At 44.1% G+C, this 72,089-nt stretch overlaps 2 protein-coding genes and 1 pseudogene across 2 annotated transcripts; 2 read left to right on the top strand and 1 right to left on the bottom strand.

The window, feature by feature from the left end:
- Window positions 1–28,748: 28,748 nt before the first annotated feature.
- Window positions 28,749–32,167, top strand: LOC127302974 (uncharacterized). The gene has a single exon (XM_051333710.2). The coding sequence runs from the start codon at window positions 28,806–28,808 to the stop codon at window positions 31,944–31,946; it is 3,141 nt and encodes a 1,046-aa protein (XP_051189670.1). The 5' UTR covers window positions 28,749–28,805; the 3' UTR covers window positions 31,947–32,167.
- A 647-nt stretch (window positions 32,168–32,814) lies between these two features.
- LOC139839076 (uncharacterized) lies at window positions 32,815–35,894 on the top strand (annotated as a pseudogene).
- A 1,462-nt stretch (window positions 35,895–37,356) lies between these two features.
- LOC127302976 (uncharacterized) lies at window positions 37,357–38,817 on the bottom strand. The gene is made up of 3 exons (XM_071829124.1): window positions 37,593–38,817; window positions 37,417–37,501; window positions 37,357–37,375 (listed from the first exon to the last, which is right to left on the bottom strand). The coding sequence occupies exons 1-3, from the start codon at window positions 38,815–38,817 to the stop codon at window positions 37,357–37,359; spliced, it is 1,329 nt and encodes a 442-aa protein (XP_071685225.1).
- Between the last annotated feature and the right edge of the window lie 33,272 nt (window positions 38,818–72,089).

Here is a 72,089-nt window from a genome sequence, read left to right as displayed (position 1 = left end):
GCGGAGCGTGTCTCTCTCCCAAACAAGGATTGCTAGGATCCGATCTTATTCAAACAAACAAAATGAAAATAAACACACAGACGCTCCAAGTAAAGCACATATGATGTGACCGAATAAAAATATAGTTTCAAGAGAAGGAACCTGATAATTTGTCGATGAAGAAGGGGATGCCTTGGGCATCCCCAAGCTTAGACGCTTGAGTCTTCTTGAAATATGTAGGGATGAACCACAGGGGCATCCCCAAGCTTTGACTTTTCACTCTTCTTGATCATATATCATCCTCCTCTCTTGACCCTTGAAAACTTCCTTCACACCAAACTTCTCATAAACTTCATTAGAGGGGTTAGTACTCAAAAAATTTGAATCCACCTTGGTCCTGTAGTGGCACATTGCAAGAACTCAATAAAACATTAGCTACAGCCCTCTATGTCTAGAAAGCCTTGCTTAAAGTCCACAAGAGACAATGCAAAAAACAGAGACAGAATCTGCCAAAACAGAACAGCCAGTAAAGACGAATTTTAAATAAATACTTCCGTTGCTCAAAGCAGAAAACTCAAAACTAATGAAAGTTGCGTACATATCTGAGGAACACACACGTAAATTGGCATATTTTTCTGAGTTACCTACAGAGAAAACAGCCCAGATTCGTGACAGATAGAAATCTGTTTCTGCGCAGAAATCCAAATCTAGTATCAACCTTCGATTAGAGGCTTCACTTGGTACAACAAAACACAAAACTAAGATAAGGAGAGGTTGCTACAGTAGTAAACAACTTCCAAGACACAAATATAAAACAAAGTACTGTAGCAAAATAATACATGGGTTATCTCCCAAGAAGTTCTTTCTTTATAGCCATTAAGATGGGCTCAGCAGTTTTGGTGATGCACTCGCAAGAAATAGTATTTTAAGCAAAAGAGAGCTTCAAGAGGCAAATTCAAAACACATTTAAGCCTAACATGCTTCCTATGCAGAGGAATCTTGTACACAAATGAATTCATGAAGAACAAAGTGACAAGCATAAGAGGATAAAACACGAGTAACTTCAAGATTCTCAACATAAAGAGGGGAAACTTAATATTATTAAGATGCATATAACCATATTTCCCTCTCTCATAATAACTTTCAGTAGCATCATTGATGAAATCCAAAATATACCCATCACTTAAAACATTCTTATCATGGTTCATATGTATAGAAGTATCATTAATTTTGGCATAAGGAGAGTTCTTTTCATTAATAGTAATTGGAGCAGGATTATTATCAAGAATTTGAACATGGTAAACAAGTTGCATATTAAGGGAATTGTTTTTGGTAACCCAATCATGACTATGACAAGTTTCATAAGGGTAGTTAGAACCTATATCATAGCATTCTTTATAATAATCTTTAGAGATCGGAGGCACAGTGTCATCATAAGAAATAGAATAGTTATCTTTCACAATCGGTTTATCTGTGTCCACACCCTTATTGTTATTAGAAGGAGATGTATCAAGAACATAATGACCAGTAGCTAAAGGATTTGCAAACACCTCTTCCCCAAGCTTAGAGCTTTCTATATCATTATGGGAGGAAGCATGGATAGTACTGACACTATGGCAATTATTATCATCATCATTTTCAGAATTAGTTTCCCAGAGATTTGCAATATCAAAAGTAGTGTGCTCATTCAAATCATGATTGCTAATGTATGTAAAGGGCATAGGAAGATCATCGTATTCAGATTCATTATCACAATAATCATTAGGAGCAACATACTTACGGTTACCTATCGTTATCTCATATACGCGGGGATATGCTGTTACCTCTTTCTTTTTATTCCCCTTCTTCTTCTTCTTATTCGTTCCCTTCTTCTTCTTCTCTTCCTTCTCCTCGTTCCCTTCTTTAGGAGGAAGAGGCTTGAAGGGTGGCTTGTCCGCATAACCTGATTTACTTTTAGAAACAATAGAAGAAACTTGGGAGAATCCCTCCTTTTCATTAATTAGTTGAAAACACACAGCGGTCCTATCATATTTTGGCAAGGTGTCATCTTCTAAAATATTTTGTATGTAAGTATTTGTATGGCTATTATCAATGCAATAAGAAAAACACCCATGCCGGACATCATCAATATCAAGATCACTCATATGTAACAAAGAGATTTTTCTCGACAGTTCTTCACACCCCAAAAATAAAGTAAGTTCATCATGCTGATTAGGAGTAATTTCATCATCACAATACAAATTTGCAGCACTCATTGGGTTCAAATTATCATTGGAGGAGCATTGAAAATTAAAATGACCCACTTCATGGCAAACTTCACAAATAAAAGGATAGAGGGCACAAACTTTTTTACCAAGATCATCTAGAGCCCTAAGCCACTTTCTAGTTTTTTCATTAGCATGATGGATACAATATTCATCTTTGATTTGATTAATTCCACAAGGTCTATGTATTCCACAAAAATTAACATTCTTATAGGAAATAGCATTCTTAGGAGTTTGAGCTTGCTTATTGCAATAATTAACAACAATTTCATTCTTCATGCAAGCCTCTTTAAAAGGTTCATGATACTTATCAAAATTCTTCTTAGGCAATTCAAAATGAGAAGCAAAGGATTTATAAAGATTTGCAGCAACTTGAGAGTCAAGACCATAAGTAGCACTCATATTTTGAAATTTATCGGTATCCATAAAAGCTTCAATGCATTCATAATCATAATTTATACCTGACTCTTTACCTTTGTCGTTCTCCCATCCTTCAGCGTTGTCCTCAATCCGATCAAGAAGATCCCACCTAGCTTCAACCTCCTTGCTTGTGAAAGATCCCTCCGAACACGCGTCCAGATAGTCCTTGTGTTGTCCTGAAAGCCTCGCATAAAAATTGTTAACAATAACATTACGGGGGAGCTCATGAATGGGACATTTGAGCATTAGTGATTTCAATCTCCCACACGCTTGAGAAATACTCTCTCCATCACGAGGATAAAAGTTATAAATATAATTCCTATCAATATGCACTTCATGAGGAGGATAAAATTTAGAATAAAAGAGAGATGCAATTTCCTCCCAACCAAGAGAATGACTATTCTCCAACAATTTATACCAATGCGCCGCTTTACCGTACAAATAAACAGAGAATAGCTTCTTCCTTACTTCATCCATAGAGATACCTGCACACTTGAATAACCCGCATAATTCATGCAAAAACAGTAAATGATCTCTAGGGTGGACAGTTCCATCCCCTTTATAGTGGTTATCCATAACACGTTCAATAATTTTCATAGGTATTTTATACGGAATACTTTCAGCAGGTGGATTTAAAATATCACAAGCATCATTAGAGTTATTGCATATGGGAGATAAAGTATTATCAGAGCAAATTTTCTCCCCTAAAGATGGGAAGCTAAAAAGATCACAAAAACTAGCTTCCCCAAGCTTAGACTTCTCCATAGCATTAGCAGTAATTGCATTCATACTAATAACATCGCTACTAGCATGCAAATAAGGTTCCATAGGTTTTTTAATTTTCGCATCAAACAATTCTAAATCAGGAAAAAGATTAAAAAGCTCACCAATTTTTTTGTTGTTTTCCATTGTGCCTAACTAGTGTAAACAAGAAACAAAAAGATGCAATTGCAGGATCTAAAGGAAATAGCTTCGAGTACTTACAACGGCGAAAATAGCTTAGTAGCCGAGATCCGGAGTGTGAGTACCTTTTACCTTTCCTCCCCGGCAACGGCGCCAGAAAATAGCTTGATGTCTACGCCCCCTCCTTTTCCTGTAGACAGTGTTGGGCCTCCAAGAGCAGAGGTTTGTAGAACAGCAGCAAGTTTCCCTTAAGTGGATCACCCAAGGTTTATCGAACTCAGGGAGGAAGAGGTCAAAGATATCCCTCTCATGCAACCCTGCAACCACAAAGCAAGAAGTCTCTTGTGTCCCCAACACACCTAATACAATAGGTGCACTAGTTCGGCGAAGAGATAGTGAGATACAAGTAATATGGATGAGTGTGAGTGGTAATAGCAATCTGAATGAAATATGGCAGCGAGCAAACATTCAACAAAACAGTAGACAAACGGAGATTCGATGCTTGGAAGCAAGGCCCAGGGATCCTGCTTTCACTAGTGGACACTCTCAACAATGATCACATAATAGGACTACTCTACACCCTCTTGTTGGATGATGAACATCATTGTGTAGGATTACACGAACCCTCAATGCCGGAGTTAACAAGCTCCACAATATTCAATGTTCATATTTAAATAACCTTAGAGTGCAAGATAGATCAACACAACCAAACCAAGTACTAACATAGCATGCACACCGTAACCTTCACACTATGAAAGGAGGAATAGATCGCATCAATACCATCATAGTAATAGTTAACTTCATAATCTACAAGAGATCACAATCATAGCATAAACCAAGTACTTCATGATGCACACACTGCCAACATTACATCATGGAGGAGGAGTAAACTACTTTAATAACATCACTAGAGTAGCACATAGATAATATTCAACTTGATCACAAAGAGAGAGAGATAAACCACATAGCTACAGCGGAGCCCTCAGCCCCGGGGGTGAATTACTCCCTCCTCATCATGGAGGCAGCGATGGCGGTGAAGATGGCGGTGAAGACGGCGGTGGAGATGGCTCCGGGGGCAATTCCCCGTCCCGGCAGGGTGCCGGAACAGAGACTTCTGTCCCCCGAATTGGAGTTTCGCGATGTGGCGGCGCCCCTGGAGTCTTTCTGGAGTTTCGTCAAGTGGTACTGCGTTTTTAGGTCGAAAGGGGTTTTATAGGCGAAGAGGCGGCGCAGAGGGCCGACAGGTGGCCTCACCCTAGGCCGGCGCGGCTGCACCTCGGCCCGCGCGGCCCTATGGTGTGGGGCCCCCTCGGCTCTCCTCCGACTCTCCTTCGGTGTTCGAGCCTTCCGGGAAAAATAGGAGGTTTGGCGTTGATTTCGTCCAATTCCGAGAATATTGCCCGAACAGCCTTTCGGAACCAAAAACAGCAGAACAAGAATCGCCTTTCGGCATCTCGTCAATAGGTTAGTTCCGGAAAACGCATAATAATGACATAAAGTGTGAACAAAACATGTCGGTATTGTTATAAAACAAGCATGGAACATCAGAAATTATAGATACGTTGGAGACGTATCACGCCTCCTGTGAAACCTAAGAACGGCCCTAAGCCTGATGCTGAGTGCTATTACTGCAAGGAGAAGGGACACTGGAAGCGTAATTGCTCCAAGTATCTGGCTGATCAGAAGAGCGGCCTTGTCAAGAAGAAGAAAGAAGATATATCTGATATACATGTTATAGATGTTTATCTCACTGGTTCTCGTACTAGTACCTGGGTATTTGATACTGGTTCGGTTGCTCATATTTGTAACTCGAAACAGGAACTAAAGAATAAACGAAGACTACTGAAGGATGAAGTGACGATGCGCGTTGGAAACGGATCCAAAGTCGATGTGATCGCTGTCTGCACACTTCCTCTACATCTACCTTCGGGATTAGTTTTAAGCCTAAATAATTGTTATTTTGTACCCGCGTTGAGCATGAACATTATATCTGGATCTTGTTTAATGCAAGACGGTTATTCATTCAAGTCTGAGAATAATGGTTGTTCTATTTTTATGAATAATATCTTTTATGGTCGAGCACCTGAAAAGAATGGCTTATTTCTGTTAGATCTCGATAGTAGTGATACACATATACATAACATTGATGCTAAGCGAATTAAATTGAATGATAATTCTACTTATATGTGGCACTGTCGTCTTGGTCATATTGGAGTGAAACGCATGAAGAAACTCCATACCGATGGATTACTTGAATCACTTGACTTTGAGTCACTTGATAGATGCGAAGCATGTCTGATAGGAAAAATGACTAAGACTCCATTTTCTGGTATGATGGAGCGAGCTACTGACTTATTGGAAATCATATATACCGATGTGTGCGGACCAATGAGTGTAGCATCGCGCGGTGGTTATCGTTATGTTCTAACCTTCACAGATGATCTGAGTAGATATGGGTATATCTATTTCATGAAACATAAATCCGAAACTTTCGAGAAGTTTAAGGAATTCCAAAGTGAAGTAGAAAATCAACGTAACAAGAAGATTAAATTTCTACGATCTGATCGCGGAGGTGAATATCTGAGTTATGAGTTTAGCATGCATTTAAAGAAATGTGGAATACTTTCACAATTGACACCGCCGGGAACACCACAACGAAACGGTGTGTCCGAACGTCGTAATCGAACTCTCTTAGATGTGGTTCGTGATGTCTCTTACTGATTTGCCATTATCATTTTGGAGTTATGCATTAGAGACAACCGCATTCACTTTAAATAGAGCACCATCAAAATCCGTTGAAACGACACCGTATGAATTATGGTTTAATAAGAAACCTAAGCTGTTGTTCCTTAAAGTTTGGGGTTGCGAAGCCTATGTAAAGAAGTTACAACCGGACAAGCTAGAACCCAAAGCGGAGAAATGCGTCTTCATAGGATACCCTAAAGAAACTATAGGGTACACTTTCTATCACAGATCCGAAGGCAAAATCTTTGTTGCTAAGAACGGAACCTTTCTTGAGAAAGAATTTCCCACTAAAGAAGTGACTGGAAGAAAAGTAGAACTCGATGAGATTGATGAATCTTTACTCATTGATCAGAGTAGCGCAGTACCGGAAATTGTTCCTGTGCCGCCTGCACCAACAACAGAGGAAGCTAATGATAATGATCATGAAACTACGAACGAGGAAACTACTGAACCTCGCAGATCGACAAGGGGACGTGCCACTCCTGATTGGTATGATCCTTGTCTAAATGTCATGATTGTGGACAACAATGATGAAGACCCTGCGATGTATGAAGAAGCGATGATGAGCCCAGATTCCAACAAATGGCAAGAAGCCATGAAATCCGAAATGGGATCCATGTATGATAACCAAGTGTGGACTTTGGTAGACTTACCAGATAGCCGCAAGGCTGTCGAGAATAAATGGATCTTCAAGAGAAAAACAGATGCTGATGGTAATATTACTGTCTATAAAGCTCGACTTGTCGCAAAGGGTTTCCGAAAAATTCAAGGAGTTGACTACGATGAGACTTTCTCACCTGTAGCGAAGCTAAAATCTGTGAGGATTTTGTTAGCAATAGCTGCATTTTTCGATTATGAGATTTGGCAGATGGATGTCAAAACGGCGTTCCTTAATGGAGACATTGAGGAAGAGTTGTACATGGTACAACCCAAAGGTTTTGTCGATCCTAAAAATGCTGACAAAGTATGCAAACTTCAGCGTTCAATTTATGGACTGAAGCAAGCATCGAGAAGTTGGAACCGACGCTTTGATAAGGTGATCAAAGACTTCGGGTTTATACAGTGTCATGGAGAGGCCTGTATTTACAAGAAAGTGAGTGGGAGCTCTGTAGCGTTCCTGATATTATATGTGGATGACATATTATTGATTGGGAATGATATAGAACTCTTAAGCAGTGTAAAAGGTTATTTGAATAATAGTTTTTTAATGAAAGACCTTTGTGAAGCATCGTATATATTAGGCATCAAGATTTATAGAGATAGATCAAGACGCCTAATAGGGCTATCACAGAGTACATACCTGGACAAGATTCTAAAGAAGTTTAGAATGGACGAAAGTAATAAAGGATTCTTACCTATGTTACCAGGCAAGGTCTTGAGTAAGACTCAAGGACCGGCTACGGCAGAAGAAAGAGAAAGGATGAGTCAGATCCCCTATGCCTCGGCAGTAGGCTCTATTATGTATGCCATGCTATGTACTAGACCGGATATAGCACATGCTGTTAGTTTGACTAGCAGATATCAAAGTGATCCAGGGATGGAACACTGGACAACGGTCAAGAATATCCTGAAATACTTGAAAAGAACTAAGGATATGTTTCTTTGTTATGGAGGTGACCAAGAGCTCGTTGTAACAAGTTACACCGATGCAAGTTGGAACACTGATCCTGATGACTCTAAGTCACAGTCTGGGTACGTGTTTATATTGAATGGTGCTGCAGTAAGCTGGGCAAGCTCGAAGCAGTGCACGGTGGCGAAGTCTTCAACAGAATCAGAGTACATAGCGGCTTCAGAGGCTTCATCAGAAGCGGTATGGATGAAGAGGTTCATTGTAGAGCTCGGTGTGGTTCCTAGTGCATTGGACCCACTAGTCATCTACTGTGACAACATGGGTGCCATCGCCAATGCACAAGAACCAAGGTCACACAAGAGGCTGAAGCATATCAAGCTGCGTTACCACTCGATTCGCGAGTACATCAAAGATGGAGAAGTAAAGATTTGCAAAGTACACACTGATCTGAATGTAGCAGATCCATTGACTAAAGCTCTCCCTAGGGCAAAGCATGACCAACACCAGAATGCCATGGGTGTTAGGTACATTGCAATGTAATCTAGATTATTGACTCTAGTGCAAGTGGGAGACTGTTGGAGATATGCCCAAGAGGCAATAATAAAAGTGGTTATTATATATCTTTATGTTTATGATAAATGTTTATATACCATGCTATAATTGTATTAACCGAAACATTGATACATGTGTGATATGTAAACAACAAAGAGTCCCTAGTATGCCTCTTAACTAGCTTGTTGATTAATGGATGATTAGTTTCATAATCATGAACATTGGATGTTATTAATAACAAGGTTATATCATTGTATGAATGATGTAATGGACACACCCAATTAAGCGTAGCATAAGATCACGTCATTAAGTTATTTGCTATAAGCTTTCGATACATAGTTACCTAGTCCTTATGACCATGAGATCATGTAAATCACTTATATCGGAAAGGTACTTTGATTACATCAAACGCCACTACGTAAATGGGTGGTTATAAAGGTGGGATTAAGTATCCGGAAAGTATGAGTTGAGGCATATGGATCAACAGTGGGATTTGTCCATCTCGATGACGGATAGATATACTCTGGGCCCTCTCGGTGGAATGCCGTCTAATGTCTTGCAAGCATTTGAATAAGTTCATAAGAGACCACATACCACGGTACGAGTAAAGAGTACTTGTCAGGAGACGAGGTTGAACAAGGTATAGAGTGATACCGATGATCAAACCTCGGACAAGTAAAATATCGTGTGACAAAGGGAATTGGTATCGTATGTGAATGGTTCATTCGATCACTAAAGTCATCGTTGAATATGTGGGAGCCATTATGGATCTCCAGATCCCGCTATTGGTTATTGGTCGGAGAGAGTTCTCAACCATGTCCACATAGTTCGCGAACCGTAGGGTGACACACTTAAGGTTTGATGTTGTAATGGTAGAACTTGAATATGGAATGGAGTTCGAAGTATTGTTCGAAGTCTCGGATGGGATTCCGGACATCACGAGGAGTTCCGGAATGGTCCGGAGAATAAGATTCATATATAGGAAGTCATTTTATAAGTTTGAAAATGATCCGGAGATTTTATGGAAGGTTCTAGAAGGTTCTAGAAAAGTCCGAAAGAAATCACTAAGGAAGGAGGAGTCCCGGAGGGACTCCACCTCCCCATGGCCGGCCAACCCTAGAGGGGGGGAGTTCAAGGTGGACTCCACCTAGGGGGCCGGCCACCCCCCCTCACGGAAGGGTGGGAATCCCACTTGGATGGGAGTACCACTTTGGGTAGGTTTCCCTACTACATGGAAGGTTTTGGGTTGGGGTCTTATTTGATGACTTGTAGTCCAACACTTGGGGGTTCCACCTATATAATGAGGGGCATAGGGGAGGGGGCCGGCCACTGATACGTCTCCAACGTATCGATAATTTCTTATGTTCCATGCTTGTTTTATGACAATACCTACATGTTTTGTTCACACTTTATGATGATTTTATGCGTTTTACGGAACTAACCTATTGACAAGATGCCGAAGTGCCAGTTCCTGTTTTCTGCTGTTTTTGGTTTTAGAAATCTTAGTAAGGAAATATTCTCGGAATTGGACGAAATCAACGCCCAGCATCTTAAAGTTCCACGAAGCTTCCAGAGAGCCAGAGAGGGATGAGAGGGAAGCCCTGGGGGCCCCACACGCCAGGTCGGCGCAGCCAGAGGGGGGGGGGCGCCACCCTATTGTGTGGCCCCACCAGGGACCCTCCGAGGCCGCCCTTCCGCCTACTTAAGGACTCCGTCGCGTAAACCCTAAACGAATAAGCCACGGTACGAGAAACCTTCCAGAGCCACCGCCATCGCGAAGCCAAGATCTGGGGGACAGAAGTCTCTGTTCCGGCACGCCGCCGGGACGGGGAAGTGCCCCGGAAGGCATCTCCATCGACACCACCGCCATCTTCATCACCGCTGTTGTCTCCCATGAGGAGGGAGTAGTTCTCCATCGAGGCTAAGGGCTGTACCGGTAGCTATGTGGTTAATCTCTCTCCTATGTACTTCAATACAATGATCTCATGAGCTGCCTTACATGATTGAGATTCATATGAGTTTTGTATCACTATTCATCTATGTGCTACTCTAGTGATGTTATTAAAGTAGTTTATTCCTCCTCCATGATGTAATGTTGATAGTGTGTGCATCATGAAGTACTTGGTATATGCTATGATTGTGATCTCTTGTAGATTATGAAGTTAACTATTACTATGATGGTATTGATGTGATCTATTCCTCCTTTCATAGTATGATGGTGACAATGTGCATGCTATGTTAGTACTTGGTATAATTGCGTTGGTCTATCATGCACTCTAAGGTTATTTAAATATGAATATCGAATGTTGTGGAGCTTGTTAACTCCGGCATTGAGGTGCTCTTGTAGCCCTACACAATTAATGGTGTTCATCATCCAACAAGAGAGTGTAGAGTGGTTTTATTATGTGATCAATGTTGAGAGTGTCCACTAGTGAAAGTATGATCCCTAGGACTTGTTTCCAAATACTGCAATCATCGCTTATTTACTGTTTTACTGCATCTTTGCTTCCTGCAATATTACTACCATCAACTGCACGCCAGCAAGCTATTTTCTGGCGCCGTTACTACTGCTCATATTCATTCATACCACCTGTATTTCACTATCTCTTCGCCGAACTAGTGCACCTATACATCTGACAAGTGTATTGGGTGTGTTGGGGACACAAGAGACTTCTTGTATTGTGGTTGCAGGGTTGCTCGAGAGGGATATCTTTGACCTCTTCCTCCCTGAGTTCGATAAACCTTGGGTGATCCACTTAAGGGAAAACTTGCTGCTGTTCTACAAACCTCTGCTCTTGGAGGCCCAACACTGTCTACAGGAAAAGAAGCGTGAGTAGACATCAAGCTATTTTCTGGCGCCGTTGCCGGGGAACGAAGGAAAGCTACATCATTTCCTCCCTCGTCAACCACGCGTCAGTCCTGGACAGCATCAAGCATTTTCTGGCGCCGTTGCCGGGGAGGAAAGGTAAAAGGTACTCACACTCCGGATCTCGGCTACTAAGCTATTTTTCAGCGCCGTTGTAAGTACTCGAAGCTATTTCCTTTAGATCCTGCAATTGCATCTTTTTGTTTCTTGTTTTTATTACACTAGTTAGGCATAATGGAAAGCAACAGTGAGCTTTTAAAACTATTTCCTGAGCTAAGACATGGATGGTTTGATGCGAAAATTAAAAAACCCATGGAACATATTAGTATGAACACTTTGAACACCATTGTTGCTAATGATATGGAAAATTCTAAGCTTGGGGAAGCTGGTTTTGATGAGCATGATATTTTTAGTCCCCCAAGCATTGAGGAGAAAATTTACTTTGATGATACTTTACCTCCTATTTATGATGATTATAATGATAGTGGTCTTTTGGTGCACTTTGTTATGGAGGATAAATTTGATTATGATTACAATATGCCTCCTATATTTGATGATGAGAATAATAATGATAGCTACTTTGTTGAATTTGCTCCCACTACAACTAATAAAATTGATTATGCTTATGTGGAGAGTAATAATTTTATGCATGAGACTCATGATAAGAATGTTTCATTTGATAGTTATATTGTTGAGTTTGCTCATGATGCTACTGGATATTATTATGAGAGAGGAAAATATGGGTGTAGAAATTTTCATGTTGCTAAAACACCTCTCTTTTTGCTGAAAATCTTGAAGCTGCACTTGTTTTATCTTTCTATGCTTGTTGCATTATGCTTCATGAATTTGTTTATTTACAAGATTCCTTTTCATAGGAAGTGGGTTAGACTTAAATGTGTTTTGAATTTGCTTCTTTATGCTCTCTTTTGCTTCAGCGCTTATTTCTTGCGAGTGCATCATTAAAATTACTGAGCCCATCTTAATGGCTATAAAGAAAGCACTTCTTGGGAGATAACCCATGTTTTTGTTTTACTACAGTAATTTTGTTTTATATTTGTGTCTTGGAAGTTATTACTACTGTAGCAACCCCTCCTTATCTTAATTTTGTTGCATTTTTGTGCCAAGTAAAGTCTTTGATAGCAGGGTTGATACTAGATTTGGATTACTGCGCAGAAACAGATTTCTGTCTGTCACGAATTTGGGCAGGGTTCTCTGTAGGTAACTCAGAAAAATCTGCCAATTTATGTGCGTGATCCTCAGATATGTACGCAACTTTCATTCAATTTGAGCATTTTCATCTGAGCAAGTCTGGTGCCTCTAAGAAATTCGTCTTTATGGACTGTTCTGTTTTGACAGATTCTGCCTTTTATTTCGCATTGCAACTTTTGCTGTGTTGGATGGATTTCTTTGTTCCATTAACTTTCAGAAGCTTTGAGCAATGTACAGAAGTGTTAAGAATGATTGTGTCACCTCTGAACATGTGAATTTTTGATTATGCACTAACCCTCTAATGAGTTTGTTTTGAGTTTGGTGTGGAGGAAGTTTTCAAGGGTCAATAGAGGAGGATGATACAATATGATCAAGAAGAGTGAAAGCTCTAAGCTTGGGGATGCCCCCGTGGTTCAACCCTGCATATTTCAAGAAGACTCAAGCGTCTAAGCGTGGGGATGCCCAAGGCATCCCCTTCTTCATCGACAAATTATCAGGTCACCTCTAGTGAAACTATATTTTTATTCCGTCACATCTTATGTGCTTTACTTGGAGCGTCTGTTTGCTTTTGTTTTTGCTTTTGTTTGAATAAATTGGGTCCTAGCATTCATTGTGTGGGAGAGAGACACGCTCCGCTGGTTCATATGAACACATGTGTTCTTAGCTTTATTCTTAATGTTCATGGCGAAGGTTGAAACTGCTTCGTTAATTGTTATATGGTTGGAAACGGGAAATGCTACATGTGGTAATTGGTATAATGTCTTGAACAATGTGATACTTGGCAATTGTTGTGCTCATGATTAAGCTCTTGCATCATATACTTTGCACCTATTAGTGAAGAAATACATAGAGCTTGCTAAAATTTGGTTTGCATGATTGGTCTCTCTAAGGTCTAGATATTTTCTAGTAAGGGTCGAACAACAAGGAAGACAGTGTAGAGTCTTATAATGCTTGCAATATGTTTTTTATGTGAGTTTTGCTGTACCAGTTCATACTTGTGTTTGTTTCAAATAGCCTTGCTAGCCTAAGCCTTGTATTGAGAGGGAATACTTCTCGTGCATCCAAATCCTTGAGCCAAACACTATGCCATTTGTGTCCACCATACCTACCTACTACATGGTATTTCTCCGCCATTCCAAAGTAAATTGCTTGAGTGCTACCTTTAAATTTCCATTCTCCGCCTTTACAATATATAGCTCATGTGACAAATAGCCTAAAAACTATTATGGTATTGAATATGTACTTATGTATCTTATTTCTTATTAAGTTGCTTGTTGAGCGATAACCATGTTCCTGGGGACGCCATCAACACTTTGTTGAATATCATGTGAGTTGCTATGCATGTTCGTCTTGTCTGAAGTAAGGGAGATTTACCATGAGTTGAATGGTTTGAGCATGCATATTGTTAGAGAAGAACATTGGGCCGCTAACTAAAGCCATGATCCATGGTGGAAGTTTCAGTTTTGGACAACAATCCTCGATCTCTTATGAGAATATTATTTGTTGCTGAATGCTTATGCATTAAAGAGGAGTCCATAATCTGTTGTCTATGTTGTCCCGGTACGGATGTCTAAGTTGAGAATAATCAAAAGCGAGAAATCCAGTGCGAGCTTTCTCCTTAGACCTTTGTACAGGCGACATAGAGGTACCCCTTTGTGATACTTGGTTAAAACATATGTATTGCAATGATAATCCAGGTAATCCGAGCTAATTAGGACAAGGTGCGGGCACTATTGGTAATCTATGCATGAGGCTTGCAACTTGTAGGATATAATTTACATAATACATATGCTCTATTACTACCGTTGACAAAATTGTTTCTTGTTTTTAAAATAAAAGCTCTAGCACAAATATAGCAATCCATGCTTCCCTCTACGAAGGACCTTTCTTCTACTTTCATGTTGAGTCAGTTTACCTATTTCCTTCTCTACATCTTAAGAAGCAAACACTTGTGTTAACTGTGCATTGATTCCTACATGCTTGCTTATTGCACTTATTATTTTACTTTATGTTGACAATTATCCATGAGATATGCATGTTGAAAGTTGAAAGCAACCGCTGAAACTTAATCTTCCTTTGTGTTGCTTCAATGCCTTTACTTTGAATCTATTTCTTTATGAGTTAACTCTTATGCAAGACTTATTGATGCTTGTCTTGAAAGTACTATTCATGAAAAGTCTTTGCTATATGATTCAGTTGTTTAATCATTGTCTTTACCATTGCTTTGAATCGGTGCATTCATCTCATATGATTTACAATAGTATGATCAAGATTATGTTGGCAGCATGTCACTTCAGAAATTATCTTTGTTATCGTTTACCTACTCGGGACGAGTAGGAACTAAGCTTGGGGATGCTGATACGTCTCCAACGTATCGATAATTTCTTATGTTCCATGCTTGTTTTATGACAATACCTACATGTTTTGTTCACACTTTATGATGATTTTATGCGTTTTCCGGAACTAACCTATTGACAAGATGCCGAAGTGCCAGTTCCTGTTTTCTGCTGTTTTTGGTTTCAGAAATCCTAGTAAGGAAATATTCTCGGAATTGGACGAAATCAACGCCCAGCATCTTAAAGTTCCACGAAGCTTCCAGAGAGCCAGAGAGGGATGAGAGGGAAGCCCTGGGGGCCCCACACGCCAGGTCGGCGCGGCCAGAGGGGGGGCCGCGCCACCCTATTGTGTGGCCCCACCAGGGACCCTCCGAGGCCGCCCTTCCGCCTACTTAAGGACTCCGTCGCGTAAACCCTAAACGAATAAGCCACGGTACGAGAAACCTTCCAGAGCCACCGCCATCGCGAAGCCAAGATCTGGGGGACAGAAGTCGCTGTTCCGGCACGCCGCCGGGACGGGGAAGTGCCCCCGAAAGGCATCTCCATCGACACCACCGCCATCTTCATCACCGCTGCTGTCTCCCATGAGGAGGGAGTAGTTCTCCATCGAGGCTAAGGGCTGTACCGGTAGCTATGTGGTTAATCTCTCTCCTATGTACTTCAATACAATGATCTCATGAGCTGCCTTACATGATTGAGATTCATATGAGTTTTGTATCACTATTCATCTATGTGCTACTCTAGTGATGTTATTAAAGTAGTTTATTCCTCCTCCATTATGTAATGTTGACAAAGGTGTGCATCATGAAGTACTTGGTATATGCTATGATTGTGATCTCTTGTAGATTATGAAGTTAACTATTACTATGATGGTATTGATGTGATCTATTCCTCCTTTCATAGTATGATGGTGACAGTGTGCATGCTATGTTAGTACTTGGTATAATTGCGTTGGTCTATCATGCACTCTAAGGTTATTTAAATATGAATATCGAATGTTGTGGAGCTTGTTAACTCCGGCATCGAGGTGCTCTTGTAGCCCTACACAATTAATGGTGTTCATCATCCAACAAGAGAGTGTAGAGTGGTTTTATTATGTGATCAATGTTGAGAGTGTCCACTAGTGAAAGTATGATCCCTAGGACTTGTTTCCAAATACTGCAATCATCGCTTATTTACTGTTTTACTGCATCTTTGTTTCCTGCAATATTACTACCATCAACTGCACGCCAGCAAGTTATTTTCTCAAGCGCCTGCATTACTCGCTCATATTCATTCATACCACCTGTATTTCACTATCTCTTCGCCGAACTAGTGCACCTATACATCTGACAAGTGTATTGGGTGTGTTGGGGACACAAGAGACTTCTTGTATTGTGGTTGCAGGGTTGCTCGAGAGGGATATCTTTGACCTCTTCCTCCCTGAGTTCGATAAACCTTGGGTGATCCACTTAAGGGAAAACTTGCTGCTGTTCTACAAACCTCTGCTCTTGGAGGCCCAACACTGTCTACAGGAAAAGAAGCGTGAGTAGACATCAAGCTATTTTCTGGCGCCGTTGCCGGGGAACGAAGGAAAGCTACATCATTTCCTCCCTCGTCAACCACGCGCCAGTCCTGGACAGCATCAGCCACCACAAGCCCTCAAGGAGGCCGCACCCCATAGTGGCCGGCCACCCCCTCTCCCAAACCCTAGCCGCCCCTCTCCTCCACCTCTCCCGCAACGCTTAGCGAAGCTCCGCCGGAGTTCTCCATCGCCACTGCCACCACGCCGTCGTGCTGCCGGATTCAAGGAGGAGTTACTACTTCCGCTGCCCGCTGGAACGGGGAGAAGGACGTCATCTTCATCAACACCGAACGTGTGACCGAGTACGGAGGTGCTGCCCGATCGTGGCACCGTGATCAAGATCTTCTACGCGCTTTTGCAAGCGGCAAGTGATCGTCTACTGCAGCAATAAGAGCCTACTCTTATAGCTTTGGAAATCTTCAAGGGTGAGTCTCGATCATCCCCTTGTTGCTCCCGTCTTCTAGATTGCATCTTGGCTTGGATTGTGTTCTCGCGGTAGGAAATTTTTTGTTTTCTATGCAACGAATCCCTACATACACCACAAGATTTTCTCTGTAGAAAGTGAAGATAAGGGCAATCCTCGCCCAAACTTCTGATCTGGATGAAGCTCTGGAAGGATTCGGCAAGTTTGATACAAAGACTTGGACCGATGATGAAAAACGGAATGACCGTAAGGCTTTGTCTTTAATTCAGCTTCATCTATCCAATAATATTTTGCAGGAAGTGTTGGCTGAGAAAACTGCAGCGGTGTTGTGCTTGAAACTGGAATCAATCTGCATGTCCAAAGATCTAACCAGTATGATACACGTGAAGATGAAGTTGTTCTCGCACACGTTGAAAGAAGGTGCGTCAATGATGAACCATCTATCGATCTTTAGAGAGATCGTTTCTGATCTATTGTCCATGGAGGTAAAGTATGAAGATGATGATCTCGCTTTTCTACTGCTAGTCTCATTGCCTAATTCTTCTGCAAATTTCCGAGACACCTTATTATACATCCGTGATGAACTTGTAGGATAACGTTGCATAGAAAACAAAAATTTTCCTACCGCGAACACGCAATCCAAGCCAAGATGCAATCTAGAAGACGGTAGCAACGAGGGGGTATCGAGTCTCACCCTTGAAGAGATTCCAAAGCCTACAAGAGGAGGCTCTTGTTGCTGCGGTAGACGTTCACTTGCCGCTTGCAAAAGCGCGTAGAAGATCTTGATCACGATCGGTTCCGGCACCACGAACGGGCAGCACCTCCGTACTCGGTCACACGTTCGGTTGTTGATGAAGACGACGTCCACCTCCCCGTTCCAGCGGGCAGCGGAAGTAGTAGCTCCTCTTGAATCCGACAGCATGACGGCGTGGTGTCGGTGGTGGTGGAGAAATCCGGCGGAGCTTCGCTTAAGCGTGCGGGATGTGGTGGAGGAGAGAGACCGCTAGGGTTTGGGGAGAGAGGGGGGTTGGGCGCCGACCCTCTAAGGGGTGCGGCCAAGGCTGAGACTTGAAGTGGTCAGCCCCCTCTCTATGCCCCTCATTATATAGGTGGAAGCCCCAAGAGTTCTAGTCCAAGTCTTCGAATAAGACCCCAACACTAAAACCTCCCATATGTGGGAAACCTACTCAAGGAGGGAGTCCTACCCAAGGTGGGACTCCCACCTTTCCTTGAGGTGGGTTGGCCGGCCACCCTAGGGGAGTCCACCTTGGACTCCTCCCCTTTAGGGTTGGCTGGTCATGCAAGTGGAGTCTCTTCGGGACTCCACTTTCCAAAGTGCCATTCTTCCGGACTTTTCTAGAACCTTCTAGAACCTGCCATAAATGCACCGGATCATTTCCAAACTTGGAATATGACTTCCTATATATGAATCTTATTCTCCGGACCATTCCTAACTCCTCGTGATGTCTGGGATCTCATCCGGGACTCCGAACAAATATTCGAACTCCATTCCATATTCAAGTTCTACCATTTCAACATCCAACTTTAAGTGTGTCACCCTACGGTTCGTGAACTATGCGGACATGGTTGAGAACTCTCTCCGACCAATAACCAATAGCGGGATCTGGAGATCCATAATGGCTCCCACATATTCAACGATGACTTTAGTGATCGAATGAACCATTCACATATAATACCAATTCCCTTTGTCACACGATATTTTACTTGTCCGAGGTTTGATCTTCGGTATCACTCTATACCTTGTTCAACCTCGTCTCCTGACAAGTACTCTTTACTCGTACCGTGGTATGTGGTCTCTTATGAACTCATTCATATGCTTGCAAGACATTAGACGACATTCCACCGAGAGGGTCCAGAGTATATCTATCCGTCATCGGGATGGACAAATCCCACTGTTGATCCATATGCCTCAACTCATACTTTCCGGATACTTAATCCCACCTTTATAGCCACCCATTTACGCAGTGGTGTTTGGTGTAATCAAAGTACCTTTCCGGTATAAGTGATTTACATGATCTCATGGTCATAAGGACTAGGTAACTATGTATCGAAAGCTTATAGCAAATAACTTAATGACGAGATCTTATGCTACGCTTAATTGGGTGTGTCCATTACATCATTCATATAATGATATAACCTTGTTATTAATAACATCCAATGTTCATGATTATGAAACTAATCATCCATTAATCAACAAGCTAGTTAAGAGGCATACTAGGGACTTCTTTGTTTGTCTACATATCACACATGTACTAATGTTTCGGTTAATACAATTATAGCATGATATATAAACATTTATCATAAACATAAAGATATAAATAATAACCACTTTATTATTGCCTCTAGGGCATATCTCCTTCAGAACTAACCCTTACCGAGGCACAGATGTCGGACTAATTTATTTCCTAATTTGGGTGGGGCACTCCGGAAGACTAAATAGTGCTATAGCACTACTTAGCAAGGTCCTTGAATAATATTGTGGTTTGAGATGGTGAATTGGTGATCCACTGATCCACCTTCTCTCCTCTTGTTGAGTAATGTACTGAATGATCTGTCGCTTCTGAACAACGAATAAAGTGCGCCATTTTATTGCAAAATATATATATACCTAATAATAAAGGAGCTAAGGTTTCTGCCAAAATTTTCGTCCAACTTTTTGTTGGACCGATTTGCCCTCCCACCAAATCGCATAATACTGCAGATTGCCACCATACCGGTTCGTCGTGTTCAGTTCTTTCCGCGGGCCGTACACCGCTTCCGGAGGCGAGACCTACGCCTACGCACCTCCCGTGTAAGAGTCGAAGTCCATCGCTCCCCTGCCCCGTCCTACATGGACTCTCTCTTCCCCACGCGGAAATAAATCAGCTCCCTCTCTCCCGAGTTCTGCTGCGGATCGAAACTTCCTGATGACCTTGCAGTTCAAGAAGACGCGCAATCCGCCGATCTTGCCAGGCAGGGCTTGGAGCCAAACGCCTAGCACCTCTGAGCCATGGAATCAACCGATGTTGATGCCGGGACGGCCGCACTCTTTTTTGCGCGCGGCCACATAGCGCCTACATCGATCCAACTCACGCGCTCGTGACCGCTGAAGCTATGAATCTTCCGGCGTACGAATCTCAGATCGGCGACCGCTGAAGCTGTGAGTCTTGCGTACGAATCCGGAACGGCGAGGTGCTAATCGATCCCCACAGCCGAGATCGAGACCCCTGAAATTGTGTGATTTTTGGCGGACGAATCCCAAATCGACTAGATGGTAATTGATCCCCAGCGATGGCGTTCACTCGTTGCTTTATTCCTGTTGGATTTTCTGCTGCCTGTGCGGCCGGCGTGGCGTACGGCGTGACCGGGGTTGCGCCCAATTCGTCCTAAGAAAAGAAGTTGCCAGGGGAAGCAACCAGCGACCAGCTGAGTGGAGATTGGACATTGGAGCGATGTGGACTTACCGCTAAGCAAGAAATTTATTCGACATTGTGTCGGCTGATCTGATGTCCAAAAGATGCCTTCTGTCAAGACCAGCAGGACACCATACAAACGAAACTAATGGTCTGCAGCTCTTCTTAATAGAAACAGGCAAGTATTTTTCTATAAAATTATGGGCTTTCTCCGACCGTGGTTATTAGGATTACAATCTATTTATATGATGTATATTTAGAGGTGAATTTAAACATGAAATAGTGAGTGTGAGATAATGCCAACTGCATACAAAAATTTTATGAAGATAACGTGCAGAGAACATCTGTAGCCGTGCTGTGTGGCAGATGTATGGATTACTGCATGTCTGCATATGAGTGGGGTGTTGTAGGCTGATCTGAACATTAGAAAAGAGTTTCTGCCCCTACATACGTGCATCCCTTTTTTGTTTTTGCTCAGTTCGTTTGTTCCTGGAAGGTGCATGCTAGGCTGCGGGTGATGGCCGGCTGCTGGGCGGGTTCTGCAACTTTCTATTGATCAAACTTCAGCGAATGGAGATATTCATCTAGGAGTTGTGCGTAGTTTGAAAGAAACTTATGAACAATTCCTATCATATATATTGTAAAAAATCCTTTATAAAGCATTGAGATATATATTTATGTTACTACCTACAGACTTGTGTATATTTCACTCATTTTTATTTAAGTTTCAAAAATTTATTATGTTAGTTGCATCTTTAACCGTAGCAATGCTATATATCCGTAACCACAATTGACGACGGTGAAAAAGTGAAGTGCCAACACGGATGACTTACTAAAAAGTTTGGGCATTTATTTCTCCTGGTGCAACGCACGGGCACTTTTGCTAGTTCTTTCCTTAAATCCGGCAATTTTTTTCGTTTCTTTCTCGCTTTCGCCAGGCAAAGGAGGCGAGTTCCGTAGCGCATCCAAGGGTGTGTTTGGTAGCCCGGGTCTACACAGAATAACTATCTCCCCTCATACATGGTGACCTCATACATGCTCAAGTGAGCTTTTGCTGTTTGTTTGGTAGCCTGTATCAGCTCAGAGATTCTGAGGTTAGATGTTGTTTGGTATAGGTTGTATAGGGTGAGATGTGCTGGTCCAGTTCTTTACACAAAGGTCCTTAAGCATAAAAATGAAAAGCAATCGGGTCCTTCAATAAAAAAATAAAAAGCAATCAACTCCTTCCTCGGTGGATCCCGTGCAGCAGGGGTGTCGCCGCCGGGCGCCGCTCAAGCTAGCTTCCGGTCGAGCATGCAGAAGCCGGCCGCCGGTCGAACATGCAGAAGCCCGCCTCCGGGCGCCGCTCAAGCTGGCCGCCGGTCGAGGTCGCAGAAGCCGGCCGCCGATCGATCTATTTCCGTCGGACGGAGGAGGAGAGGCTAGTGGACGAGGACGGAGGAGGAGCGGCTGGCGGACGGGGACGGAGGAGGAGCAGCCAGAGAAGCTCGTCCTAGAGGCGTTGGGCGTCCTGGCGGCGCGTCCAGCCTGCGAGTCGCGGCGGTGTCTCCTGGTCGATGCGGGGCGTCCTGGCGGCGGTTGGCGGGAGAGAAGATGGGAGGGAGGCGGCGACGTGGTCCCTTGCTCCTGCTCGGCCGACGAGAGAGGAGGAGGATGGCGGCCACGGCAGCGCTGGCGGCGATGTGTTCGCAGGAGAGAGAGAAAGAGAGGAGACGCGGGCCGCGTGAGGGGGGAATGACGTGCGGGGTGGGAGTCTTGGGGGAGCGTGATACGCGTTCAACACGCGCCCGTTGGGAACCCCAAGAGGAAAGTATGATGCGTACAGCGGCAAGTTTCCCTCAGTATGAAACCAAGGTTATCGAACCAGTAGGAGCCAAGAAGCACGTTGAAGGTTGATGGCGGCGGGATGTAGTGCGGCGCAACACCAGGGATTCCGGCGCCAACGTGGAACCTGCACAACACAACCAAAGTACTTTGCCCCAACGAAACAGTGAGGTTGTCAATCTCACCGGCTTGCTGTAACAAAGGATTAACCGTATTGTGTGGAAGATGATTGTTTGCGTAAAAACAAGAGAACAAGTATTGCAGTAGATTGTATTTCAGTAAAGAGAATTGGACCGGGGTCCACAGTTCACTAGAGGTGTCTCTCCCATAAGATAAACAGCATGTTGGGTGAACAAATTACAGTTGGGCAATTGACAAATAAAGAGGGCATGACCATGCACATACATATCATGATGAGTATAGTGAGATTTAATTGGGCATTACGACAAAGTACATAGACCGCCATCCAACTGCATCTATGCCTAAAAAGTCCACCTTCAGGTTATCATCAGAACCCCCTCCAGTATTAAGTTGCAAAGCAACAGACAATTGCAAGAAGTATGGTGCGTAAACTACTCAACACCTACCACCAGAGAACTCGCATCAATGTTTTATCCCTAGTGGCAACAGACAACACAACCTTAGAACTTTCTCACATCGTCCTGTGTCAATGCAGGCATGAACCCACTATCGAGCATAAGTACTCCCTCTTGGAGTTACAAGCATCTACTTGGCCAGAGCATCTACTAGTAACGGAGAGCATGCAAGATCATAAACAACACATAGATATAACTTTGATAATCAACATAACAAGTATTCTCTATTCATCGGATCCCAACAAATGCAACATATAGGATTACAGATAGATGATCTTGATCATGTTAGGCAGCTCACAAGATCCGACAATGATAGCACAATGGGGAGAAGACAACCATCTAGCTACTGCTATGGACCCATAGTCCAGGGGTAGACTACTCACACATCACACCGGAGGCGACCATGGCGGCGTAGAGTCCTCCTCGAGATGAATCCCCTCTCCGGCAGGGTGCCGGAGGCGATCTCCTGGATCCCCCGAGATGGGATCGGCGGCGGCGGCGTCTCTGGAAGGTTTTCCGTATCGTGGCTCTCGGTACTGGGGGTTTCGTCACGGAGGCTTTAAGTAGGCGGAAGGGCAGGTCAAGAGGCGGCACGAGGGCCCCACACCACAGGACCGCGCGGCCAAGGGGGGGCCGCGCCGCCCTAGGGTGTGGCCCCCTCGTGGCCCCTCTTCGTCTCTCCTTCGGACTTCTGGAAGCTTCGTGGCAAAATAGGACCCTGGGCGTTGATTTCGTCCAATTCCGAGAATATTTCGTTACTAGGATTTCTGAAACCAAAAACAAGCAGAAAACAAAGAATCGGCACTTCGGCATCTTGTTAATAGGTTAGTTCCGTAAAATGCACGAATATGACATAAAGTGTGCATAAAACATGTAGATAACATCAATAATGCGGCATGGAACATAAGAAATTATCGATACGTCTGAGATGTATCAGCATCCCCAAGCTTAGTTACGCTCGTCCCGAGCAGGTAAAACGATAACACGTATAATTTCTGGAGTGACATGCCATCATAATCTTGATCATACTATTTGTAAAGCATATGTAGTGAATGCAGCGATCAAAACAATGTATATGACATGAGTAAACAAGTGAATCATAAAGCAAAGACTTTTCATGAATAGCACTTCAAGACAAGCATCAATAAGTCTTGCATAAGAGTTAACTCATAAAGCAATAATTCAAAGTAAAGACATTGAAGCAACACAAAAGAAGATTAAGTTTCAGCGGTTGCTTTCAACTTGTAACATGTATATCTCATGGATATTGTCAACATAGAGTAATATAATAAGTGCAATAAGCAAGTATGTAGGAATCAATGCACAGTTCACACAAGTGTTTGCTTCTTGAGGTGGAGAGAAATAGGTGAACTGACTCAACATTGAAAGTAAAAGAATTGTCCTCCATAGAGGAAAAGCATCGATTGCTATATTTGTGCTAGAGCTTTGATTTTGAAAACATGAAACAATTTTGTCAACGGTAGTAATAAAGCATATGTATCATGTAAATTATATCTTATAAGTTGCAAGCCTCATGCATAGTGTACTAATAGTGCCCGCACCTTGTCCTAATTAGCTTGGACTACCGGATCATCACAATACACATGTTTTAACCAAGTGTCACAAAGGGGTACCTCTATGCCGCCTGTACAAAGGTCTAAGGAGAAAGCTCGCATTGGATTTCTCGCTATTGATTATTCTTCAACTTAGACATCCATACCGGGACAACATAGACAACAGATAATGGACTCCTCTTTTATGCATAAGCATGTAACAACAATTAATAATTTTCTCATTTGAGATTGAGGATATATGTCCAAAACTGAAACTTCCACCATGGATCATGGCTTTAATTAGCGGCCCAATGCTCTTCTCTAACAATATGCATGCTTAACCATAAGGTGGTAGATCGCTCTTACTTCAGACAAGACGAACATGCATAGCAACTCACATGAAATTCAACAATGAATAGTTGATGGCGTCCCCAGTGAACATGGTTATCGCACAACAAGCAACTTAATAAGAGATAAAGTGCATAATTACATATTCAATACCACAATAGTTTTTAAGCTATTTGTCCCATGAGCTATATATTGCAAAGGTGAATGATGGAATTTTAAAGGTAGCACTCAAGCAATTTACTTTGGAATGGCGGAAAATACCATGTAGTAGGTAGGTATGGTGGACACAAATGGCATAGTGGTTGGCTCAAGTATTTTGGATGCATGAGAAGTATTCCCTCTCGATACAAGGTTTAGGCTAGCAAGGCTTATTTGAAACAAACACAAGGATGAACCGGTGCAGCAAAACTCACATAAAAGATATATTGAAAACATTATAAGACTCTACACCGTCTTCCTTGTTGTTCAAACTCAATACTAGAAATTATCTAGACCTTAGAGAAACAAAATATGCATACCAAATTTTAGCATGCTCTATGTATTTCTTCATTAATGGGTGCAAAGCATATGATGCAAGAGCTTAATCATGAGCACAACAATTGCCAAGTATCACATTACCCAAGACATTTATAGCAATTACTACATGTATCATTTTCCAATTCCAACCATATAACAATTTAACGAAGAAGAAACTTCGCCATGAATACTATGAGTAGAAACTAAGGACATACTTGTCCATATGCTACAGCGGAGCGTGTCTCTCTCCCATAAAGTGAATGCTAGGATCCATTTTATTCAAACAAAACAAAAAACAAAAACAAACCGACGCTCCAAGCAAAGCACATAAGATGTGATGGAATAAAAATATAGTTTCAGGGGAGGAACCTGATAATGTTGTCGATGAAGAAGGGGATGCCTTGGGCATCCCCAAGCTTAGACGCTTGAGTCTTCTTGATATATGCAGGGGTGAACCACCGGGGCATCCCCAAGCTTAGAGCTTTCACTCTCCTTGATCATGTTGCATCATACTCCTCTCTTGATCCTTGAAAACTTCCTCCACACCAAACTCGAAACAACTCATTAGAGGGTTAGTGCACAATAAAAATTAACATATTCAGAGGTGACACAATCATTCTTAACACTTCTGGACATTGCATAATGCTACTGGACATTAATGGATCAAAGAAATTCATCCAACATAGCAAAAGACGCAATGCGAAATAAAAGGCAGAATCTGTCAAAACAGAACAGTTCGTATTGACGAATTTTAAAATGGCACCAGACTTGCTCAAATGAAAATGCTCAAATTGAATGAAAGTTGCGTACATATCTGAGGATCACTCACGTAAATTGACATAATTTTCTGAGTTACCTACAGGGGAAAACAGCCAGATTCGTGACAGCAAAGAAATCTGTTTCTGCGCAGTAATCCAAATCTAGTATGAACTTTTCTATCAAAGGCTTTACTTGGCACAACAAAACACAAAACTAAGATAAGGAGAGGTTGCTACAGTAGTAAACAACTTCCAAGACACAAAATAAAAACAAAGTACTGTAGGTAAAAACATGGGTTGTCTCCCATAAGCGCTTTTCTTTAACGCCTTTCAGCTAGGCGCAGAAAGTGTATATCAAGTATTTTCAAGAGACAAAGTGTCAACATCATAATTTGTTCTCATAATAGAATCAAAAGGTAACTTCATTCTCTTTCTAGGGAAGTGTTCCATACCTTTCTTGAGAGGAAATTGATATTTAATATTACCTTCCTTCATATCAATAATAGCACCAACAAATAAAAAGGTCTTCCCAATATAATGGGACAAGATGCATTGCATTCAATATCCAAGACAACAAAATCAACGGGGACAAGGTTATTGTTAACGGTAATGCGAACATTATCAACTTTCCCCAAAGGTTTCTTTGTAGAATGATCAGCAAGATTAACATCCAAATAATAATTTTTCAGCGGTGGCAAGTCAAGCATATTATAAATTTTCTTAGGCATAACAGAAATACTTGCACCAAGATCACATAAAGCATTACAATCAAAATCTTTAACCTTCATCTTAATGATGGGCTCCCAACCATCCTCTAGCTTTCTAGGAATAGAGGCTTCGCGCTCTAGTTTCTCTTCTCTAGCTTTTATGAGAGCATTTGTAATATGATGCGTGAAAGCCAAATTTATAGCACTAGCATTAGGACTTTTAGCAAGTTTTTGCAAGAACTTTATAACTTCAGAGATGTGGCAATCATCAAAATTCAAACCATTATAATCTAAAGCAATGGGATCATCATCCCCAATGTTGGAAAAAATTTCAGCAGCTTTATCACAGGCAATTTCAGCAGTTTTAGCAATTTCAGGCAGTTTCTCGCGCTTTGCATTAGAAGTGGAAACATTGCTAACACCAATTCTTTTATTAGTATTAGTAGGAGGTGCAGCAACATGTGTAGCATTAGCATTACTAGTGGTGGTAATAGTCCAAACTTTAGCTACATTCTTTTCTTTAGCTAGTTTTTCATTTTCTTCTCTATCCCACCTAGCACGCAATTCAGCCATTAATCTTATATTCTCATTAATTCTAACTTGGATGGCATTTGCTGTAGTAACAATTTTATTATGATGATTCTCATTAGGCATAACTTTCGATTTCAAAAGATCAACATCAAGAAGAAGACTATCGACTTTAGAAGCAAGTATATCAATTTTCCCAAGCTTTTCTTCAACAGATTTGTTAAAAGCAGTTTGTGTACTAATAAATTCTTTAAGCATGGCTTCAAGTCCAGGGGGTGAATTCCTATTATTGTTGTAAGAATTCCCATAAGAATTATCATAACCGTTGCCATTATTATAAGGATATGGCCTATAGTTGTTACTAGAATTGTTCCGGTAAGCATTGTTGTTGAAATTATTATTTTTAATGAAGTTTACATCAACATGTTCTTCTTGTGCAACCAATAAAGCTAACGGAACATTATTAGGATCAATATTAGTCCTATCATTCACAAGCATAGACATAATAGCATCAATCTTATCACTCAAGGAAGAGGTTTCTTCGACAGAATTTACCTTCTTACCTTGTGGAGCTCTTTCCGTGTGCCATTCAGAGTAGTTGATCATCATATTATCAAGAAGCTTTGTTGCTTCACCAAGAGTGATGGACATAAAGGTACCTCCAGCAGCTGAATCCAATAAATTCCGTGAAGAAAAATTTAGTCCTGCATAGAAGGTTTGGATGATCATCCAAGTAGTCAGTCCATGGGTTGGGCAATTTTTAACCAGAGATTTCATTTTTTCCCAAGCTTGAGCAACATGTTCAGTATCTAATTGTTTAAAATTCATTATGCTACTACTCAAAGATATAATTTTAGCAGGGGGATAATATCTACCAATAAAAGCATCCTTGCATTTAGTCCATGAATCAGTACTATTCTTAGGCAGAGATAGCAACCAATCTTTAGCTCTTCCTCTTAATGAGAAAGAGAACAATTTTAGTTTAATAATATCACCATCTACATCTTTATATTTTTGCATTTCACATAGTTCAACAAAATTATTAAGATGGGCAAAGATCATCGTAACTAACACTGCAAAATTGCTCTCGCATAACAAGATTCAAGAAAGGTGTTTAATTTCAAAGAATTCTGCTGTAGTAGCAGGTGGAACAATAGGTGTGCATAAGAAATCATTATTATTTGTGGTTGTGAAGTCACACAACTTAGTATTTTCAGGGTTGGTCATTTTAGCAACAGTAAATAAAACAAACTAGATAAAGTAAATGCAAGTAACTAATTTTTTTTTGTGTTTTTGATATAGCAAACAAGATAGCAAATAAAGTAAAACTAGCAACTAATTTTTTTGTATTTTGATTTAGTGCAGCAAACAAAGTAGTAAATAAAACTAAGCAAGACAAAAACAAAGTAAAGAGATTGAGAAGTGGAGACTCCCCTTGCAGCATGTCTTGATCTCCCTGGCAACGGCGCCAGAAAAAGAGCTTGATGGCGTGTAACTCACACGTTCGTTGGGAACCCCAAGAGGAAGGTACGATGCGCACAGCAGCAAATTTCTTTCTCGCTTTCGGCAGGCAAGGAGGCGAGTTCCGTACAGATCCAAGTAAGTTCTCCGCTGAAAAAGTTTTCGTTGCTGCCAAGTTTCCCTGCTCGTTTTAGTTTTAGTACACACAACGGCCCAAACATCCGGCCCGACCACCGCCCTTCTTCCCCGTCCAGCCCAAACCCTAACCAATGGCGGCGGCGGAGCCGGCCGCCGACGCGCCCCCGCCGGAGAACCCCCGCCACGTCCGCAACACCTGCATCCTCGCGCACGTCGACCACGGAAAGACCACGCTGGCCGACCACCTCGTCGCCTCCTGCGGCGACGGCCTCCTCCACCCGCGCCTCGCCGGCCGCCTCCGCTTCATGGACTACCTCGACGAGGAGCAGCGCCGGGCCATCACCATGAAGTCCGCCGCCGTGCTCCTCCGCTACGGCGGCGACGGCACCGCCGCCGCCGCGCACCGGGTCAACCTCATCGACTCCCCGGGCCACATCGACTTCTGCTCCGAGGTCTCCTCCGCCGCGCGCCTCTCCGACTCGGCGCTCGTCCTCGTCGACGCCGTCGAGGGCGTGCACATCCAGACCCACGCCGCGCTGCGCCAGGCCTTCCTCGAGCGCCTCCGCCCCTGCCTCGTCCTCAACAAGCTCGACCGCCTCGTCACCGAGCTCCACCTCACCCCCGCCGAGGCCTACCTGCGCCTCTACCGCATCCTCGCCGACGTCAACTCCATCTACTCCGCGCTGCGCTCGCACTCCTACTTCTCCGTCCTCGCCTCCCTCGAGGACCAGCCCTCGTCCAGCAACCACGACCTCCCCGAGGATGCTGACGACGACGAGGACGACGAGGACGCCTTCCAGCCACAGAAGGGCAACGTCGTCTTCGCCTGCGCCCTCGATGGCTGGGGCTTCCGTATCCAGCAATTCGCCGACCTCTACGCCACCAAGCTCGGCGCCAGCGCCTCTGCTTTGCTCAGGGGATTTTGGGGCCCACGCTACCTGGAAAAGAAGACGGATAAGAACGGGAAGAAGACTTTTATGATCGTCGGCAAGAAGGCAATGGAAGGTACTGATCGGGAGCCCATGTTTGTGGAGTTCGTTCTGAAGCCCCTGTGGAAATTGTACGAGGGGGTGCTGGGGCAGGACAGCGAGATTGTGCGCAAGGTCATTAGCAACTTCAAGCTCAACATCCCGCAGCGGGAGCTGCAAAACAAGGACCCCAAGCTTGTTTTGCAGTCTGTCATGAGCCGCTGGCTGCCGCTGGCAGATGCCGTCATGGCAATGGTGGTCAAGTGCACTCCTGACCCTGTTGTTGCTCAGGGGGCCAGGGTTGCTAGGCTAATGCCAAAGAGGGAGTTTGTGCCAGAGGATTGCCCTGAGATTGTCTTGGAGGCAGAGAGGGTCAGGAGGTGTGTGGAGACCTGTGATGTGGGTGCAGATTCACCGGTTGTGGTGTATGTGTCCAAGATGTTTGCAGTGCCATACAAGACGTTGCCACCGAAAGGGGTGAACGGGGAGTTGTTGACCCACCAGGGTGCAAATGAGTCAGAGGAGTGCTTTATGGCGTTTGCAAGGGTGTTCAGTGGAGTTCTTCGTGCAGGGCACAAGGTGTTTGTGCTGTCGGCATTGTATGATCCAGTGAAAGGGGATGCAATGGAGAACCATGTGCAGGAGGTTGAGCTCCACTACTTGTATGAAATGCTGGGACAGGGCTTGAGGCCAGTTGCCAGTGTCAGTGCTGGGAATGTGGTTGCAATACAGGGCCTTGGGCAGCACATATTGAAGAGTGCCACATTGTCATCCACCAAGAATTGCTGGCCCTTCTCAAGTATGATGTTCCAGGTATCTCCGATGCTTAAGGTTGCAATTGAGCCGTCCAACCTGAAAGATATGGCAGCTCTTGTTAAAGGGATTAAGCTTCTTAACCGGGCAGATCCATTTGTTGAGTACACTGTCTCGCACAGGGGTGAACATATCCTTGCTGCAGCTGGAGAGATTCATTTGGAGCGGTGCAAAAAGGATTTGGAGGAGAGGTTCGCAAAGGTGAAATTGGTCGTTTCGGACCCCCTCGTCTCCTTTAAGGAGACCATCGAAGGAGAAGGTGTTGGCTTATTGGAAGGCTTGAAGGCTCCGCATGCATTCATTGAGAGGACTGCTCCAAACGGGAGATGCACTGTGAGAGTTCAGGTCCTAAGACTACCCAATGCTCTGACTAAGGTCCTCCAAGAAAGTGATCAATTGATTGGTCAAATAATTGAGGGGAAAACAGCAAAGAAGAATGTGATGTTGAACCCACAAATTTCTCAAGATGATTGCGATTCTGTTGCAATGCTTAGGCAGCGCATGGTCAGTGCCATAGACAGTGAATTGGAATCCATTTCCGAGCAAGTTGATAAAGAAAAGCTTGAGAAGTGTAGAAAGACATGGCTTGGGTACCTCCAAAGGATCTGGTCCTTGGGTCCTTGGCAGGTTGGCCCAAACTTCCTTCTCTTGCCTGATGCTGAATCCAGTGATGGTGTGATAAACATGGAAGATGGAAGGCAAGGTATTCTTGTGCGTGGTAGAGCACATTTTTCTGAGAGATTGGGGTTTGTGAGTGGACCTGATGCTGATGCTAATAATGCTTTTGACAACAGTAAATCAGCAGCAGATGCTCCTGACTCTTTACATCTAGAATCTGTGGCATTAATGAACAGCATTCTTTCAGGATTTCAGTTTGCCACGAACGCAGGGCCTTTATGTGATGAACCTATGTGGGGTCTGGCATTTATTATTGAGCCTTACATATTTGCTGATAACTCTGATGCTGCCCATCAATCTGATCAGTACAACATCTTTAGTGGCCAAGTAATAACTGCAGTTAAGGAAGCATGCCGAGCAGCAGTTCTTCAGAACAACCCAAGGCTTGTTGAAGGTATGTATTTCTGTGAATTGACTACACCGACTGAGCAACTAGGTTCAACCTATGCAGTTCTTGGTAAGAAGCGAGCGAAGATTTTGAAAGAAGAGATGCAAGAAGGAACTTCAGTATTTACAGTGCATGCTTACTTGCCTGTTGCTGAGAGCATTGGATTTTCTAACGAGCTCAGGACCGTAACATCAGGTGCAGCCAGTGCTCTGCTTGTTCTTAGCCACTGGGATGCTATTCCCGAGGACCCTTTCTTTATCCCAAAGTCACAGGAGGAGATTGAAGAATTTGGAGATGGAGCAAGCATTGGGCCAAACTTGGCTAAGAAACTTATGAACTCTGTGAGGCGTAGGAAAGGTCTGCATGTTGAAGAGAAAGTTGTGGAGCATGGCTCGAAACAACGTACACTTGCTAAGAAAGTGTAGCTGTACTTTTTTGGGAGGTAGGGAAGCTGTATCTTTGTTCTAGATTTTGTCCTGGTAAACTGAAATTTGAAATAGAAACAAATATGGAGTTTATGTGGCGTGGTGTTTGGCAGAAAGTAAGTTATGCGGGTGTTAATTTTATATTAAATTAGACATTAATTGGAACTACGTTTTTATGAAATAAATTTGGACTCACTGCAATGATTGTTGTGAATATGTGATATCCTTATGCCTTCTGGGTTTGCTTGGAGATTCAAATCTAAGATTCTGACAATTAATTTTCCATTTTAAGCTTAATAGGCATTCCCATTCTTTAACGATTCCTTCTTGGATATGCTGTGGCATCAGGCAATATGTTATAAATGATCCTCTGCTGTCTTTGTCCATATTTTGCTTGTCCTGTTATTAAGTCAAATGTCACGAGGAAGCATATATTTCATGGAACAGAGTGAGATATGATTGCTGACTCTGAACCTTGCAGTATCCTCAATTAGGTCCCATCAGTAAGATGGTGCCAATTTCTTGTATGTTATGGTATGCCGGTATCTACTGCAGCTCTTAACCTCACCTTTTCAATTTACATGGTTAGATTAAGCGTGCAAATCCGAACTATGGTGTTCTTGCATTGCTATTTCATTAGGTACTTCAAAGCTTTGTTTTAAAACGGCCTAATGGCCAGCTTTGTGCAAAGCTGAACGGATAGTTTTGTCAATTTGTAAAATGCATTCTGTATTGCGGAGAGATATTTCTTGCATATACATCCCTCCGGGTTTGTGGCATGCAAGCTGCATCAATCATGATATCATAGTAGTACTTTCACCAATTATGTTCAAACTGTTAGGTGCCCCAAGTCTGGGATCTGGGAGAAATGCCGAGGTATGCTTCTGGAAACTTGGGATGGCATGTTCAGCAAACAAATCCAGTGCTGTTTGTGTACAAAGTAGATTAATATCTGGCTTGTCTTGTAGATCCAACACCAACTATCATCATGTGAAACAATGGTCTGTATGATATAAGTTCTAGAATCTAAAGGAAAGGAGGGAACCATAAAACCTGAGAAGAAAACATTAACAACATAAGAGTACTCGAAATCATGTAAACCCAAGCTGTGTATCTGATAGGGTTAAGTCGTCTGCATTTTAGTCACCTTTTGATGCCAATGTTGATGTTTCCCTTTCTCAGCCACGGACTCACTATAGCTTATTTGCCTGATGATCGTGTGCTGGGAGCAGGAGTTGGCAAAAAAAATAAAAAAAGAGATCACAATATGAGTTCCTTAGCAACACTGTATGCCACTTCACATTTGTTAGACTGTTACTCTCTTGATTGTACTAATTTTTAGTTACTCATATCACATTTGGTACCTATTGTGGATCCTTAGGAAATAGAGACCCTGAATCCTAGTGCTGAATATAGTGTGACTAGAGGACTAAGGGCCACACTATCACGATATGTCCGCAGCAGTGATGGAAACACAGAGCATGCAGTAAATAGGTTTCTTGATAGGATTTTTTTGAGCCTTGGGAAGACCAGCGAATGGAATCAGTTCGTCAAGGTATGCTCTAGTGTATTTGGATGTTATATTTTGGTTGGATTGCACACATTGTTTTTGTGTACTTACAAATCTTGGTACGTATCACAGCTAGTTTCATTACTTGGATATTGTTCTAAACCAATTTGTCGGTTACACTGATGGCTGTGCTTAGATTTTATTAAGAACATCAGACTGACATGAGCATGAATTATATCATATATGTTTTAACAGTAACCAGCGTCAATTTCAACTAGAGCAATTTAGACCCACTTCTTTCAGCTTTTAGAAGGGCTTCTCCCTGAAATTACCCTTCCCCAGCTTCTCCCAGAAGCCTGTCTCCCAATTTTTTTGAAGTTCTAAATTTAGTATTGGGTAGACTAATTTAGAAGTTTAAACAAGTTCAGAAGACGGGTTTCTGGGAAAAACTGAGGGAGGGTAGCTTCTGGGAGAAGCAATCCTAGAAGAAGTCCCCCTTAAAGCACTCATCTCACTATATCTGCGCCGAATTTATGCTTGTTTTCACTTTAATGTGGCAAGAAGCACATCGGTTAACATAGTTTGGAAAATTAAATTGCAAAAAGAGCCTGGTGAACTATTTGAAGCAATTGTTGTTAGAGTTCAACATGTGGACTTATCTTTTAGTTTCAGCAGTTTCTATTTGACTTTATTTATGTGCACTCCCAATGTTTGCAAATGCATATGATGTCGAGATAGTTTACGGTTGAGTTATTTGACCAAAGACACTAGGAAATAGAGACCCTGAATCCTAATGCTGAAATAAGGCGACTAGAGTAGGGGGGCAGAGTGATGGAAACCCAGAGCATGTAGAAAATGGGTTTCTTGATAGGTCGGGGATAGCCCAAGATGACCATCCTTTGAGCCTTGGGAAGAATGGAATCAGTTTGTTGTGGTATGCTCAGTGCGTTTGGATGATATGTTTTGGCTGCATTGCACACATTATTTTTTTGTGTTCTTAGAAGTTCTGGTTACTTATTGCAGCTAGTTTCATTTCTCGGATATTGTTTTCTAAACCTATGTTGGTGACGTGCTTATGTCTTATTCAGAATATCAGACTGACATTGTCATGAATTCATTTATGTTTTAACAAGAACAAGGGTCAGTTTCAACTAGAGCAATTTAATAAAACACTCATCTCACTATATCTGTGTTGAATTTATGCTCGTCTTTGATTTTAATGTGGCAAGAAGCACATTGGATTACATGTTTTGAGAAATGGAATTACCAAGAAAGCCTCTGTTTGAAGCAATTATTGTGAAAGTTCAAACATGTGGATTTATCTTTTAGTTTCAGAATCATTAACCTTTTCTACTGAACTGTATTCATGTGCACTCACAATGTTTGCAAATGCATATGGTGTCGAGATAGTTTACGTGTGAGTCATTTCACCACTTCTCATCACTTCAATATTGGTTCTTTTCTGTATTGGAATATGTCTTTTCAACAGTATATAGAGACGATGGAGCAGGCTGACCATGATGTAAAATGCACTCCCTGTCATGCATTTCTTCTGTGGAGACCCATCTTTTGCAAACTCTGATCAGGTAAATCTCCATTGAAGCCTACACACTGCTCTGCTCAAATATATGGCTCATCATTTGTGATTCTGACCAGTAATCTCGGGAAAATATATTAATAATAGAATAAGATGTGTGCAAGGGATGAATGAAATTTGACACCACTGTACTTTGTTTTTAGCAGTGACCCAGACTATAAATATGCTGCATGGATTAAGCAGTTGCTTTGCCATATGCTTCGTGCCATTGATTGTAGAACAGACGGTTGAAGCAGTTCCTAATTTGTATAAATATGAGATATGCCTTTCAGACTATCTATATCACTACGTTGCTATCTAGAATCCTTCTCAGAACTTCGCGGAAGCTGATTCTTTCACTTGCTTCGTGGAGTTAGGTTGGTTTACGGACAATTTCTGCCTGAAACTAGAATCCAGTGCTGTCGGCATTCAAGGGATGCTCTCTAAATATCACAATCCTAGCGAAGTATGATGTAGAGCTTTAGCACCACCTGGAAATAGCTACAGAAGTAAGTCTTTACGCACTAAACTGCATGGCCTGCAGTGTTTAAAATGGTCTTTTACCTGATGTGGGATTTGTTATAGATCACATTATATCCTTCTACATTCTTAACTGTATCTTTGTTATAATATTTTGAAGAATTACAGCAGGAGGTGCACAATGCTGATACTTCCATGCTTATAGAAGTGAAAGGTGCCAGCAGTATTATTAACAAAACTATGGTATCTGCAGGTTAATCCCCAGCTCTATGCATTCAGGCATATAACGTTGCTGTTAACCCAGGAATTGGACTTCACCGTTATCGTTTATATATGGGCCACACTATGAAGTGATCCGGTCACCCAGATGGTGCTCAGGTAACAAACAACACTCTGGGTTACTGCAAATGGTTTAGCTTGATGCATGGAGATATGTCTGGTGTGAACGCAGGGCAGGAAACCTTTTCCTGCTGTCCAGAAGCGCCTCTTGGCTGGCGATGTCAGTATGTCACTTCAAATCTCAAGCTTCATTCCCCACAAATATAAAAATAAAATCTCAAGCTTCACTAACGAGTCATGCATAAGCTCTGTAGCTAGGCTACAATTCTACGTGGATCAAAGACTGACAGTATCACCACATGTTGACTGATCCTCGAGAGTGAAAACAACTTCACATCTACACATCCTCAAAATCCAAAGATATAAAATACTTAACGAATACAGTAGTATGGAAATTCATCAGTAAAGCAGGGAAAAGAGGACAGACGTAAAAAATATCTTAACAATAGAGACCACGAGAATAAGTTTGTAGCAACGTCATGATCCAAGAGAACCAGAAATATCCTGTGTCATTGCTTCATCGACTTAACAACAGAGCCACGGGAATAAATTTGTAGCAACCTCATGATCTAAGAGAATAATTTATAGCAACAAGATATGGCAATATATTTTGATATTTGGTGATCTCTCCACTCTTCTTCATGCATCCTGGTTAGGCTGAGAAGATCCATCCACCGGCTTCTTAGAGGCGTTTATGACTACAGTAATGGGACAAAAGGAGATGTCAGACGGATGATTTATACTAATTACACCAGTATTGCCAAATACAAATACAATAATGGAAACCACATGGGCAAAGAGGTATCTAGACGTGCAAGTTACTCAGCAGCTAAATCTGCAACATTTTCACTCCAGTAGGAATCTGTTTTTACAAGCATAGTATCAATTACCCTGTTACTTCTAGCATAATCATTTAGCTTGTTCTGCTGAAAGAAACTACTCGTACATGATCTCTATAAGGGCAGATTAGAATAAATTTGCAAGTTCTGGAAAGCGCCTACTGAGCAATGAACGTGCCAGCAGTAGAACAACTTCCAAAGAGTATGTTACTCTGTTTTTACTAGCATAGTATCGAACTATCAATTACCCTGTTTCTTCAAGCCTAATCACTTAGCTTGTTCGGTAAAAAAACAAGCAAACTACATGGCCCCTACCAGGACAGCTTACAAAAAATTATCCTCTGCCCAAGTTCTGGAAAGCGCCTACTGGACAATTTACGTCCGGGCAATACCACAACTTCCAAAGCGTACCAAAAAAAATGCTCGCACATGATTGCAACTAACATTGTGACAAGTAATTCTCATCTGCTAATTAGAAGTATGTTACTAGTCAAATTGCAATCCAAGCCATTAATTCCCCTACAAAGAAGTGGATAAACTGCTGCTTGGTTGCGTAGGAGGATATAAAGGATTTCGATAAATGCCAGCTCAAAACTGGTGTACTAGATATATCCAAAAAAAGGGAGGCGTATGACTGTTGAGTTTTCTATCAGTTGGGGGAGTTTATCAGAGGGCAGAGGCACAACTGAGAGTATGAAAACAAGAAGATTGATTGTGAGCAATTACCCAATGGCGAAACTTCCTCTTGACCTTCCAAATGAGCCATGTGTCCCTATCCGCTTCCTTAAAAGAATACATGACCCCTTTATTCCTAAAGGGCACAATGAGAACATATTAGCTTGGCCAGTAAACGAGATACATTGAAAATTAATTATAACATGAGAATACGGTCATAGATAGACCTACATACCATGCACTGCGAATGCAGCAGGTAATGATATGCTGGATGAGGCTACGAGGACCCGGGTCATAGCCGCGGATGCCACATTCATCGACTGCTGGAGACCGAGTGCCAGTACCGAGGTGGTATTGCGCATAGTTGCGCATTCTTGGATCTTTGTAGACAATGGTTTCAGCCATGACCATAGGCATTGCCTTGGTGGAGACACTCAGATTTGTATCTAAGAGGAAGAGGGCACGATCTCCAATGCTCGTTACAGGGACAAACCTGTCCAACATGATGTCCTTGAGTTTGTAGATCAAAATATGCGACCGGGAATTGTCGGTATGGCCAACGAGCAGTATCTCCGAGTCACCTTCTACCAGACTGTGACCATCATAAAGTTTATCCTTGGGGCACTTGGCGACCAGCTTCGGTGGCGGTGGTGGTGAACCGGCCTGTGGGGGCGGGTCGATCTGGAAAACCAGTGAACCATCATACGTCGGATACTGCACCATGTAAATCTTGCCATGAAACGCAAGGGGTGCAGCATATGGTGGGACTTCCCAACTCGGCACGGTCCATTGCGTGTCCTGGGTGGTAGCAAAGGCCAGCCTCTTCACACGATAGAAGAGAATCATGAGGGTGATGGTTCCAGCATTGGCATCACAAGAGACGACGGCAAACATGCCAAGCGTGAGGAAGAACCACCTGTCACCCTCGGTCTGGAAGTTGTACTTGTACCTCCGCAGCTGCGTGTGGAGATCGGAGAGCGGGGGAAGGTCAGCCAGGTCGCCGGTGAAAGGGTGGAGAAGGCGAACGACGGCGTCCTGGTCGCGCTGGAGGAGGAGGAGGCCATCCACGGAGTCGAGGATGCAGTGGTCTCTAAAGAGCGGAAGCTTGACACGGACGAAGGTTCCTGTGTCGAGATTGAGGAAGCGAACGTGGTTGCGGAGCTTGTTGTGGCCAGGGTGGAGTCCGTGACCCTCTGGAAACATTATCCAGCGTCGCGGGTGGAAGCGTGGGTCAACGAGGCCGCGGCCGCGTGGGCACATGGTGCCGTCGCGCCACAGTCTGCAGACTGCGCGGAAGCGGACGTAGTCCAGGAAGTCGCCGGCCAGGACATGCCATGCTACCAGGAGAAGCAGGTCTCCAGGCAGGGACGTCGTCCATAAGGTGGAGTATTGATCCGTGGCATCGTCAGAGGTTGCTACCGTGGGGAAGCGGCGCTTCGTTTTCATGGTCATCACTGTATTCTTCCCGAGTTGCTGGCTCACAGAGTAGTACTGTAGTACCTCACTCAACCAGAATCATCAAAATTCAAGGGTTTCCTGTCCAAAATGGAGAAGCAGTACGTCAGCATGATACTAAACCTGGAAAGGAAACGAAGATTCCAAATAATTACTTCATGTCTAAGATAATTGCTATGTTGAAGGAATTTTTGAGTAGGCAACAAGGCACAACAAATCTTTTGCTTCACGATTAGCATGTGCTGCCATTGTGAGTGGTCACCAAAATAATGTTTGTGTTCCATGCCCAATCGCCTATGTTCCCTGATTTTATTTTTTATTATATTCATGAAAATCATCTCGATTGAGCAAGAGACCTAGACAGTGTTGACACTGGAGCGACCATGGTTATTTGGTATAGAATTGAGGGACAATATAGACTTCGACAGTAGTTGAGTGACTAAAATTGGACTTTCTTCTGATTGAATTGATAATATATAGCTAGGACAACTTTATAAAATGAACATAGGAAATTTTGCCCCCAAATTTTGGGCGTGAAACGTCCAAGTTCTTGTCTCCTTGATCTACCTAGTAAATGAAAGCAATGCGGATGTGCTGTCAAAAGTTCCGGAAAACACCTCCTTGTTTCATTTGAATTGATGTAAACGTTGTAGGATGTCATTAGAAACAGTAAAACTGAGCTACTTAGGCCCTTCCTCAGCGATTTGTGGTCGTGAGCAATCAGAGCATGTGTATGGATGTTATGGATCTTTCCTTCATGCCGGCTGCTTGCGTCAAGGCGATTTTCACCGTGTTACCACCATCTATACCATTGGCCCAATGTAACAGGGCTGCTACTCTGGAGAATGACTTGGGCGTCTTCTGGTGAACCAGGTCCGTGACTGTGATGGGACTGGACTACTTCGTTGGTTGTGTGTAGTTGCTCTGCTAAGGTAAGCCTAGTTCCTTGTGGTTAAGTCTGCTAAGGTAAGCCCAGTTCCTCTTGGTTAAGCAGTCTCTTGATTGGAGGCACTATTACTTCGTGCAACTAATGGCATGGAAGGTGCGCTACCAGTGTCCTTCCGTCCCCTTGATTCCATTTGTGATTTGTGGATCCACGATACCAAAGCAACCCATGACTACAACACATAATCCTCATTGACCTTCCACGTTATCCCTCCCTACGACGATACATAGGTGAACACTTGGACTGCTACACAACTGGCGTTCTCCTTCACAAGTCACAAGCCTTGAGCGTTGCTACGCCATATCTAACATAAACGTGGCGGTGATATGGAGGCGCATCCAACGCAACATCTAGCCAACTTAAAGCTAAAATAACTACACAATTTTCACATTTTTTTTTTCACAACTTCATATTTTCCCGAAAGCCATCTACTCCTTCTTCCCATCTCTCCCGATCTCATATGGTATAGGAAGCACAATTGGAGACTTAACCCCTCCCCGGATTCCAATAGGTACCATTGGAATATTGCAGAAAGATATGGGTATGTGTTGCTACTGACTACCAAAGGATGAATTACCAATTGGACTAGCCATAGAATTTACCAACAACCTCTCTGCTAGGAGGTGCAACAATTCCTTTGATGGTTCACACCTTCTCTATTGGATTCGGACCATCGCCAACACCCCCTCCCCGCGGATCATGCCATAATATATAGGGTGGACCAATGATAACCACTCGCACCTCCTCTCCTATTACAAACAAGCAACAACACTAGATCATGCATCCTTACCCCAATCTCAAATAGCTGCTAACACGCAAGCATCAACCCCTTTAATGGAAGTGCCACCGCCACCAGATCTCGTTCAATTCTAGCCCCACGACCCCCAAATCCCAGCGGGAAACAACAACAAATCAAGGGGAGTCACACTATTTTTACCTCAATGGTGTGAACGTGCGAGCGCACAATCTTGATTTGTGCGGCCGCCAGATGAGGGAGAGAGAAAAGGCGTCGGCGGCTGAGCGGCGAAGGTAGCGAAGAGAGGGAGAGAATGGCAGTAAAGGAAACTACCAATTATGAGGGGGGGGGGGGGGGGGGGGGGGGTAGGTGAATGTGAACGTGTTGAACCAGTCCGCACCATGATGTTTTCTCACGTGAGTGTTGCGCTATGTCTTTCCAGTGTCGGAGAGGAATATATGCATCACACCAAAGGATAAGAAATTGAACATTTGTTGAATAGGTTTTTTTATTTTAAAGGAGACACAAGGTTTGGTCTTTAAAATTGAAGGAAATGAATTGCAAGTATGCATAGGAAAGATCGAGTACTTGAGCTACATGTACATGAATATATAGCTGGTCCACCTCCTATCCCTCAAGTTGCCTCCTCTAGGCGACTAAGGGAGAGAAACCCTAGCTCTCACCGCCAACCTCTCCTACTCGTGTCACCCCTACAGGCTGCCACCGGAAAGGCCGTGCGGCGCTCGTGAAGGTGGCGGAGGGGAGTCACGGTTTTGGCTACCCTGTAGTAGTATCGAGGAATGCTCATGTGCTTCGTCACTGCGGCGCTGAATATCTCTTTTGAGTGATGACTACGTTTAGGTCATCAGCTAGTTGTTATAGATTTTGAACATGATCTTTGTTCATGCCATGAATTTGGGCAAATAATTTGAATTCAAATTCAAACTTAGATTTTAATAGTTCATCACACATTTGAATTGGAATTTGAACGTGAACTTGAAAGTGAAATTGAATACAACACAAATAAAAAAAAAATGAAGACATTACTCAATAAGGAAAATAACTCTTTATTTATATTAAGACAATAATACAATGTCTTTACAAAAAGGAAATAATAAAATAATATGAAAAATAAACTTACAAGTTTAGAAGAAGAGAAAAATAAAATAAAAAGCCTAATCTAAATCTTGATCATAATCATCTTCTTCTCAATCTTGTAACCTGCATAAAAAAGACCAATTAGTGGAAATGCCAAATGGCAGGGGTAAAAAAATAAAGGTTAAACCCTTGAGATATTTTCTCAGCCGAGCACATCCACAAGGGGAGGTGAACGAAGGTGGAAACTTTCACCAAGCAAGCAACCAACACACTCATGGAATTGCATGGCATACCTGTCGACCAAGCACATCCCCAAGGCCACAAATAAAAGAGGTTTTCTTGTAGTACACATCAGCTTAACACAAGCAGACCAAAGTCACCAAACCATCGACCAGGAGCACCATTCCATCACGTTTACAGTAGTTCATCACCAAGAACACTCGTTCATCATTAGAATCTCGTAGAAACAACCAATATGAACCAGAAGAGCACATACACCCTTAGACCATTCTGGAAATTATGGTTACTTAAGAAACAGGTATGAGGAGCAGGCATACCACAAGAAGGTGGTTATCCAACATCCAGAAGCTCAACAAGATCCAGAACAACAAGGACTAGGAGTTGGAGCAATGTATAAGCCAAATCATTGGACATATATCACTTGGTATATCCGTATATGATTCCAAAAGGCACATAGTATCCAAATAAGACATCACATCAAACCGAGTTTGTTTGAAGACTTTTTAACATCCTTTGGATGAAGCCTAGAGGATTACTGGCAGCTATTAAATGGAATATCTTGTCACAACGCGAAATCCTGATAAAAGGTGTTGGAAATATGCCGTAAAGGCAACAATAATAAGGTTATTATCATACTTCATTATTCATGATAAATGTTTATACTCCATGCTAGAATTGTATTATTCGGAAACGTTAATACTTGTGGGTTTATAAACGATATTGTGTCACTAGTAAGTCTCTACAAGACTAGTCCGTTGGTTAAGAGCATCTCCAGGTAAACTGGGCAAAACCGAAAAATAACCGCAATTTTAATGGTCCGGTTCGCAAATCGGCGCAGAGCAGCGACCGTAAACTGAAAAAAAATTTCGGGCTGAGACAAAAACTCCTACTCGGCCTGTATTTGTAGGGGCCGCCGAACATAGCCCGAATGAACCCCTAGTTTGCGCGCGACGGAAGTTTCACCTCCCAACTGCCGCCACCGCCGATCTGCACGCCCTCACCGTCCTCTGCGGCGCCGTCGCCCGATCTCGCCAGTATGAGTCTCGAATCGACCCCGCCAGCCGCCGGAGCTAGCTCGCAGGCCCCGGCACCCTCTCCCGCGGTGGTCGGAGCTCCCGCTACACCAACCACCCCTGCCACCCCTACCGACGCCGCGACCATGGTCTCGTCGACGAGCGTCCTCAAGCGGTGGCGCGCGGGAATGCATGTGGTCCCGCAAACCGGTGCCACGGCGGCCAGCGGTGATGTCCTAGCTATCGCCAAAGGGGAGGACACAGCGAAGCCGATGACGCTGAAGGTATCCCACGCCAGACCAAAGAATTCGGCTCCGAAGGGAATGCAATCGAAGATGACGACGAGCCATGGCGCCCCGCCTCCGTTCCCATCCCCGTCAACGCCGCCGCCGCCAGTAGCCAACACGAACGACGCCCATGACGTGCTCGACGACGGGTCAACAAGGTAAAAATTACAACTCCATCTCGTTTTTAATTGTGAGCAGAAATTGAGGCCGCGTACTGTTAGGAACGACAACGCCTCGTACATGGAGATGTTGGACGAGGTTAACATTACCTCACTCGCTCCGTTCGATATTGGGATGGGCGGAGATGGGGAGGACGACACAGATGAAGGGGAAGAAGGGGTCGATGGGGAAGAAGATGAAGGCGACAAAGGTGTGGTCGAGGTCGAGGCCGATGGAAAGAAGAATAAAAGAAGGGCGAACAATTACACGGAAATCGAAGACGCGATGTTGTGCCGAGCTTGGGCCGCCGTGGGGATGGATGCAGTCTCCGGCACCGATCAAACCTGGAAGCGCTACTGGCAACGCATCGAGGACAAATTCCATAAAATGATGCCGCACATTCGCCATCCTGTCGATCACACGTACCGATCCCTCCAAGGACGTTGGGACGCAGTCAAATTGGCATGTAGCCGATGGGTGGCATCAATGAATCAAGTGGTGTCGAATCCTTCTAGCGGCGCAACTATAGACGAATATGTGAGTGAATTTACTTGCTTTTTTATGTTTTCATAATTTGTGTTTGGTTTGGTCACCACACCTTGACGATTTCATATTTATTTTGCAAATGTAGGACCGTATTGCCGATGCAAGGTATAGAGACATGGCCGGCAGCAAGGGCAAGAGCTTCACGATGTGACATTGTTTTGATGTGCTTCAACACCTTCCCATGTGGCAACTGAGGGACAAAGAAATAGCACCCAAGAAATCTGCAATGGTTGCGCTGGACGATACCGAGGATGAGAAGGAGGGCCGGAACAATGACAAGCCGGAGGGGAACAAGAAGGCCAAAGAGAGGCTCAAGATCGAGGGGGAGGCAACATTGTTGAGGGACAAGTTTGATCAAATGATGAAGTCCAAGGAGGTGATTGCGGCCAAGAATTTGGAGACAAAGCTTGTCATCATCGAGAAGAAGAAAGAGGTGAATCTTGCCAAGGTTGAAGCTAGCCGAGAGGAAGCAAGGAACAAGACCAAGTTGGAGGAGATGAGGATCAACATGAAGAAGACCAAAGCAATGAAGCAACTATTGGTCGAAGAGAGGGAGATCATGATGATAAACACAAAGGACATGAATGATCAACAAATGGAGTGGTGGAGGCCTCAGCGGATATCATGGAGAGACAAAGAATAGCTTGTGAAGAGGCAAGTGGTGGTGGATCGGTGACACATGGAGGTGGTGGCGATGATGGTCACGACGGTCCTACCTCCGTTTGATGCCGTCAGTGAGAGGAGATGGTGAGGAGAATGAGCAACTTTCTGCCATGAACTATGAACTATTTGCTATGATTGTGTCATTTGATGAATAACTATGAACTATGCATGAGTTGTTTGCATTTGATAGTTTGATCATATGCCAATTTTGCCGCTGGCGCAGAACAGAGCCCGTAAATGTTTTACAGTTTTGATTTACGGGCTCTGTTCTGCGCCAGCGATTTTCCGACCCGTAAACACGAGTTCGGTGAACTGAACTCCAGGTTTTCAGTTCGCGTTTATACGGGCTCTGTTAGAGATGCTCTAACGATGGTAAAGGTTTCCCAACCATAAATTTGTGTTGTCAATTAACAACGGGATCATGTAATTAGGAGAATGACATGATGGACAAGACCTAACTAGGCAAATCAATTAGATCATGTCAATGTTTAAATTGATGTAGCTTTCTAATGTCAAATATACCAATTATTAGACCATGCGATTATGCTACTCTCTAGTGGCGGAAGAATATGTTGAGGGCATCAAATGACACTTCATAATTGGGTGATCATAAAGGTGTCTTTGGGTATCTCAGAAAGTAATTTAGGTGGTATGTATGAAGAGTAGAATTTGTCCATCCACGTAACATATAGATATACTCAGGGCTCGCTCAGGTAACACACAATCTATATCTCTTGCAAGCACGTGACTAATGAGTTAGCCACAAGTGAATGATGTGTTACGGTATGAGTACAGAGTACTTGTTGTGCACAAGATTGAACTAGGTTTCGTGATACCGATGATCGAATCTCGGGCAAGTAAAATATCGCGAAACAAAGGGAATGAAATATGAGATTGTTTGAATCCTTGACATCATGGTTCATCCGATAAAGATCTTCGTGGAATGTGTGGGAATAATCACGGCCATCCAGGTCCCACAGTTGATTATTGATCATCGAAGTGGTCTCGATCATGACCACATATTCCTGAACCTGTAGGGTCACAAACTTAATGCTCAAGATTGCTAGGTAGTTCTAGGATATTACATATTTGTGATTCTGAAGATTGTTCGGAGTCTCGGATGGGATCTAGAAAATCTTGAGTAGCTTCGGAATAGTCCAGAGAATAAGATTCATATATGGGAAGTCATTTTTAGGGTTTCAGAAAAAGTTTGGAGTTTTCCGGTATTGTATCTTATTCATATATCGAAAAAAGTTAGGAGTTTTCTGTTATTGTATATTATTCATTTTTAGCTTTGGAATATTCATATATAGTTATTTTCTGCTATGAATCCCTACAACACACACTCTCGGGAGGCCTGCAAGAAACCAAGAGGGATTTGCTTGTCCTGCATGGGCCGGGTGCACAAGCCCTCAACGGCCCAACTGACGAGCCCAAGAGAAAACCCTAATTAAGGGGCAATCATGTTAGGGGTGGACTCTCCCCTTTCCCTTTTTTTGGCCGACCCTAGGGCCTGGAAGAGGGGCCAAGGCAGCCCCCATACCTATATAAGAGGTAGGGGAGGGCTGGGGCACAACATATCGAACCCTAGCCGCCCTCCCCCTCTCCCTCCCTCCCTCCCTCCTCCTCCTCCTCCTCCTCTGCAGCTTGGGGAAGCCCTGCATGAATTTCCCTCCACCATATACCACAAACATATTGTTGTGCTGCTGGTTCTGATCCCATCTACTTCTCCATCTATGCTTGTTGGATCAAGAAGGAGATGGTGTGTGCTACATGTGTGAATAACTCAGAGGCGCCATTCGTTGCAGGCTTGCATCCTTTATCAGATTGGATTGCGAAGGAAGTATGACTATATTGACCACATAACAAATGCTTGCGCTTAGTGATCTACAAGGGTATGTAGATCTAAATATCAATCGAGCTACTTTCATCTTGTATATTGGATCTTGGCTCTTGTAAATTAGATTTCGAGTTATGCCCCAGAGGAAAATAATAAGATGTATTTATTATTATATCTCACTAGTTCATAATAGTTTCTTATCATGCTATAGCTGTATTAATAGGAAACGTTGATACACGTGTGGTATTATCAGGGTCCCTAGTAAGCATTCACAAACTAGTTCATTGAGGTCAATCGTTGATTCTCGATCATGGACACACACGTCCTTGACAATGGAGTCATATCACTGGGTGAATGATACGATGGACATACCCAACATATATGTATTGTAACGCGATCAAGTCATAAAGTTCACCATTGTAATATTTGTGAAAGTGTAGTGACCTAATCTTTAGACCGTGAGATCATATTTAATCGCTATCACTGGAGGCTGCTTTGATAGCATCAAACGTTACAACGTGAAAGGGTGATCATAAAGGTGTTCTCAAGCATTCCAAAGGGATAGGGCGAGGCGTATGTATCGAGAGCGGGATAAATACTCTGGACCCACTCGGTGAGATTACATCCATGAAGCTGCATAACATATGACTAGGTCATGGGGATGGAATCACACGGAACGAGTTAAATGCCTTGTCAATAACGAGATCGAACAAGGTATGACGATACCGACGATCATATCTCAGACTAGTGACCGTATCAAAGTAACAAAAGGAATAGGACATAGCGTAATGGTTCAAACAACGATCACATCTTCGTAGAATACACGGGGGTCATTGTTGTTCTCGAGAACACACTGATGATCATTGACCGGAGAGCTCCGTAATGTCTGTGTTGTTCTCGAACCATAGGGTAACACGCTTGAGGGTTTATCAAAACTAAAGATAGTTTTGGATTCATCGGCAATACACAAAATGCTAGAAAAGGGTTCCGGGAGTATATGAATGGTTTTCCGAGTGGTTCGAGAGGTGTCTCAAATCATCATTAATTAAATAATATGTTTTATGTGTTAATTAAATGAATGAATATATAAAATATGATTTATTTAATTTAATAATGCTCTCTACCATTAATGGGCCCCTCCCGGAAGGGGAGCCCATTAAGGGAGGGTGGCCGGCCACCCCATGGGCCAAAGGGGGGCCAGCCGGGCCAAGGTGTGTAGGGGCTGCGCGGGGCCCATGGGGGGCCGGTCGGCGCACCTATCTCCCTCTCCTTTTGTCCCACCTTGCCAAGCCAAGCCCCCTAGTCTCCCCTTCCCCCTATATATAATGGCCAAGTGGAGGGAGGAAAATACACAATTAAATAGAAAATTCTCTCTCTAGTTTTTCTCTCCGCGGGGTTCCTCGTAGAGCTGCGCAGGGAGGGAGACAACACTACCTAGTATGCGGAGCACTGTTGGGATCCGGATCAAAATAATCTACTTCCGCAACTTCACTGGATCAAATATGGGAGCTTCGTTGATCTCCGTATGTGTGCGAAACTACATGGTGTTGCACTTGTGGCACTCGACATCGTACAAGAGGACTTCCACACGACCCTGAGGTCGGCGCTGGGTATGACTACATCATCCACGTTCTAGCGGAACGTTAACCGCTTTCGGTCTACAATGGTATGTTGCCGAAACCTTCTCCACTACAACATTACTAGTAGATAGATCTTGGGAATTTAGGGTTTGCATTTAGTTAGAATTTTTTGTTTTATGCTATGAATCCCTATAGTGGTATCAGAGCCGCTCTATGTGTCGTATACTTGTATGGTTAGAACACATGCCTATCGATTCCGTATTTGTTACCCTATCACGTGCACTTGTTCATATTGCGGCATGGTTTGATGAAGCTTCCCCGACCGACTTTACGTGTACGCTTACGTGAGACTACTTCCGCACTTTACACATGCATGACTTGTACCATGTATGCGGCTTGGAGGTGTCTGTCTCTCTTACCTTAGTAGTGTGGCATTTGCAACGGAGGGGCTCGATAGGGGTGTAATAGAGATAATTATCTAATCGGTGTTGTGGTTGTAAGTTCTTAGGTATGAAAGGTTCTATCCTGAAAGCTCTAACGGACACAGAAAATTTGCACTAAGATAAAAGTAGCTAGAGGCATCTAGGTTTGTGTTGCAATCTGGGCTTGTAACTTGCTATCTTCATGGTGTTAAGTAGCTTTCTACTTGTTGTTGCTAAGTTATAGTGATATCCCATCACCATGAGTCCATGATGGTCGATCAACTAGGGCCACCACGAAGTGGGTACCATGCCAGAGCACACGATGGAGATCTAGTTGCGTAAATGAATCACCCATATCACGTCACCTAATACATTTGATGTAGACACCTAAGTCGAATCTTGTTAGTTGCTAGCGTTAAGTTCATGACGGTAGAATAAATAAGATGATCCATGAACTTAATACAACAAAGTGTTCTCTTTTAGTGTGCGCCATCAAGAAAGTTCTCTGTTATGAGGCAGTCTGTGACGATCGGGTCTCTGACATATCAACGTTCACATATGGTGGTTGTAAGCCACGTTGCACTGTGAATACACTAAGGTTAAATTGGCGAGGATAGCATGTGCAGACATCGCCTCGGAACATGAGAGTTCGAAAGGTTGAGCATGAGTTACAGAGTTGATGTGGTTGATATATATAGATGTCTAACTTTGCAACTATGCCGCCGACCGTGACGATCGGGGGTGGCGTATTGAATGGGGATCGTTTAATCGCTGGATGATCTTAGGGATGATGTTTTTAGTGAAGATCATTCTGAGTTGAAAGCGTGTTTTGGTCGTGCCAGCCCGTGCAACATGCTTGCTGAGCTCAAGGTGTTGTTCGTAAAGGAAGTCAGATTCATGAAGTACAAGTGTGTAGACGAATTATTTTCTATTATGATGGAAGATAACACTTGCTTGGAAAGCCACTTGGCAAGAATACGCAGTGCCTATTCGATCCTTGTGGATGTCTAGGGCTACTACTTGTCGGATGACCTTGCGGTGGCTGGGGTGCTATTTTCGCTACCCCTAGCTACGAAGATCATGTCATGGATTTTGTCAAGATAGGAGAATGGTTCACCTTTGATGAAATCATGGATGGTTAAGAACTCTGAAGGTAGACCCGATATCTGGAGACATCATCAATGAAGAAGATATTATACACATTATAAATTGTTTTGTTTGAAAACATGACCTTCCGCTTGAGGGGCTGCCGTAGGGAGAGGAGGAGACGCGCGTGTGATGGCGAGTAAGATGTTGATGGCCGACGACACTCTCCTCTACACTTCTCATCCTTATTAGTTATGAATTTGAATAAAGTTGTAATCATTACAAGAGTATTAGTTAACTTCATTAGTGTGTCTTGCATCTTGCAAGAGAAGTGATATTTTTGCGTTGTGTGTGTGTGTGTGGGGGGGGGGGGGGGGGATTGATGCAGTTATCAAGAGATCGCCACCAATCATTGCAACAGAATGTGTTCCGTACATGTCCACTCATATCTGAAGCCATAGGGTCACACACTTAAGGTTCAATGTCATTTAGAATGTGTGTGATATAATATATGAGAGAAGTGCTCCTGAAAGATGTTCTGATAGTCCTGGAATATTCTAGAGGTGTTCGAAATATAACCGAGAGTGTTCAACATGGTTTCAGGCATTTATGGAATAGGCCGAAATTGTCTAGAATATCCGAGGAGTGTTTTTCGGGGTCTAGAGGGGCACCGTGCTGAAGGGATGGCCACACGGGGATCTCATACATGTGGATATTGTGGAGGTGTTGCACGTGCCACACTTGTTCATGGGAAGGATAATACATCTTCTAGCAACTAGACTACTCTAGTTGCAAGGATCGACTCACGTGTACATCAACATCGTCATCGATAATTTTCCGCTAGATGGATCTACAAGATCTGTTAGCTCTCTCTACCCGAATTGCGAGGGGGTGACGTTGATATCGGTGAGATGATGATGGGTGCTGATGGTGTGGAGATGGTAAAGATGTTGGTGTACAGACTCCCCCTATGCCAAAGAGGAGTTGTTGATGATGATGGTTTCGATTTCCCCTGGCGGCAGCCATGGAGCAGCAGGATCTGCCCTCTCTTAGAGAAGAGGACTTTCGCCTTTGCCGCTGCCTCCAAAAAAATCCCTAAAAATTACGGCCTAGCTTTTTCTTTGTGACGAATTACCTAGAAAAAGGAGGGGGCGAGGAAGTGCTTGAGGGCCAGATGGCCCCCATGGTGCGTCTAGCTTGGTGGGCAGCGCCATGGGCCCCAACTTTGCCCGGTGGCCCCATGCTGTCCCTCTAAAGTTCATGGTCTCGTTCCTGATGAAAAACCGTCGATGTTTTTTCTTGTATTATTTGAGCTCTGTAAGGTCCGAGAAACCAGAAAAAGGAGGTATTATGCCTCCCAGAATTAAATACCAAAACACTGAGACTTTGGAAGAATGTCTAGTAAATTATAAAAAACTTGATGAATAAGTGCATAATCATGCATATATGATAGTAAAACAAAGATCATGTGACATATAAATGGCGATGAAAATGCATGTATCAGCGGCCCGTGAGCTCTTTGTATCGGTATCGTGGGCGCGCTGGAGGAACGACGCAAGAGTCCGCGTGCGGAGGCCATTTTCCCCGTCGGAGCTCCCCGGTGCAGACAAGAGCTATTCACTTGCTTCCTACAGACGGTGGAGAGTGGGGAGATGGTAGATCAGGAGGCCACCACACCGAACCCGAAAGAAGCATGGCGAAGAAGGGGGAGAGGCCAGAGCCGGAGGGGACACGTGGCAGAGGCAGAAATGGGAAAATGAGATGTGGTTTACCACATATCCACCCCCGGAACCGTAGATATACTTCTCCACACCTTTTGCAGATCAGGCCATTTTAAGTATCATTTGACGTAAAAATCTTGGCCCCAAACCGCATATCAGCTTCTGCAATTTTGGCTCAGGCCCACACGTGCTATCCGCTAGAGATGCTTTTAATCATTTTATCTTGCAAGATTTGATAGGGATCGAAATCCTGTGCATTCTAGCCTATTATTTCCCTTTTGATGCGAATGTTAGGTTCGAATCGTCTGCATTTTTTGTCCTCTTTGGTTCGTCTACTTGGATTGTCCTGATATGGTGTATGGGAGAAAAGATGCTGTCAAAACTGTTGATTATCCTCTTTTGCAGAGAGACTCTCAGTGTAGATGCATGTGTTGATTACACCACTGCTACTGGGCAATTTGCCCAACGATCGTGCACTGGGAGCAGGTGTTGGGACGATCGTGCACTGTGTTCGATGCTAATCCAGGAAGGTGGGGATTTGTCATTAGGCGATTGACTACTCGGTTTCACTTTAACAGCACACTGTTTGGCTTATGCAGTTTTGGCAATCAACGCTCAACGTTTTTCTCCATGCCTTCTGAATCTGGTGCGATGTAGTTCTACTCCTGTGTAACAAACCATCGCCGCAAGCATCAGCTTAGTCCAGTTTGAAGGAGAGTTATCGATAAGTCCTCCTCATCTAACCTAGCCACCGCCTCCTCCTCTCCCGCCCCCCTCCCGGGCGGCGGCGGAGGATCTACCCGCCCCGATCCGAGCAGCCACCCCCGGATCGCCGCACCTCAACCGCCGCTGCTGCCGGCCTCGGCCCAGGCCCCGGCCTTGGCCCCGGCTTCGGCCCCGGCCTGGCCACAGCCCCAGCCCCGGCCTCGGCCACAGCGGCGGTGGCGGTGCCCCTTCCGTCGAACGACGAGGGGGAGGAGAGGGTTTCCACGGTGGTGTTCCATGGGAGGTGATGAAGCGCCGGTGGAGGAAGCCGGGCGGCACGGCTACTTGGCCGGGGCCTGATGCTCTCTGTCGGTAGCCATGGAGGATTCAGTGGAGTGGTGGCGGCCTCCGCCCCCGGTGGTTCAGCGGTGATACGCATGATCCGCGCCGCCGTCTTCTTCCCTGGTGATCCGGTAGGAGGGACTGGCGGCGTGGGGGCTGTTGGTCTTGCTTTGTTTTTGGTGGCGGTCCTCGGGTTTCTCGCAAGCGAAGATGAAGATCTACCGGAGGTCAGTTTGCTTTGATCTGGCTGGAGAGATCAGTTCCGGAAAGCTCCGCTGGCGAATGGAACAGTGCATATTTTGCCTGCAGTTTGCTGGATCGGGTGGTATTCGGTCGCGCACACCCATGTTTTTATTCTGGCCGTTTGGTTTCGGAGGGAGCGCCGCGAAGCTATATTCTGTGTTGACATCTGGTGACTTTTTGGTCCATGGTGAAGTCAGAAGAAGGAATATCATGAAGGCCGGATTGGTGGACTGACTAAAGGAGGTTCGAGTCAACGTGATGCTGAGGGATCTGCTTGGCGTTCCGGGCTTGCAGCAGTGGTATGCATGTGGGGGCGGCAGCACAGGGGAAGTTCGGAGTCTTACCTCTCAGGGTGAAAACCCAAGGTCTGGCCTTAACTGGTTGTGTCTGGCAATGTTCTTGTTGGAGGCATTGTTTTGAGAGTGGGAACTATCTTCAGGGAGAAATCCTAAGACCTTTGGTCGGGCGACGACGGCGCCGGTGCACTGTTTCCTTCTTGGAGGCATCGCTTTTGAAGAGTCTGTACTTCCGGTGTTGTCATGGTGGTGGTTGTATTGCTGTTGCTAGGTCTAGAAAGCTGTAGCGGGACTTTTATTTCTTAGTTTTCTTTTCTTTTTTTTTTGGCTGTGTGCATCCGTACTGCCATTAGGGTGGAACGTTGTTGCAAAGGCTAGATGTAATTGGTATCTTTCGATATTAATATATTCCCTTTATCGAAAAAAACAAACCATCGCCAGTTGTGTAGCGAGGCTACAGTTCTATGGGGACTAAAGACACCACTGCCAGTTTTTGTTCACTGGTATCCTCGAGAGGGAAACGATTTCACATCTACATCGCCTCGAGAACCGAAGATCTATAATGCTCGATGAGGGCACTGGTTGTTGCGCACTACACGTCTACATGTGCATGAGAATTTATCAGTAAAGCATGGCACAAATGACAGACTTCATAAATATCTTGTGTCATATATAACTTCATCGACTAACAACAGAGACCATGGGAATGAATTTGTAGCAATGTCCTGATCTAAGAGAATAATTTATTAGGAAAATAAGACAATGTATTTGGATATTTGGTGAACTCTCTCCTCTCTTCTTCATGCACCCTGGTTAGGCCGAGTAGATCTGTCAACCAGCTTCTTCGAGGTGTTTATAACTACAGAAAAGTTACAAAAGGAAATGTCAGGTGGATGATTCATACTGATTACATCAATATGGTCAAATATACAAATACCTGGAGAGCACATGTGCAAAGAGGCAACCTAGACGTAGGAAAAACAAACTACTTGTAGCATAATATCAAGTGCCCTGAAAGAACTAACAAACTGCATGGCCCCTAACTACATGGCCTCTGCCAGGACGGCTTACAGAAATTATCCTCGGCGCAAGTTCTCGAAGGCATGCCTATGGAACAATATACGTCCCGGCAGTAACCGCAAAAAACTTGCACATGAATATTACGACTAACATCGTGATAAGTATTTCTCATCTGCTAACTGGAATTATCTTGGTCAAATTGCAATCGAAGTTTTCCCTACAAAGAAGTTGACTTATGGTTGCTTCGTTGCATTGGAGGATATAAGGGACTTTGGCAAATGCTAGTTTAAAACTGGTGTCCTACATATATCAAAAAAGGGATCTATGAGTACCACAGAAACAAACTATATGGAGCTGGTTCTTTTTTGAAACGTTGAGGAGAAATCATTATAGGGGCTGGTTCTTTTTGCAAGAACTCTCCAACAATAATGATTTCTCCTCTATTTTTTTTTTGATTTTCAGAAACTCTCCAACAATCCAGTTAGGACTTGATCAAAGGCATCACTTGAGAGTACGGAACAAGAGGAATAGTTTTGTGCAATTACCCAATGGCGAAACTTCCTCTTAACCTTCCAAAACAGCCATCCAGCCTTATTCGCTTCCTTTACAGAATATATGTGCCCTTTGTTCCTAAAGGGGACAAGGGGCAATATTAGCTTGTCGAGTAAATGAGATGATACAATGGAAAATAATTGCAACATATATAATATGTTGAGAAATAGACCTACGCACCATGCACGGGGATGGCAACAGGTAATGAGATGATGGATGAGGCTACGCGGACCCGGACGGTAGCCACGGATGCCATGTTCGTCGACTGGTAGAGACCAAGTGCGAGTATCAAGGTGGTATTGCGAGTCGTGGTTTGTTTTTGGATCTATGCACACAACGGTTTCTGCCGTCACCGTTGGCATCGCCTTGGTGGAGACACTCAAGCTTCTTTGATTGAAGATGAAGAGGGCGCGGTCTCTGATGCTCGTCACGGGGACAAACCTCTCCAACATAATGTCCTCAAGTTTGTACATCAAAATATCCATGTAGGAATTGTCAGTAAAGCCAACGACCAGTATCTCCGAGCCACATACTACCAGATGGTAACCGCAGAAGAGTTTATCCGGCGGGCACGTGGCGACCAGCTCCGGCAGCGGTGGCGGTGAACCGGCCTGTGGGGGAGGGTCGATCCGGAAAACCAGTGAACCACCGATCATTGAAACATCAAAGATGGGCATCTGCACCACCACGTATATGCTGCCACGAAACGACAGTGGTGAAGAAACTGGTGGGATGAACCAGCTCGGGACATTCCACTGTGTGTCCTCGGTGGTAGCAAAGGCAACCACGAACACACGATGGAACAGAATCATGACGGTGATGATTGCAGCATTGGCATCACAAGAGATGGATGCAACCATGCCAATTCTGGAAAAAAACCAACTGTCGTGCTCGTCATTCAGGTGGTAGTACTGGGCGTTGTGCATATACCTCTGCATCTTGTTTTGGAGAGAGGAGAGCGAGGGGAGCTCGGCGAGGTCGCCGGTGAAAGGGTGGAGGAGGAGAACCGCGGAGTCGTGGTCGCGCTGGAGGAGGAGAAGGCCGTCCACTGAGTCAATGATGCAGTGGTTGTTGAAATGTGGGAGCTTGACATGGACATAGATTCCTATGTCGAGGTTGAGGAAGCGGAGGTGGCCGCGGAGCTTGTTGTGTCCAGGGTGGAGGCCGTGGCCCTCGGGAAACATTAGCCAGCGGCGCGGGTGGAAGCGTGGGTCCACGAGGCTGCGGCCGTGTGGGCTCACGGTGCCATCGCGCCACGGCCTGCAGACGGCGCGGAAGCGGATGTAGTCCAGGAAGTCACCGGCCAGAACTCGCCATGCTATGAGGAGAAGCAGGTCTCCAGGCAGAGACGTTGTCCATAAGGTGGAGTATTGATCTGTGGAGGTTGCCACTGTGGGGAAGCAGCGCTTAGTTTTCATGGCCGGCCTCATCAATGTGTTCTTCCCGAGTTGCTGACTCACCGAGTAGTACTGTAGTACCTCACTCAACAGGAATCATCAAAATTCAAGAGTTTCCTGTCCAAAATGGAGAAGCAGTCAGCATAATACTAAACCTGGAAAGGAAATGAAGATCCCAGATAATTACTTTTTGTCTAAGATAATTGCTATGTTAAGGAAATTTTGAGTAGGCAACATGGTACAGCAAATCTTTTGTGTCACGATTAGCGTGTGCTGCCATTGTGAGTGCTCACCAAAATAATGTTTGTGTTATATGCCCAATTGCCTATGTTTCCTGATTTTATTTTTATTATCTTCATGAAAATCATCTTGATTGAGCAAGAGACCTAGACATACTGGAGCACCATGATTACTTGGTACAGAATTGAGGTACCAAATATAGACTTTGACAGTAGTTGAGTGACTAAACTTGGACTTTCTTGTAATTGAATTGATAAAAAAGTACACGTGTGATACATATCTAGGGCAACTTTATAAAATGAACATAGGAAATTTTGCGCCAAAATTTTGGAAGTTCTTGCCTTTGATCTACATAAATGAAAGCAATGCAGCTTTGTCGTCAAAAGTTCTGGAAAACACCTCTTTGTTTCATTTATATTGATCTAAACGTTGTAGGATGTCATTAGAAACAATAAAACTGACCTACTTAGGCCCTTCCTTAGCAATTTGAGGTCATTAGCCATCAGATCATGTGTATGGATGTTATGGATATTTCCTTCATGCCGGCTACTCGCGTCAAGGCAATTTTCACCGTTTTACCAACATCTATATGATCGGCCCAATGTAACAGGGCTGCTACTTTGGAGAATGACTTGGGCGTCTTCTGGTGAACCGGTCCTATGACTGTGATGGGACTGGACCGCTTCATTGGTTGTGTGGGCTCTTCTGCCTCGAATGGTTGCTCTGGTAAGGTAAGCCTAGTTCCTCGTGGTTAGACAGTCTCTTGCCGACACCATTACTTCGTCCAACTAATGGCATGGAAGGTGCACTGCCAGTGTCCTTCCGTTCCCTTGATTTCGTTTGTAGTGGAAGCTGTTTTTGGCCTGCTCTTCTTCCTATTATTGCTTCCTGTGTTAGTCATGCTTGATGCCTGATGCCCTTTGCTTGATTGTAGTGCATTTCATTTCTCTGATCTTGTTTTCTTGGGTTGCATCGTTCTAATTTATGCAGTTAATTTTAGTGATTTTGCTAGTATCATGGCGTCGCCGGTGACAAGCAGGCCAAGAAGAGGAGGAGGCTGTACCTTCAACGACTCGAGGATGCAGAGGAGTCAGCGACGACGTCTTGCTGGTGCAAGAGAAGGAGGAGGCGGTAGCGACTGGTGGACTATCATCCTCGATGGCGCATCCATCAGGTAAACCGTATCTCCTCACCATCCATTTCTGAGACCTCTCTAATTCGCCTCTCAGGATCGAATGATAAAGAGATGGTGTGTGCTGCTGCTGCTTCATACCAGAAGCGAGCATATAATTCCTGGGCGTTGGCCAGTTCCATTACCTCTGGCCACCTGGCTGTTCTCCTTTTATTTTTTTATTACGCTATATGTTCTCCTTTCTCACCTTACTAATGGTTACACATTATTTACTGGCTATCTGCTACCAAACTGGAGTGGTCATTTTTGGCTATTGGACTGGATTATCGATCAATGGCTCATCATTTGCCATTGCTTGGATGGGTGGGTAAAATGTTAAGATATGTGTAGATAGTAATTCTGGCATAAGCTTATGGTGATTACAGCGCACTAGGATATCAGTATCCTGCTTATTTATTGAATTTCGGGTTTCCCTTTAATTTTTTTAGGTTATATTAGCTTCGCTTGTCATTTTAAATGCTTGAATCTTGCAAAAGAACTAAGCCTCAGTTCAAATACCAGTCTGGCATATCACCTACAACTTCTGGACTTCTTTTGTATGTATTGATATCCTCTTTCTGTTTTTCAGGTTAAATTATTCACTATATATCCATTCAAACCATATCATTTTTATTGCTACGTTGGTATTGATTGAGAGCTGGTGCTTTTGTTATCCTAGAAACACAAAATCTAGCATGCGTGGCATCTGCATTCCACTCTCAGCCAAGTTTAGGTGGCAGCTACAACTTCTGGTTGACTGGTTTGCAATTTATAGAGGTTATACTTGCTTTCATAAGAAGTTCCAGATTATAAAAAACTTTGTTTGTGTCTCCCAATATAATCCGAGTGTATTTTTTGTGGGTATGAGTCTAAATTGTAAATTGGTCTGCTATTTCAATTGCATAGAATATTCTCGTTGCTGAACTACATATGCTGGGGTAAGTGGTTAATGTTGTGAAGTGTACAAGTAGATTGACTAGCCCTTTCCATCAGTTCGGACTTTTGGTTCAAGTGGCTAGTGCATGAAGCTTAACATGGTATCAGAGCCCCAGGTCTCGAGTTCAAATCCTGGCTTTCACAATTTATTCTAAAAATTATCTCTTCTCCCCCCTCTTCTCGCAGCCGCAGCAGCCGCCCGCCTCGGCACCCGGCCGCTGCCTCTTTGCCTCTCTACACGTGTTGACTCTCTTCTCCCGTCACACGCGAGTGGGGGTGTTGTGAAGTGTACAAGTAGATTGACTAGCCCTTTCCATCAGTTCGGACTTTTGGTTCAAGTGGCTAGTGCATGAAGCTTAACAGTTAACAAACCCTCTGATGTGATATAGATAAGGCCAAGAACAGAAAGAGGTGAGCAATACGTTTTCTTTAATCTTGTTAATTTTTTTGATGTAACAAACTAAAGTCACTTATATTTTTTATAAGTAATCCATGGATGATGGTCAATACTAACAAGACTTTTATATTGTAATTTCTCAGATGAAGGTTCTAATTGTTGCATATTTATGAGTTAGCGGCATGTGCTTGGCTGGGTCGCGACTCGCTAGGGATATCTTTAGTTTCAGTGTTTCATATTGACATTCAGGTTTAGCCATTAAAGTAAAGTGTAGTAGTGCTCAACAATGCAATATTTGTAGCTTAAAATATTAGAGTTCAATTATGTGCAAGAGTAGAAGATTTGGGCCCTCATACTAGAGTTCAATTATGTGCAAGAGGAGAAAATTTGGGCCTTCAAATTAGATCTTCAAACGAACGTGATCTAGAGATAAAAAAATTATGTGAGTATTTTAGTTCCAAATATTAAAAAAAGTTTGTATCTTCAAGTTTTTCAAAACGTTATCTCTATCTACTCCTTCCTCCCACCTTTCCCGATCTCATCTGGTATAGGAAGAGCAATGGGAGACTTAACCCGACCCCGGATTCCAGTAGGTAGCATTGGAATATTGCAAAAAGATATGAGTCTAATTGCTACCGACTACCAAAGGATGAATTACCAATTGAACTAGCCCTAGAATTTACCAAAAATCGCTCAGCACGGAGGTGCCACAATTCTTTTGTACAATCTCTGCTACAGTTAGATGGTTCGCACCTCGTCTAGTGGATTCAGCCCATCACCAACACCCCCCTCCCCGCGGATGATACACTAATAGGGTGGACCAATAATGATCCACCCACACCTCCTCTCCTATTAGAAACAAGCAACAAATCTAGATCATGCATCCGTATCCCCCAATCTCAAATAGCTTCAAACATGCAAGCATCACCTCCTCTAATGGAAGTGCCATCGCTACCAGATCTAGTTCAATTCTGACCCCACGACCCCCAAATCCCAACGCGAAACAAACAGAAATCAAGGGGAGTCACGATTTTTTTTACCTCAATGGTGTGAATGTGCGAGCGTCCAGTCTTGATTTTTGCGGTCGCCAGATGAGGGAGAGAGAAATTGTGTCGGCGGTCGAGCGGAGAAGGGAAGAACACAGAGAGAGAATGGCAGTAAATAAAAATACCATTTATGAGGGGGTAGGTGAATGTGAACGTGTTAAACGAGTCCGCCGCATGATGTTTTCTCACGTGACTGTTGCGCTATGTCTTTTCATAGAGTGACGGCGAGGAATATATGCATCACGCCGAAGGATAAGATATTGGCAATTTGTTTAATATTTTATAGGAGACACAAGGTTTGGTCTTAAAAACTGAAGGAAATGAATTGCAAGTATGTATGGCCCACCTTGTATCCCTTGCGTTACCTCCTCTAGGCGATGGAGGGAGCGAAACCCTATCTCTCACCGCCAAGCTCTCCTCCCCACCTCACCCCTGTCTCGTCGTCCTTATAGGCTTCCACCAAAAAGGCCGTGCAAATGTTGTGAAGGTGGCAGAGGGGACTCAAGGTTTTGGCTCCGATTTAGGTAGCCTAGAATCCTAGGAGCTTCTCGAGAGGCAATTAGGGTTCCAGCAGATTTTGGCGGCGCACGTCGATCTCACCGGTGTGGAGCATTCAAATCCTTGTTTCTGGAGGTTACTCTCGGCACGACTCATTAGTCTGATCCTTGGAATCAGTTTTGATCCCTCGTTCGGGGTGACTCAGGGAGGGCCTTCACGCACTTGCCCACCCTTAGCGGCGATCAAACTGATCTTGGTTTGATCTAACCATAGTGTGTCTGTAATCTTGGTAGTGCGGATGGCATCTCCATCAGGTGCTGAGAAGGGAGTGGTGGATGGACATTCATCGCCACGCTCGGCAAGAATCCAAGTGGAAGAAGCTCAAGGTAAATTGGACATCACACGAGAGGAAGCAACACCACTGGTTTTTGATGATTGTGAGGAAGCGGAGGCAAAGCCGAAGTGGTCGCTCACGGGAAAGGTACTTTAAAGGAACATTTTTCATATTCAGAAGATCACGAGTTCTCTCCGTCCTTCTTGGGGAACTCCAAAGGGCTAGCCTTCCTGTCGGTGGGATAAAATATTTTTGTGGCAGATTATGAGTCCTAGAGGGATCAAGATCGTTTCAAGATGGGATCACCATGGCATGTGAATCACAACACAGTAATTCTGGAGGATTTTGTGGATCACATGAGGCCATTGGATCTCAAGTTTGATAAGTTGCAGTTATGGGCAAGGGTAATTAACTTACCTTTCAACGTAAAGAATAAACAATGGGGAAAACCGATTGCAAGGAAGATCGATAAAAATGTCACTTCTGTGTAAATTAACCTAGTAGGAGGTTTTTTCTAAGAGGCAGAGATACAGTGGATGTGACAAAGCCCTTGAGAAGAGGCTTGCTAATAGTTTTGTCTAAGAGGAAAAATACATACTGGTATGACATCCGATTCGAGCAGGTTCCTCATTTTTGTTTCTCTTGTGGTCGTCTAGGACATGTTGATAGCTTCTACCCAACGCCAGGGAGTCATGCGGAAGGACGAGATGTCGCCTAGAGGGGGTGAATAGGCGCTTTTAAAACTATTAAGGATTGGCTTGTAAGAATACGGAATTGAACTAATGTTTATTTTACAAGCACAAAACATAAATATGTTATGCTCAACTAAGTGCAACAACAACAACTAAAGCTAAGAAAGATAGGCACAAGATATATGAAGTGATAGCAAGATATATGTACTTCAAGCACGATGGCTATCACAAGGAAAGTAAACTCTGGTATAGAGATAACCGAGGCACGCACAGACAAAGATGTATTCCCGTGTCCCCCAGACAAGGTGAGGTATGTCATGTTGGAGAGATGCGGGCTACCACGAAGGTCTCCCGAACGCCACGAAGCCTCACCTTCTTCTCCAAATCAATGCCACGAAGGGGAAATGTCTTTCCCTTATGGCTAGCTTTTTCTTCACTTCGGAGATGGCAAGCTCCATAACCACTTTACAAGCTCCACGAAGGAGAAGCCCGGGCCTCTTCACAATCTTCCATGAAGAGGTCACCGGAGCACCAACCGCCAAGTCAACTAGGAGGTAACCCCTCCAAGAGTAACAAGCTCACAATATTTCACTCGAACTAATCGTAATGGAGAGCACAACACTATGGAAGGATACAAAGCAAGAACACCGAGAAAAGTGCTCAAATCATTCACTCTCATATCTCACCAAAGTAAAACACTGTAAGGGTATTTTACCCTTATCCATTATTTTGGTATCTATGACACCGTGCTAGAGTATTTGGACTAATACATGCCTACAAGATGACTTTCAGGTATTAGCCAAAGAGGTATGATGGTGTAGCAATGGAACAAAAGGCAACGGGAGACCCCCCCAATTCGACGAAAAATCAGCTAGTTTTTCGAGCCAGCCGGTCACGGATCCGGTCGGACCGGCCTGGCACCGGGCAGCCCGGTCGCCAACCGGACCACTGGACCGGTGCCATCCGGCGACATCCGCATAAGAAACGAAGCCATCCGGCGCCCGTCCGGTCACCAGCCCGGTTTCGGACCGGCTGCTCGGTCCACGGCCCGGTCGACCGGCGCTGACCGAGCGACCCGGTCAGCAACCGGTTTCTGCGCCTGTGACATCCGGGCCACATCCAGTAAGCCCAGAAGCCTGCCCGGTCAAGTCCCGGTCCCAGCTCCGGTTGGAAACCGGCCGGCCCGGTCTGTGGCCCCGACCGGGCAGTGGACCGGCCTGTCCGGCGCAAAATCCGGTTGACCGGGTTTCTCGAAGAATCTGCTGATGTGGCAAGTGACCAACGGCCGTATTTAGAAGAACACTATAAATAGGTCTTCTCCTACCTCTGAACAGTTAGGCACTACACTACAAGCTGTTCTTGAGCTCTCTCTCTCATACTCCATTGCTAGAAACACCAAAAGCCTCAGATCTCCCTCCTCCTCCACCCAAACTCAAATCCCTCCGGGGAATCATTAGAGGAGGACCCGATCTACTGTTCTACCAAGCCAAATCTCATTCCCCCTTGTATTCATTGAGAAGCTTGCTTCCTAGGGTTCCTTGGAAACCCTAGGTAGGCAAGAGGAGTCCGGAAGCATCCGGGCTGTGGATTTGCTCCGGGCAAGATTGTGAAGGTTTGGAGGCTACCTCAAAGTCTACCACAAGTGAGTGAGCTATTCCTTCGTGGGATAGGCTCCGGAGAATAGGGTGAGCCTTCGTGGCGCGGGGAATCCTTCGTGGGACCTCCACTCCTCCAAACGTGACGTACCTTGTTGCAAAGCAAGGGAACACGGGAATACATCCTCGTCTCCGCGTGCTATCGGTTATCTCTAACCGAACTCCTTACTTGTGATTTAACTGCCTGTGAGAGCCTTCGTGCTCGAGTTAGTTGTATCCTCATATAGGTTGCTTCACCTAGTTTGCATTAGGCTCATCTTTATATTCCGCAAAGCCTAATATTGCAAAGAAAGAATTAAAATTTGTAGAAACCTATTCACCCCCCCTCTAGGTTTACCATCTCTATACTTTCAATTGGTATCAGAGCCTGGACTCTTATTAAGGGCTTCACCGCCTTAAGAGTGAGATGGATAAACTCTTCGAGGGTCTAGATGAAGACTCTAACCTTTCGGTTAAAGAGATGAAATCTAGATTCTTGGCATATGAGGCCGAGAAGAAGAAAAAGGAGGATGAGCTACAAAACCAAATGGCAGAAATGACTGCCATGCTTAAGAACCTAACTGCGGGTGGAACTTCTAGTGGGGCTTCGGTCACTAAGGAGTCCTACCATGATGTTAACTATAACTATCCTAGAAACACTTCACCCATGCCTCATATAAACCATAGTGGGACCGTTCCCCATTACGATGGAACTCACTTTCCACATTGGAAATCTGCTATGGAATCTCATATTCGCAAATTGCAGTGTGGAGCTATGGGAGCTCATTGTTCATGGATATCCGGAACCACAAGATCCCACTCGGTTGACATCCACCGAGTTCTACAACCGTCAACTCAATGCATCCGCACGTGACAAGATTAGAAGTGGCATCAACCGCAAGCTTCTTGATCAAGTCGATGACATTGTCTCCGCTAAAGAGTTGTGGGATCGGATCGTAGTACTACAAGAGGGAACCGATTTGATCCAATCAGCTCTCTATGAGACCGCAAAGCAAGAGGCCTACCAATTCATGATTCGAGATGGAGAATCCATATTTGATGCCTATGCTAGGCTTGGTGCTCTGAAATTAAGGGTCAAGGGACTTGGTGTTGAGAAGTACAATGACGGATTTGAGATGAACGAAGCCTTCATAAAATCCAAGGTCATTGCTATGATTGCCGTCAAACAAGAAGACACCAACCTTGGACTCAACTTGCAAATCATGACCAAGAGTGCCGATCTCAACTCCGATGATCTAGTCTCCTATGTGGCCGCCAATGAAAGCATGGCCAAAGCCGGAAGAGGCTCAAGGCAATGAACCGTGTTGATGAAGCCTCACACAACCATGAAGCGTCACACAACCTTGCTCTCAAAGCTAGAGCCGACCATGAAAGCAAAGAAGACTATGAGATTGAAGAAGATGAAGAGATGACTTCAACTAGTGACATTGCTACCGACTTTGCTTTCTTTGCCAAGAAGTACAAGGCAAAGTTCCCAATGCTCCTCAATGACAAGAAGAAGAAGAGAACTTGCTACAATTGTGATGAAGATAACCACTTTGCAAATGAGTGCCCTTATGAGAAAAGGGTAGACAAGCCAAAGTTCATCAAAGGGGTCAAGCCAAGATTGAAGCCGAACCCAATCAACGATCGGTACAAGAAGAACAAGGGAAGAGCTTTTGTTGGGGCCGAGTACTTGTCCGATGAAGAAGAGGAAGATGAGGAGAAGGAGGCCGGAGTGGCCGGTTTAGCATACTCTAAGCCCGGGTCACTCTTCACATATGACTACTCCAAAGATTACTCCACGGAGAATGATGTTGGCTCTTCCTTCATGGCAAGAACAACTCAAGATGATGACTCCGATGACTCTCCCTCCTCTCCAATCATTGGCTCTTGTCTTATGGCAAGGGAAACCAAGGTAATGGAACCTCCACCTTCCCTATCTAGTGTTCTTGATGATGAAAACGAAGATCAAGAAGAATTAACTATGCTTAAGGAACTCTATGATGTTAGATGCACCCTTCGTGGTGAAGCTCTTGTCAAGTTTGATTTCTTGATGGACTCACTCAAAGAAAAGGATGAGTCCATTGAGGAATTAGAATATCAATTGAATGAGAAGGAACGGAGATTCAATCTCCTAAGACAAGAGCTAAAAACCGAAAGGTGCATATCTCAAAGCCTTAAGCAACAAATTGAAACTTATGAACTTGATAAAGTTAAGGACCTAGAAACTATTGATAGGGCTCAATTATTGACCCAAGAGCTCAATGCTTCAAAGGAGGAACTTGAAGTTGCTCATGCTTCTCTCACTAGGGATCTTGACCACCTTGAAAGAGCTAACAAGCTTGTCAAGGATGAGCTCAAGAAACTTGGAGAGAATCATGATCTACTTCAAGAATCCTACAAAAAGGCTCTTGGATCAATGAAGGATCCCATTGATGTTGAAAAGCTTGCTTGTTCCTCCATTTCCTTTACTAGTGAGCATGCTAAACTTGTTGAGGAACATGTTCGTTTACAAGAGGAACTTTCTTTGCATGTTGAGACCAATGCATATCTTGAGTCCTTGGTGACCAAATATGGTCTTGACTATCATCCTAATGAATCTTCTTGTGAGCAAGCATCTATTCTTGAGGAAAATGTTAGGCTAACAAAGGAACTTGCAAAGTTCACCACCGCCAAGAACAAGATGGGATTGGATGACCTCTTGAGTAAGCAAAGGTCAAACAATCAAAAGTATGGACTTGGATATACTCCCAAGTCTCACAAGAAGAACAACTACAAGAAGGAGAAACCCGCTCAAGATAAGAACAAGAAGGTCACTAACAATGGCAAAGCCTCAAAGGGCAAAGCCACTAGTGGTGCCCACACGGGGCCAAACGATCACTATGCATTATTTGTTGATTATTATGGTGATGTCTATGCTAACTATGTTGGCCCTCCTAATGGCTATGCTTATAGAGAGTACTCAATTTGGGTACCAAAAGATATTGTTGCCATTGCAAAGGAACCCATTAATCGATGGGTTCCTAAATCCTCTACTTGATCCCGTAGGGGTATTCCTCCAGGTGGTCCAAAATGGGTGTTTGATAGTGGATGCACCAATCATATGACCGGAGGAAAAGGTGTGCTTGATCAATTCATTGAAGATATCCACAAGAAGTCAAGCATTACCTTTGGTGACAACTCAAAGGGAAAGGTACTTGGGTATGGCAAGGTAGCAATCTCTAAGGACTTGTGCCTTGAGACGGTTATGCTTGTTGAACACCTTGGCTATAACTTACTTTCTATATATCATCTTGCCGATGCCGGTTACAATTCATATTTCACTAAATATTATGTGCAAGTCTTTAGGAGTGACAATCTCAAATTGGTCCTTGTTGGATTTGTGGAGAACAACCTTTATGTGGTTGACCTCTCGAAAGAGAGCCCCTCCTTCTCCACATGTCTAATGGCGGCCAAGCATGACGAAGGATGGTTGTGGCATCGCCGCCTTGGTCATGTTAACATGAGGAATCTTAAACAACTCCTAAAGGGTGAGCATATTGTGGGACTAACCGGTGTTTCTTTTGAGAAAGATCGTGTTTGTAGTGCATGTGTAGCCGGAAAGCAACTCAAGAAGAAGCATCCCATCAAGAGTATTGTTACCACATCTAGGCCTTTGGAGCTCCTTCATTTGGACCTCTTTGGGCCATCACACTATGATACTCTTGGTGGAAGCAAGTATGGACTTGTCATTGTTGATGATTACTCAAGATACTCTTGGGTCTTTCTCCTTAAGTCTAAGGACGAGACCCATAGAGAGTTCATCACCTTTGCCAAGAAAGCTCAACGTATGTATGAATCCGAGATCAAGGCAATTAGGACCGACAATGGCACCGAGTTCAAGAACTACACTATGCAAGAGTTTGTGGATGATGAGGGCATCAAGCATGAGTTTTCGGCGCCATACACCCCTCAACAAAACGGTGTTGTTGAAAGGAAGAACCGGACTATCATTGAGATGGCAAGAACCATGTTGAGTGAATTCAACTCACCCCACAACTTTTGGGGAGAAGCCATCTCTACGGCCGTCCACTACTCCAACCAGCTCTTCCTCCGTCCCCTCCACAACAAAACCCCATACGAGCTCCTTACCGGTAACAAGCCTAATGTCATGTATATTCGTGTCTTTGGATGCAAATGCCTTGTTAAGAACAACAAAGGAAAGCTCGGTAAATTTGAAACTAGAACCATAGAGGGTATATTTGTTGGATATGCGGAGAACTCTCACGCCTATAGATACTACAACCGGTCCTCCGGGACTATTGAAGTATCTTGTGACGTGGTGTTCTTGGAGGATAATGGCTCCCAAGTGGAGCAAGTTGTTCCATGTGTTGCAGGTAATGATGTTGATCCATCTAGTGCCATCAAGCATATGGGCATTGGACACATCCGGCCCATGGAGGTTCATAATGATGATCAAGATGATGGAGTAGATGTTTCAAGCACGCCACAAGTAGAGCCTAGCTCAACTCAAGCCGAACCATCAAGTGCAACTCAAGAACCACCCTCCACTCAAGATGAGTCTCAATCCGAAGAACAAGAAGAAGACCCTCATTCCATGGAGCAAGATCATGATGACGATCAAGAAACATCCTCAACTCATGATCAAGCTCAAGTGGTCCCTCATGATCAAGTACTAGCAAGAGATGAATTCATTGATCATGAAGGAACCATTCGGAAGATCAAGGCCGCTACAAGGGCAAGTGACATGAAAGTGGATCAAGTCCTTGGTAGCATCTCAAGAGGAGTGGTAACTCGTAGACACCATGCATTACTTGTCACTTATTGTCAACATCATGCTTTTGTGTCTAGTTTTGAACCACTTAAGGTATATGAAGCCTTGGTCGATCCGGATTGGGTAATTGCCATGCAAGAAGAATTGGAGTGTTTCACTCGTAATGAAGTATGGTCTCTAGTTGAGAGACCCAAGGATCATCACATCAATGTCATTGGGACCAAATGGGTATTCAAGAACAAGCAAGATGAGAATGGCATTGTTATACGAAACAAAGCAAGGTTAGTGGCGCAAGGGTTTGCCCAAATAGAAGGTATGGATTTTGAGGATACCTTTGCGCCGGTAGCCCGTCTTGAAGCTATTCGTCTTTTGCTTGCATTTGCATCTTTCCACAATTTCAAATTATACCAAATGGATGTGAAAAGTGCATTTTTGAATGGTCCCCTAAAAGAAACCGCATATGTGGCTCAACCCCGGGTTTCGAAGACCCATGCCGACCCAACCACGTGTATTTACTCCATAAGGCACTCTACGGTCTCAAGCAAGCTCCACGTGCTTGGTATGAGTTCCTTAGGGATTTCTTACTACATGATGGGTTTTGCATGGGTACGGTCGATTCCACCCTTTTCACCAAGCGGGTTAAAGGGGGTGGCCTCTTTATATGTCAAATATATGTTGATGATATTATTTTTGGTGGAACTAACCCCAATCATAACAAAGCTTTTGAGCTATTGATGACTAGGAAATTTGAGATGTCCATGATGGGAGAGTTGAAGTTCTTTCTTGGCTTCCAAGTGAGGCAACTTGCAAAAGGCACCTTCATCTCTCAAGAAAAGTATGTGAAGGACATGCTCAAGAAATTCAACATGACCAATGCAAGTCCAATGAAGACACCCATGCCCGTAAAGGGGCAACTTGGTTCATGTGACGGTGAGAAGGATGTGGACATAAAGGTATACCGCTCCATGATAGGATCCTTGCTCTACCTTTGTGCCTCTAGGCCGGATATCATGCTAAGTGTAGGGATGTGTGCTCGTTTTCAATCCGCTCCCAAGGAGACCCATTTAATGGCGGTCAAACGGATACTAAGATACCTTGTTCTCACTCCTACTCTCGGGCTATGGTATCCAAAGGGGTCAACCTTTGAACTCATTGGCTATTCGGATTCCGATTGGGCCGGTGATAAGGTTGATCGGAAGTCTACCTCCGGGGCTTGCCAATTTATTGGCCGGTCATTGGTGAGTTGGTCATCCAAGAAACAAAACTCCACCGCCCTATCCACCGCCGAAGCCGAATACATATCCGCGGCATCTTGTTGCACTCAATTGTTATGGATGAAGCAAACCTTGAAAGACTATGGTGTGTCTCTTGGTACGGTGCCTCTTCTTTGTGACAATGAAAGTGCAATAAAGATCGCCAACAATCCGGTTCAACATTGTCGCACCAAACATATTGACATTCGCCATCACTTCCTACGTGATCATGTTGCCAATAAGGATATTGATCTCACTCATGTGGGAACAACCTACCAATTGGCGGATATTTTCACTAAGCCTTTGGATGAAGCCCGCTTTGTTAACTTGAGAGGAGAACTTGGTATTCTTGATCCTAAAAACTTGGATTGATTAACTTCTTGCACTATATTCTTGCATTTATCTTGCTATCTAGCTTAGAGGCATAGCACATATGGGGATAGTCATCTTACCATGTCTTGGTATGATGCATACCTATGTGTGCAACATAAATAGACCCAATGTCATTATATGGACCCAAGCATGTCTCTTCGAGGTCTCATGACATTTGCGCTTTCACATAGGGGGAGTAATCCCCCGCACCTCATTGAGCCTTCATTACAACTTGATTCGACTATATAAGGCCAAATGATCTTATTGCAAAAACTATTTCAAAATGCTCTTATGATTCTTGATATACTTCGAATCATGCCCATTGTAGCTATTTGTATCTTGTTTGCATTTTCACTCCAATGGGTATGCCTAGAGAACTTTGTGTTTTTCCAATCCCATGTCTATGCTCATCTCATCATCATCTATCTATCTATTTGTACATGTCATCATATGAGCACTCACACACATTTACACAAAGAATAGGGGCAAAACGAGGCAAAATGACACATTTTTGGGAAAATTGTCTCTGGCCGGTCACTGGCCCGGTCGGACCGGCCTGTGCGCCGGGTCGTCCGGTCACTGGCCCGGTCGACCGGGTTCCCGATCGGCCGTGCGGGCTGTTATGTTTTGAAGAGGATACCCCTTGGGGATCTTCTTCCTCATTATCCCCCACCTCTCAAACCTCCATGGCCGCCGCCTCCACCATCTCCACCACATCCTAGGCACTTCCCACCACTAGATTCTCCCCAAACTTCACACAAACATAGATCGGGATCTCGCAAGCATCTTCACCAAAGCATTTGGTCCCTCTCAAGCTAGTTTGGGAGATCGTGGGGATTTGGTCCTCAAGCCTTCTTCACGAGTTCCTCTTGCTCACTTGGGCCAAGAGGACAATGTCTTCGGGTAAATCTTTCTCCCTATCCCTCTCCCTCTTGCTTTCCCTCTCCCATTGCCCATTGTTGAGGAAAGTTGAGAAAAATTAGGGTTAGGGTTAGGGTTAGTAAGTCCTCATGCCACTTAGAGTGTCACACCCCTCCTATGCACATTGTTCACTCCCCTGGTATAATCTATGTTCAAGTTTGTGAGTTTTTGCATGATTTTGTGTCGAATTTCTGGGCAAACATCACAACTCAGCATGACCCGGTCTACAGCCCGGTCAACCGGCCTCTCGACCGGCTGGTCCGGCGCAGCGCCCGGTCAACCGGATGGCTAACCGGCTCGCCCGGTCTGTCGTCCGGTCGGACCGGATCCTGCGCCGGCTCGCCCAGCTTTCTTCGCATAATCTCGTTGAGACACTTGAACATAGGCTATGCTTTTGGCTTCCTCACATATGCTGATGACATGTACACTTACCTCTTTGCTATCCTCTCCCTATTATGCTGATTCACAGGTGATGAAAGGACTGATGCGGACTTTGCCCCTGCTGCCAAGAGATGGAGGCGCTCCGGGGTTCCACCCCGGCGCTCTACTGGTCGTGCTCCTCAGACCACGGGTGGCAGCTCAACTGGGGGCAGAATCAAGAGATCTGCCAATAAGAGGAAAGATAAACAGGCGACAGGATGGTGATGAGGTCCTCCCAGATTTCCATGTTGGTAGTGTGCATATTGGGGCATGGAGAAGACTCAGAGAGTCCAACCCCTATCGCTTTGAGGAACCCACTTACACAGGGGGAGATCAATTTTTCTGGACCAACACACAGCAAGTCATGTGGGAAGAATTCTATGACTCCCGCGAGTACATGAAGAAAGGCACCATTGTTATGCCCAAGGCCATCAAGGATGTCATTGGAATGTATGAAGCCACCAAGTTCCGCTTTGTGGTTGCGACCTTGAGGCGGATGGGGTTGTATGATCTTATGTGCTTGACACCTACTGATGGGTGCTATTGTCCAACCTTGGTGAGACAGTTCCACTGCACAGTCTTTTTCCATGATGATGCAGCTCGGACTATGACTTGGATGACGGGCAAACAGCAATACACTTGCAACTATCTTGATTTCTGTGAAGCCTTGGGGTTTGGTGGAGGGCGTACTTCTGGCTTCAAGATATATTCTCAGCAGAAGTTCAACCGTGGGGACATTGCTGGTTGCTATCCGCCGGAACCCACACCTGGACCTCCCACCATCTCCGGGATGTACTACTCCTACCTCTTACTTGCCAAGCTCTTCCGTGAGACTCTCATCAGCAAGTCCGGCGATACAAGTGAATGCCGTGCATATCATCTGAACTTGATGTACTACTGTCTCCCTGAGCACCGGCAACCTATTGATGGCTGTGATCTCATCTACTGCGAGTTACGGCACTGTGTTCGTGAGAGGTTGACTCCTAACCTTGCCCAGTACGTTCAGCTGCTCATCAACAAGGTTGTGCCCGCACCTCTCAATGTTTTAGGTGAGCGGGTCAGGATGGAAGCATTCAAAATCCCTGCCCAAGGTGATAACCCGGATGTTCCGGAAATGATGCCTTCTGAGCGCCGGTCCAAGGCACGCCATGACCATGCTAGCTCCAGCTCCTCTCGTCGCCCACAGCGTGGTGTCGCACGGTTCTTCTCTCGCTTATGGCAGATGTGCAAAACTACACATGATGTTGCACATCAAAGTCTCTCTTTGAACCAAGAGACAAGGAGGCGCCAAAATGAGTTCATGGCTGCTAGGAATGTGCCTATCCCTCCTCCTGGCCCTGAGTTGGAGCCTGTCCATGCACAAGACTGGGAGATGCCTCCTCTCACTGATGAGATGTTCCAGAACTTTGATCCTTCTCTGTACTTTGGTGGTAGATTTGCTCATGCACCTCCTGCTGATGATGATGATGAAGAGGATGATGACGGTAATGAGGATGATGATGAAGAGGATGATGATGAGGATGATGATGACGAGGATGACGATGGGGATGGTGATGGCAACTCTCCATCCGCGGTGCCCCACTTCTATTGATGGGACGCTAGCATCTCTCCTCTTTTCTTCGCCTTTTTGGTGTTCCGATGCCAAAGGGGGAGAAGAGAGTAGAGTCTAGAATTACGGGGTTCTTT

Source organism: Lolium perenne, chromosome 4 (genome assembly GCF_019359855.2).
Source record: "Lolium perenne isolate Kyuss_39 chromosome 4, Kyuss_2.0, whole genome shotgun sequence".
NCBI lineage: Eukaryota > Viridiplantae > Streptophyta > Magnoliopsida > Poales > Poaceae > Lolium > Lolium perenne.
Note: the sequence above shows the minus strand (reverse complement) of the source record. Positions and strands in the feature narration are given on the sequence as shown.

What these genes read in the sequence shown, in the direction of transcription:
- LOC127302974 (XM_051333710.2), top strand. Translation starts at nt 28,806, where the DNA reads ATGGCGGCGGCGGAGCCGGCCGCCGACGCGCCCCCGCCGGAGAACCCC.
- LOC127302976 (XM_071829124.1), bottom strand. Translation starts at nt 38,817, where the DNA reads ATGACCATGAAAACGAAGCGCCGCTTCCCCACGGTAGCAACCTCTGAC. An exon ending in TCGCAGTGCATGGTATGTAG is followed by an intron (nt 37,502 to 37,592) that starts GTCTATCTATGA and finishes TGTGCCCTTTAG; the next exon opens with GAATAAAGGGGTCATGTATT.